The sequence below is a fragment of the Arachis ipaensis genome, chromosome B01 (genome assembly GCF_000816755.2).
Source record: "Arachis ipaensis cultivar K30076 chromosome B01, Araip1.1, whole genome shotgun sequence".
Lineage (NCBI taxonomy): Eukaryota > Viridiplantae > Streptophyta > Magnoliopsida > Fabales > Fabaceae > Arachis > Arachis ipaensis.
This window is the reverse complement of record NC_029785.2, coordinates 60999380-61054788: the sequence shown is the minus strand read 5'-3', so window position 1 is coordinate 61054788 and position 55409 is coordinate 60999380. Positions and strand designations below refer to the sequence as shown.

General features: G+C 38.2%; 1 protein-coding gene across 1 annotated transcript; it reads left to right on the top strand.

Annotated features, from left to right (window-relative positions):
• Positions 20607 to 21446, top strand: LOC107607354. The gene is made up of 2 exons (XM_016309322.1): positions 20607 to 20856; positions 20950 to 21446. Exons 1-2 carry the CDS (start codon positions 20607 to 20609, stop codon positions 21444 to 21446), a joined length of 747 nt encoding a protein of 248 aa, XP_016164808.1.

Sequence of the window (55409 nt, the reverse complement as noted above, 5' to 3'; positions counted from 1 at the left end):
GCGGGTAGTAGCAAGGGGGTTGTAGCTCAAACCTACTTGCTCCGCAATGGGTGTTTCTGTCCAATGGTTAGCTACCAGGACGTGTCGGGTTGGCTATATAACTGACAGATGATATCATCAGCCATAGGGCAGGCATTCATCATTTGCATATGTTTGAATTGTTTGGGTTTGCCATTTGTTTTAGATTTCTACATCATATATGCCATGTTACCTAACTATATGCTACTTGTTCTACTTGTGCCATATTTGTGTATTACTTGCCTGTATTGCTTGTGTTTGTACAACTGAGAGGCCCCTCATGCTGGTGTCGGTGGATGTTGAGGGCTGTTCTTGAGGAGATCTAAACTTCGCGGGTCGCGACTAGTGGCTATTTACTTATGCTATAAATATCTATCTGTTATCTATCTCTTAATCTCCTTTATGCCTTGTCCATATATTGCGTTGGGCTTAGCAGTTTAACTTTTCGTTGTCGAAACGTGAGTGATACGTCTTCGCGATTTTATTTCTATTCTTTTCAGGCTTCTTGATTAATACTCCTTTCGAAAATTACCTATATTTATATATTAAAAGTCCACCTGAGAGTCGTACCACCGTAATATCATTGACTTATGACTCGAGCATAAGGATTTGAATATTAGGGTGTTACATTATGGTATCAGAGCTAGAACCCGGATTGATGTGCCAGCGAGGGCGCTGGACTCCCTTAGGGGGGTGGATTGTAAGGCCCACATCGGTTGGAGAGGGGAACGAAGCATGCCTTATAAGGATGTGGATACCTTTCCCTAGCATGACGCGTTTTGACGAGTGAGTGTGGGGGGCTTCAGCTAGCATCCCTATCGTCAAAAGCAAAACCGTGAGGCTTTGTGTGCCAAAGCGGACAATATCGTGCTAGCGGGTGATCTGGGCTGTTACATCTATTTTCAAGTTTAGCAGTTCTTACTAGTCTATAAAGTAATAATTCGATAGAATTAAGAAAAGTTTAGCTCATGCCGTGAATAGATAATCTTCTTCACTAATATTTTAAACATACTCAAATTTTAAAAAAATTTACTCCACAATTAATAATCTACTTATTACTTACTAAGAATATAAAATTTTAGTATTTTTTGATAAGAACACATTTTTAATTTTATCTTTATATTAAAATAAATATTGTTTTATTAACTAACTCATTAGTTTATATTCATTATATTATTACATACCATATGTATTTTTCAAAAGATAATATCAATAAATATTACACAATCTTAAAAAAAATTACATTGCTATTAACAAAAATATTTGAATATTTATATTAATACATATTTAATTATATTTACAATAATAATCATAACTAATAAAAAATATACCTAATTTAAATATACTTAATTTAACAACAACTTCATAATCAACTCCTACCTATAATATCCAATGATGTTCCTAATACTCACCTTCACTGTAGTATCTATTTAAAAGTTCTTCATGACTTATTACATAATTCATTGATGGCACGAATAAACTATTATACTCACATAAAAATTTCAGTTCCATTATTTTTTCCTACTTAGACCCATCATATTTGTTTCGGTAATGTAACGTACATATATTTTTACTTAGGCCCATCATATTTGTTTCTGTAATGTAACGTGCATATATTTTTCGAAACCCATGATTTTATCTACGGGGTTTTCATCACTTCAGACAACCCACCAAAAATTCAACTTCCAAGGCCCAGCCGACCATTAACACATATCCACCAAAAATAAAATATTACATTCCAAAAAATTACTTTTATAAACTTAATTAATTAGCGTGTCTTAATTATCATCTTAACATCTATCATGTTCAGACAAATTCTAAAAAGAATTAGGCTCAGTGCTGCAATTGCCAGTAATAACTGCAATGGTTTAGGCCAAACCATCACATCTAAGGGACACGCGTTTCCCTCCACACATTGACACATAGGCTTCAGTATGTGTTGATGAATCTTTCTTCAGCATCACAGAATTTTCCATAATACGTACATTGTATGTATGGTGTAATTAATCGTATGAATTTAAGATTTTTGTATTGATAGTGTAAAATGTTTTACTAAATCGTTTAATTATATTTATTTTTTTCTAAATGACTATTTATGTGATAAATATAAAAGATAATTATTTTTACTAACATATTATTATGTAATTGAATATATGTGTAAAATTATGGTTGTATATACAATATATCAATTTTTAATAAGAATAAAAAAATACAAAAAATAAGTTATCTCTAACTAGTATCTCTTTGTGTTTTAAATAATAAAGACGGAAAAAGAGAAACCTTACCGCTTTTATGGAGGAAAGTGAGAATGAAATATACATAGAGGTGGGATTCAATAGTTATATACTGGATTCAATAGCATTCATTTGCTCTCATGAAGCTAGAATTGCTCAAATTGCTAGCCATCACTTCCCAATGATGATGACACATTTCAGTAACAGATTTAATCGTTTATGATATGTTTAGTTTGAATTTTCAAAAGAAAAGCATTCATTCTCTCTCAAACCTAGTCTTGATAGAGATTGTACTAAATTATTGATATACATGCAAAATATTTTTGAAAATTGTAAGCCAAAAAAGTTTGTGTATGGCTATAACACTTTGTTTCAGCTTACATTTATATTTGGCAATAAAAAGACATATAATATTAGAAACTTGTACTTAAATAATTTATTTCTACTTATGAAACTAGTTATCAAGTTTCAGTTTTTTTTTATTTTAAAAATAAATATGAATTTTATTCAAACTTTAAGTTTTTGAAAAACAAAACTTTTAAGTGTTTTTTTAGATGGTCGTTAGTCTCTAAATATGTATTTAGTTTTGAGAATATGATAAGATAGGATATTGATAAATTGTAATTTTATGGTTTATTTTGAATTGAATTTGGTTGATTTTATCAACTCATCCTACATTTATTCACTGAAATAGTATGATTTTGTAAATTTCTCTTAAATTGTGCTTAAGATTGAAAACATACTTTTTAGACTCTTAAATTGCTAAATTTAATTCACTAATATTCCATTTGATGCATTGATGTGTTTGTTGAGTTATTTCAGGCATTAGAAGGCAATGATGGATTGAAGAAATGAAGAAAAAGTATGTAAAAGTGGAGAAATCATGAAAAAATGGAGTTTTGGAAATCTGTCCCGTTGCGCATACACATGCCTCATGCGTACGCATGACCTGGAATTTCGCTACTTTGCGCGTATGCATGCCTCATGCGTATGCATGATTGCCAGCACGTGATTTACTTAAGTAAATACGTGGGTCGCGATTTTAGCCCAATTTTAGACCCAATCAAACTCATTTCTGAAGTATTTCATGCAATTCTCAAGGAGGATCAAGGGGGAGAGCAATTAGGTTTAGTTTAGTAACATGTTTTAGGTTATTTTCTAGAGAGAGAAGATCTCTCTTTTCTCTAGAATTAGGGTAGATTTAGTTTAATCCCTCTTAGATTTAGATTTTGATGCTTGTTTTTATTTAATTTCCTTGCAATTTTTTGTTATTATATCTTTGTTCTCTTAGTTTTAGTTGTTATTTTCCTTGCTTTTGATCTCATGAACTCTTGTTACTTTTGATTTCTATTAATGCAATTTGATGTTTTTATGGTTATTGATGTTTAATTGAGTTGTTATCATTATTATCTTGCATTTGGTAGTTTTAGATTTTATTATTATTGCAATTTTATGATACTTTTCTTCTATGCCTTCCAAATATTTGTAGAAATGTCTCTCTTAGTTTTAGGGTAGATTTTCTACACTCTTGGTTTGGAATTGAGTAATTTAGGTGATTTTTATTTCACTAATGTCCGAGTTGATTGACAATTTGGAGATTTTAATTAATCTCGTTTCCATTAACGACTAAGACCTATAGATTGAGATTGATTAAACCGGTTGACTTATTTCGTCATTAGAGGTTAGCTAATTGGGTTTGCTCTTATAATTGTCATGTCGTGGTTAGTGACACAAAAGTCTTTGATATCCGATATTGATTGGCGATTTAGGGTTGTTAGTTATTCTTGTTATAAGACTGACTATGCTTATTTGACTTTCTCCCGATATTGGAGATGACTTAATGGGATTAACTCTGGATAGTCACCATATTCGTGGCCAATGACTTGAAAAGAAAGCTTTGATTCTCAATCCTTGTCAAGAGTGTCTTTTAGCATTTATACTTTTCTAGTTGTTAGTTTTACTTTCTTGTTATTTAGTTTCTCGCCTCTTTATTGTCTGCAAACTCCCCTTTATATACTCATAACTAATAACACATATCTTACTGTAATTTTTTTGAGAGACGATCCAATGTTTAAATATTCTCGATTTTTATTGGTTTGTATTGTGACAAACAAATTAAACTTTGATCGAGAGTTATTTGTCAGTACAGAGCTATACTATCAATGAAAGCTATACTATCAATGAAATTCTATTGAGAAATTCTGAACCGACGATAATTCTCGCGTCAGATATTATGAACAAGACATCAACATTAATTAATATTCTTATATTTTGTTTAATAATAAACATCTCTATTCAATATTTCTGTTTTCTTTAAATTTTTGAAATATTACATGCTAAAAATATTGATACCTAACTAATAAAATATATATAGCACAAAAATTTTGGTACACAATACAAATTTTTTTATTCATAACACAATTTTTTAATACACAACACATAAATTTTTGAAGGACTACACCTGACTCACCTAACTAACAAAATATATTTGTAACAAAAACTTATGTACTATGTGTACAAATTTCTATACTATGAATAAAAATTTGTTTTATGTGTAAAATTTTTTTATGTTATATTAAGAAAACTTTTATTATGTGCAAAAATTTCTATACTATATACAAAAATTTAAATGCCATATCAATAAGTTTTTATATTCTTTAACAAAAATTTTTATCTTAAAAAATTGTAAAAAACAAGAATAATAATACATATCTGTGTGTTTTTTTTGGGGCTTGTGCCAACTTAATTAAACTTAGCTATAATAACACTTATATATATAGAGTATCACCTTGTATGTATTTGATGAGCGGATAATTTATACGCTTTTTGGCATTGTTTTTTCAACTTGATTGAAAATTTCGAACAAGTAAAGGAGATGGCAGCCGAACCCAACAACAATGCAAGGAGAATGCTTGGCGACTTCACTGCACCTAAGTTCTAGGAAACAGGCTTATGGACAAGTAGAGGATGTGTTAGTAAAGGTTGAAGGTCTTTACATCCCTACTGATTTCATAGTCCTGGATACTGGAAAGAAAGAGGATGAATCCATCATCCTAGGAAGACCTTTCCTGGCCACAGCAAGAGCTGTGATTGATGTTGACAGAGGTGAAATATTCCTTCAATGGAACGAGAACTCCCTTGTGTTTAAAACTCAAGGATATCCCTCTGCAACCATGGAGAGGAAGCAGAAAAAGCTTCTCTCCAAGCAGAGTCAACCAGAGCCCCCACAGTCAAACTCTAAGTTTGGTGTTGGGAGGCCACAACCAAATTCTAAGTTTGGTGTTGAACTCCCATATCCAAACTCTAAGTTTGGTGTTGGAGAGTCTCAACAAAGCTCTGCACATCTGTGAGGCTCCATGAGAGCCCACTGTCAAGCTATTGACATTAAAGAAGCGCTTGTTAGGAGGCAACCCAATGTTTATCTAATTCTTATTTTTATTATTTTTTTTTTGTTTTCTTAGGTTCATGATCATGTGGAGTCACAAAATAAATATAAAAATTGAAAACGGAATCAAAAACAGCAGAAGAAAAATCACACCCTGGAGGAGCATCTGTCTGGCGTTCAGCGCCAGAACAGGCATGGTTCTGGCGTTCAACGCCAGAAATGGCACACAGATGGGCGTTGAACGCCCAAAATGGCCACCAACCTGGCGCTGAACGCCCAGAGTTGGATACAAAGGCATTTTTACATGCCTAATGGGTGTAGGGATGTAAATCCTTGAACACCTCAGGATCTGTGGACCCCACAGGATCATCTTAGGATCTGTGGACCCCACAGAATCCACTCAGGATCTGTGGACCCACAGGATCCCCACCTACCTCCACTCACTTCTTCTCACCACTCTCCTTCACACAACCCCATAAACACTCTTCCCTAAAAACCCCTCACCAATCACCTCAATCTCTCTTCCCACTAAACCTTCACCACTCACATCCACCCACTCTTCCCAATAAACCTACCTCATAAACTCCACCTACCTTCAAAATTCAAAACCAATTTCCCACCCAAACCCACCCATATCACAAATGGCCTCTGCACGTGCAACACTTAGGCTCAGCCCAAACACACACCAAGTGGGCCCCGGAAGTGGATTTATTCATCAATTACTTACTCATGTAAACCCTAGTGACTAGTTTATTATAAATAGGACCTCTTACTATTGTATTAGACATCTTTTGATCATCTTAGGATCTGAGGATCATCTTTGAACGCATTGTTCTTAGATCACTCACGTAAGGTATTACTTGGACGACCCAGTGCACTTGCTGGTTAGTTGTATCGAAGTTGTGACAATTATGTATTAAGATCAGAGCACCAAGTTGCTCACGTTGCCGGGGATTGTTTGAGCCTGGACATCACAATTTCGTGCACCAGTATTCATATTTCATCCATCCATATTCACTACTAAAAAATAGCAAATTACAAAGAGATTTCTCTAACAGAATTGTACTGTCAAAAATACCAATGAATTTTCAACAAATTTTCCGTCGGTAAAAACTGAGAAAAAATTTCACAAAATTTACCTACATATTTTAACATCCCTTGGTAATTTTGTCAATAAAATTGAAATTAAAATTTGAAACTATTACTGCTAACAAAATCGCTCTGTAATCATCTAATAAATCCCTCGAAAAATTGAATTAAGTTAAGCCCTAATGAAACACACCATGATGAAACTTCATTCAATATAAAATCACCGTTCATCTTCTCCGATCCTTCCTTTAAGCTTGCTCTTCTCCCCCCTCTCTCTCTCTCTCTCTCTCTTTCTCTCTCTCTCTCTGATTCGAGTTGAAAATAGGGCAAGTGTGACTTCTCTGTCGCTTCTGCTTTGTCGCCGCACGCATCGCACGAGCTCCCTCCGTCACTGCTCGCTTGCACGAGCTCCCTCTGCCACCGCTCGCTCGCATGAGCTCCCTCCTCTGCTACTCGCATTGTACGAGCTCCCTCTGTCGCCTCTCAGCTTATGTCTCTCTCTATCTCATGCCATCCATCCTCGCCGTTCACAGCCTCGTCGAGTTATCGTGTCACCAGATCTGAAACCTACATGTACGTCTTTATCTATTTTTGATTCTGGAATTGCTGTTGATCTATATTTTTTTGTTGAATTCAAATGTTCATACATTATTGTTGCATCTAAAACTCGATCTGTTCCATTTTCATTTTATGGTTTAGATTTTTGTTCTTGAATCTTCTTCAAGGTTTGAATTTGGTTTTGAAAGTAGCTCCATTAATTGTTATGGCTAAAAGTTTGCGTTGAAGATAATGTATTGTGCCTACTACAGTTCTTCTTCTGAGGTAAGATGGAGAGATTACCATAGTCTTAAATTGGAAAAAGGAATTGGAAGATTTGTTGTTTGAATTTTGCATTTTGCATTTGAAGGAACTATAAATACCAGTTCATGAAATGCAATCTGCTAAGTACATAGATTGAAATTACTTTGTGACTGATTAGAATGAGATTATCAACAATAATTTTGCGCCCTATCAATATTGTAAACCATCTCATAAATCTGAGTAATTTAACAAATATCAGTTGATGTTAATAAACTGTGTTCTTTGTTTCAGCTTGTTCTAGGTGCTGTAAATTTAGAGGTTCTTCTTAGAAGGTATGAGCTTTAAAATATTTACATGATTTTCATATGAAGTAATGTGCTGTTTTTCAGGCCTGGTGTGTAGGGAAATGAAGGTGGTCAAGTGTAGCAAAATTATTTCCTCATCAAACTTTTCATTTCATATGGTTAGTGGAATAATTCAAGATCGGATAAAGAGAAAGCTTATATAAATTGCATATGAAATAACTAGCTCAAGTTTTTGGAAGGTCCTTCTTTCTCAATCTCAAGCTTATATAAATAGCATATGACGTCATTCTTTTTTGGATGTCGCCCGCGAAATGGGTTTTCTCTTCAAATCAGCAACGGCGTCCGCAAAATGGAACAAGAAGCAGCAGGTTCCAAGTCACGAGTGGCGGCCATGAAATGGTGCAGCAGCCATGCTGTGGCTGTCACCCACGAAATGGGGGACATCTTGGACGGCGGCCACGAATTGGTTCCAATTCAATGGCAGCGCACGCGAGTTGGAGCACTTCATATGTACTGGCCATGAAATGCGATCTTCGTGTGCCTATATAAACGTTGCTGGATCAACCACGGAAGAAGCCATTCTATATCCACTCTTGATGCCAGGGCATTTTGGCCAGTTTCACTGACCTTTTCTTTACTGTTTTAGGGTAGTTTCATGCATTTTCTTAGGAAATAAGCAAGTTTTGGGTAGAATTTCACTTCCATCTTGATTCAAGCAAACATTGTGCACTTTACATGATTTCATGAGAATTATGCATGAATTAAATGACAAATTAGATGATCCATGTCTCATGACTTGGATTAGAACTTTGATGCACTCTACTGCTTTATTTTAGGACAAAGGAAGCAAGGAAGAACCACGTTAACAGCCACGTTAGTCTAACTAACGTGACCACTAACGTGGAAAGGGAGCTAGCTTGCAACGTTAATGAGAAAAGTAATCACCAATAACGTCCTCGAAGCCATCATAGCCAACGTTAAGAGTCACGTTAACTAAGTTAACGTGAACTCTAACGTGGAAGAAGAAAATGAAGCCAACGTTAATGACACTCACCTTTGTCACTAACGTTGGACCAAGCTCATATTGGCCACGTTAAGAGCCACGTTAACTCAATTAACGTGGACTCTAACGTGGGGAAGCAAAAGAATGGCCAACGTTAGTGACACTCACCTTTGTCACTAACGTTGGAGATGGCTATCACTACCACGTTAGAAGCCACGTTAACCTAGTTAACGTGAACTCTAACGTGGGAAGTAGGGGTATTTTGGAACGTTAGTGACAAAGGTAAGTGTCACTAATGTTCTCAAAGATTTGGCAAGCCTACGTTAAAGGTCACGTTAGCCATACTAACGTGAATTCTAACGTAGGGGGAAGGGAGGACTCTCAACGTTATTAGAAAAGGTAGGTCCTAATAACGTGTGCGAAGGACCAAGAGGCAACGTTAGTGGTCACGTTGGTGCCACTAACGTTGAAGTTAATGTAGATCATCCCTGGGTAGGAACGTTAGTGAAAAAGGTGATTGTCACTAACGTTCTCGAACCCACACACCCCTTTCATTGGGTTAGGGAGCTCTGTTGTAATTTGATGGATCAATAATAGTTTTCGTTATTCTTCTTCTTTCTTTTCTCTTGATTTTACTAAAAAGCTTTCAATCTTCATCCAATTGAGTAGTTATCTTGGAAAAGAAGCTATTCATACTTGGATCTCTTCTGAACCTTGGAAGAGGAATGAAGAGATCATGCTAGAATTGCTTTCTCATGTTGGACCAAATTGGAGTTTGGGCGGATATGGTGACATATAATTCTCCCAATATTTTGATTTGGAAATACATGTGGTATAATCAGTGACCACACTTCATCTCTTCTCATGAGCAATTAGACCAAGGAATTGGCTATTGATCTAATTTGAGAGATTGAATTACCAAGGAATTGGAATTCAATCACTTAAGATTGCCAAGGAGATCAATGAATGCATTGATTGAGGAAGAGATGAAAATGAACTTGATCCGGAGAATGCAACATCTCCTAAGCCCAATGAACTCCCCATTTCTGATCTTACCCATTCTCTTTACTTTCTGCTATTTACTTTCATGCTAAACTCCCCTTCTCCATTTAAGATTCTGCAATTTACATTCCGTCATTTATTTTCTGCAATTTACTTTCCTGCCATTTAATTTCCTGCAAATTCTCAACCCAATTTCTGCTTAGCTCAACTAGAACATTCTTACAATTAAAGTTGCTTAACCAATCAATCCCTGTGGGATTCGACCTCACTCTATTGTGAGTTTTTACTTGACGACAATTCGGTATACTTGCCGAGGGAGATTTTTTAAAGGACAAGTTTCCGTGCATCAAGTTTATGACGCCATTTCCGGGGATTGATTTTGTATCAACAATGATTAAATTGGTGGATAACTAGATTGAGCATTTGTTTTTATTTTGTTTGATTTAAATTCATTTGAGTAATTTACTTTCTGTTTGGCTATTTTCTTCCCTTTTTTCCTACCCATTTTCTTAGTTGTTTACAATTCAGTCACTAACCCACTAACTGTTTGATATATTACATCACTCACACTAACAGCATTTCTGTAGAAATTACTGTCTGCATCTATCTCTCTTGCTTGTGCCTTGTTGGTTGTATGATAGGTAGAAGAAGCGGGGCTTCAACTTCCTTTGATTCTGAACCTAAGAGGACCTTCCTTAGATTAATGAGGGAAACAAGAGGAAAGAGAGTAGTCGGTACTGAGGAAGAGGAAGAGTACTTTGAACCAGATATGGATGAGAATATGAAAAACCATCATGAAGAAGAGGCTCACAACCATGGCAGAGAAGGTCCAGCGCATCAGGCTGGGCAAGAGAGAAGAGTTCTGGGTTCTTACATCAACCCAAACCCAGGAAATTGTGGGAATAGCATCCAAAGGCCAACCATACATGCCAACAACTTTGAACTAAAGCCACAACTCATCACCCTTGTTCAGAACAATTGTTCATTCGGAGGAAGTGTCCAAGAAGACCCCAATCAACATCTAACCACCTTCCTGAGGATATGCGATACTGTGAAGCCTAATGGTGTTCATTCTGACACTTATAGACTACTTCTGTTCCCTTTCTCACTCAAGGACAAAGCATCTAAATGGCTGGAATCCTTTCCAAAGGAAAGTTTAGCAACCTGGGAAGATGTGGTGAATAAGTTCTTGGCAAGATTCTATCCTCCTCAACGGATCAACAGGTTGAGAGCTGAGGTACAAACTTTTAGGCAGCAAGATGGTGAGACTCTATATGAAGCATGGGAGAGGTTTAAGGACCTGACAAGAAGATGCCCGCCAGATATGTTCAATGAATGGGTGCAGTTGCATATTTTCTATGAAGGCCTTACGTATGAATCAAAGAAGGCAGTAGACCACTCATCCAGGGGATCTCTGAACAAGAAGAAGACCATTGAAGAAGCCATAGATGTCATTGAGACTGTAGCAGAGAATAACTACTTCTATGCTTCTAAAAGAGGTAACACTAGAGGAGTGATGGAGCTGAACAACGTGGATGCACTGCTAGCTCAAAACAAGATGATTACCAAGCAATTAGCTGACCTCACCAAGAAGATGGAGAGGAATCAAGTAGCAGCAATAACCACTTCAGCAGCAACCCAAGAAGGAGTGAATGAAGAAGCAGAGGGTGATCAGGAACATGCCAACTACATTAGGAATTCACCTAGGCAGCACCATGACCCATACTCCAAAACATATAATCCTGGTTGGAGGAACCACCCAAACTTTGGGTAGGGAAATCAATAGGATCAAGGCCAAGATCAGAGACGCCACAACCCCAGCAACAATACAACTCACCAACATTCCACACAGAGATCATATCAGCACCCACCTAACAACACTTCTCAACATCCATACCAAAGTCAAAATGGCCCTTCTCATCCCTCCAATCTCAACTCTCCATCATTGGAAGAAAGACTATCAAGGATTGAGACTCTACTTGAAGGCATATGCAAAGAAATTCAAGACAGTAAAGCATTCAGAGATGAAGTGCGGTCCAATATGCAGAATCAAGATGCTGCCATCAAGAAACTTGAGATACAAATTGGGTACCTATTCAAGCAAATTCCCAGCCACAACCTTCACAGCGATACTGACTCAAACCTAAGGGAGGAATGTCAGGCTATCACCCTTAGGAGCGGGAAAGAACTAAAGAAAACCTCCTAGAAACCACAAGAAAAGGACTCAAGTGAAAAGGAAGAGAAGCAAAATGAAGTTCGAGTTTTCACTTCGAGTTCGCAAAAAAGGGAAGAAATGCTGAAGCCAGAAGTCCCAAGAGTCCCATACCTTCAGCAATTGAAGAAGAAGGGGGATGACAACCAGTTCTTAAGATTTTTGGAAATCTTTAAGAAACTACAAATCAACATACCCTTTGCTGAAGCAATAGAGCAAATGCCGCTTTACGCCAAGTTTTTAAAGGAGCTAATGACTAAGAAGAGAAGCTGGAAGAGCAACGAGACTGTGATACTAACTGAGGAATGTAGTGCTATCATTCAGCATAAACTACCCCAGAAATTGAAGGATCCTGGGAGCTTCCAGATCCCTTGTATTATAGGGGAAATCACAGTGGAGAAGGCTCTATGTGACTTAGGAGCTAGCATAAATTTGATGTCAGTAGCTATGATGAGAAAGATGAAGATCGAGGAGGCTAAGCCAACAAAAATGGCCTTACAACTGGCAGACCGATCGTTCAAATTCCCTCATGGCGTAGTGGAAGATTTGCTGGTGAAAGTGGGGAATTTCATCTTCCCAGCAGACTTTGTAGTGCTAGACATGCAGGAGGAAGCCAAGGCCTCCATCATCCTGGGAAGGCCGTTCTTGGCCACTGCTGGAGCTGTCATTGATGTCCAAAAATGTGACCTCACCCTGAGATTACACAATGAAAAGATGACATTCAACGTGTTCAAGGCCATGAGTTACCCACCAGAACAATGGGGAGAATGTATGAGGTTGGACTCACTGGAAGATGCAATGCAGGAGAGTTTCAAAGAAGAAAAACCTGAAGGGTTAACAGAGGAGGAATCAACGTTTAGTGAAGAGGCTGCAACAACGGAGATTCATATACAAGGTGCACCAAAAGAAGAGAATGAAAAGTTAGAAGCACCCAAACTTGAACTCAAAGCACTGCCACCCACTCTCAAATATGCATACTTAGGAGAGAATGAAAGTTACCCAGTGATCATAAACTCATCCCTCAGCCAAAACCAAGAGGATGAACTACTTCAAGTGTTGCGAAAGCATAAAGATGCCATAGGATGGACGCTCGCTGACCTGAAAGGAATCATTTTGGCCATATGCATGTATAAGATACTGTTGGAAGATGATGCTAAACCATCCATTCAATCCCAAAGGAGGCTGAACCCAGTCATGAAGGAAGTGGTACAGAAAGAAGTTATGAAGTTATGGCAGGGAGGGGGAATCTACCCGATCTCAGACAGCCCCTGCGTCAGCCCCGTGCATGTCGTCCCAAAGAAGGGAGGAATCACTGTAGTCCCCAATGAGAAGAACGAACTAATTCCTACAAGGACCGTCACAGGATGGCGGATGTGCATAGACTACAAAAAACTCAATGAAGCTACACGAAAAGATCATTTTCCCCTTCCATTCATGGATCAGATGTTGGAAAGACTTGCAGGGCACGTATATTATTGTTTTCTCGACGGTTATTCAGGATATAACCAAATAGTGGTTGATCCCAGAGACCAAGAGAAAACCTCATTCACTTGCCCATATGGAGTGTTTGCCTACAGGCGCATGCCATTTGGGCTATGTAATGCACCTACGACTTTCCAACGCTGCATGCTTTCTATCTTCTCAGATATGATAGAGAAATTCATTGAAGTATTTATGGATGATTTCTCGGTATTCGGAGATTCCTTTCCTAGTTGCCTAAATCACCTAGCCTTGGTATTGAAAAGGTGCCAAGAGACCAATCTGGTCTTGAATTGGGAGAAATGTCACTTTATGGTGATAGAAGGAATAGTCCTTGACCATAAGGTTTCTAACCAAGGCATTGAGGTGGACAGAGCTAAAGTGGAACTTATTGAAAAACTGCCTCCACCCAGTGATGTCAAGGCAATTAGGAGTTTTTTAGGGCATGCTGGCTTTTACAGAAGGTTTATTAAAGATTTTTCAAAGATAGCCAAGCCCTTAAGCAATCTCCTTGTATCTGATACACCATTTGTCTTCGATGAAACATGCATGCTAGCGTTCGAAAATTTGAAAAAGAGGTTGTCCTCTGCCCCTATCATTTTCCCACCTGATTGGAACCTACCATTTGAATTGATGTGTGATGCATCTGATTTTGCAGTTGGGGCCGTGTTAGGGCAGAGGAGAGATAAATTAGTACATGGGATATACTATGCTAGCAAAGTCCTCAATGAAACTAAAAGAAATTATACCACTACTGAAAAGGATTTGCTGGCAATAGTTTTCGCATTTGACAAGTTTAGATCATACCTCATTGGTGCTAAAGTGATTATTTTCACAGATCACACAACACTTAAATATTTGTTTGCCAAGCAAGAATCAAATCCAAGACTAATAAGATGGATCTTATTGTTGCAGGAATTCAATATTGAGATTAGAGACAAGAAATGAGTGGAGAACAAGGTAGCAGATCACCTATCCAGAATCCCTCATAATAAAGATGGAACACATGATACAAGTGTAAATAAGCTCTTCCCAGATGAGCAACTGATGACGGTTCACAAAGCACCATGGTTTGCAAACATTGCCAACTTCAAGGCAACTGGGGCTTTACCTCCAGAAATTAACAAACATAAAAAAAGAAAGCTCATCAATGATGCAAAATATTTTGTCTGGGATGAGCCATATCTCTTCAAGAAGTGTTCAGATGGAATCTTGAGAAGATGTGTTTCAGAAGAAGAAGGAAGAGAAGTCCTATGGAACTGCCATGGCTCGTGCTATGGAGGCCACTTTGGAGGGGAAAGAACTGCCGCAAAGGTGTTACAGAGTAGATTCTTTTGGCCAACCCTTTTCAAGAATGCCAAGGAAGTAGCAAGGAGCTGCAATGAGTGCCAAAGAGCTGGAAACCTACCCAAGAGAAATGAGATGCCACAGAATTTCATCTTAGAGCTGGAACTGTTCGACGTATGGAGAATAGATTTCATGGGACCATTCCCAACCTCATATTCAAACAAGTATATCTTGGTAGCAATGGATTATGTCTCCAAATGGGTAGAAGCTATTGCATCCCCAACAAATGATAACAAGGTGGTCATGAACTTCCTCAGAAAGAATATTTTTAGCCGGTTTGGAGTCCCACGAGCACTCATCAGTGATGGAGGAAGCCATTTCTGTAACAGACCACTAGAAGCTCTTCTCTTGAGATACGGCGTAAAACATAAGGTTGCCACGCCTTACCACCCCCAAACAAGTGGGCAAACCGAGATATCCAACAGAGAATTGAAAAGGATTCTGGAGAAAACTGTAGGAGCAGCAAGAAAGGACTGGCCGAAGAAGCTAGATGATGCTCTCTGGGCATACAGAACAACATTCAAAACACCGATCGGGATGTCACCATATCAACTGGTGTATGGGAAAGTTTGTCATTTACCATTGGAGCTGGAACACAAAGCTCTCTGGGCTCTCAAGATACTAAATTTTGACAGCATTGCTGCTGGTGCAAAGAGGATCTTGCAGCTGCAAGAGATAGAGGAGTTTAGATCTCAAGCCTATGAAAATGCCAAGATTTATAAAGAAAAGGCGAAGAGAAGACATGACCTCCATCTGGCACCCAGGAGTTTTGAAAAGGGACAGCAAGTACTACTCTACAACTCCAAATTGAGACTGTTCCCAGGAAAACTCAAATCAAGGTGGTCAGGACCCTTTCTTGTCACACAGGTATCGCCATATGGACACATAGAAATCATGGATGAGAGTTCGAAGAGGACTTTCACTGTAAATGGACAAAGGCTCAAACACTACATGGGCAACATGGGGGAAAACCCCAAAGTAAAGTACCATCTCAAGTAATGGAGGAATCGTCAAGCTAGCGACGCTAAAAGAGCGCTTTGTTGGGAGGCAACCCAACCTAAGGTAGTTCCCTTTTCATTGTCATTTCAATAAAGATCACAAGTAGTTTTCCCTGTATTGCGAGGAGCTAAATTTGGTGTTACACACCAAAACAATCCAAGAGTGAAAGTGTAATTCTAAGTTTGGTGTTCCACCAGAGATACTAGTTAGAATCACACTACACTCCAATGGCAAATTGCTAACTCCAACCAATCAGGGGAACCACTTAGCAGTAGTTTAGTCTTTAGTTCATAGTTGACCTGTTAATAACAACACATGAGGTTCTCTGCATGTATTGAATCTGTTGTACTAGGCAAGGAACTAAGTTTGGTGTTCGCACACCAGATTAAGTTCAGAAATTCACAAGCATACATGCAGGCTAACTATTTCTCAAGTGCTTTGGGAACAAGCAACTTCCAATAACCTTGCAGGAATCTTCTGGAGAAATGATGCACCATCATCCAAGGAAGTGGAGTAGAATGCAAAAACTATGGATGATGATAACAAAGAGACAGCTAGAAACCATCACCAGAAGGTTGTATTGTTACTTAATTCCATATACTTGGAATGCTAAAAATTGGAAGTCCGAATGTGCCCTTGATTGATAGTTACTCATTAGTTTAAATCATTAGAATTTAATGCTTGTTTTCATTGCTTTTGTCATATGTGTGCTGTCCAAGATACCTTCTGCATCTTCACCTTGCCTACTTGTATGCTTGTCCTTTTAAGTTAAATAAAAAGAGAATGTATGTTATGAAAAACCAGAGTGGAGTTCATATTGTGGAGTAAGTTCCTAAGTTTATGGTATGGTAATAGATTAGCTAAGTTGGTTCACCAATAAGGTAGGAAGGCAACTATCTGTCCTGAATCATATGCTTGAAACACACCCCATGAGACTAGCTAAATAACAAGATCCTAATAAAAAAAAGGGGAAAAGAAAAATGAAAGTTGGGAAATAAAAGAAAAAGAGTAAGAAATAAGCTAGGCACCAAAGGTTTGAATCATGAGGCATATGTCTGTGGTGCTCCTGTGTAAGGGATTTACTTGGATGAATAAGCTCTTTGGGGTGCCTTATCACTTGGTAACTTGGGTTAACTAACCCGGGATTATCAGCTGAAAGTCCACTATCAAGAGTAACCCTTGCTACAGAACACTTAGTAACCCAAAGAGGTGCTGGACACCAAGGTCTCAAGAAAGAAAATAAACAAACCATGTGCCTGTGGTGTGTATGTATGGGGGAAAGAGACTTGAGGGAGTAAGTCCTTAGGGGTGTCTTAACACCTAGCACCTTGAACCAACTGGTTCGGGAGTGCTGGCTGAAAGCTTATCTTAAAGAGTCGCCCCCTCACAGAGCACCTAGTCTAAAAAGCACAATCAAACCTTGAAAACCACAAAAGGATCAATGAATAAAAGTCTCATAGGGTGCAATCAAGTGAGTATTCCAAGACATGATAAAGGTCTGAAAGCCAGTGAAGGAATAAACCTAAGTTGCTATGCATGAAACCACCATAAAATCAAGGACATGACTTCCACAATAATGACTCATTTCTCTTGGCATTCCATTCATCATTCTCTTGTTCCAGTACTTTCTTAGGGACAAGCAAGCTTTAAGTTTGGTGTTGTGATCCCAGGGCATTTTGGCCAGTTTCCCTGACCTTTTCTTTACTGTTTTAGGGTAGTTTCATGCATTTTCTTAGGAAATAAGCAAGTTTTGGGTAGAATTTCACTTACATCTTGATTCAAGCAAACATTGTACACTTTACATGATTTCATGAGAATTATGCATGAATTAAATGACAAATTGGATGATGCATGTCTCATGACTTGGATTAGAACTTTGATGCACTATACTGCTTTATTTCAGGTCAAAGGAAGCAAGGAAGAACCACGTTAACAGCCACGTTAGTCTAACTAACGTGACCACTAACGTGGAAAGGGAGCTAGCTTGCAACGTTAATGAGAAAAGTAATCGCCAATAACGTCCTCGAAGCCATCATAGCCCACGTTAAGAGTCACGTTAACTAAGTTAACGTGAACTCTAACGTGGAAGAAGAAGATGAAGCCAACGTTAATGACACTCACCTTTGTCACTAACGTTGGAGATGGCTATCACTACCACGTTAGAAGCCACGTTAACCTAGGTAACGTGAACTCTAACGTGGGAAGTAGGGGCGTTTTGGAACGTTAGTGACAACGGTAAGTGTCACTAACGTTCTCGAAGATTTGGCAAGCCTACGTTAAAGGTCACGTTAGCCACACTAACGTGAACTCTAACGTAGGGGGAAGGGAGGACTTTCAACGTTATTGGAAAAGGTAGGTCCCAATAACGTGTGCGAAGGACCAAGAGGCAACGTTAGTGGTCACGTTGGTGCCACTAACATTGATGTTAACGTAGATCATCCCTGGGGTAGGAACGTTAGTGAAAAAGGTGATTGTCACTAACGTTCTCGAACCCACACTTTCACTTAACGTTAACGCCACTAACGTCCTAAGCTAAAGTCCCTGCCTGCTTCACACTTTCTCTCTGCAAGTAAAGCTAAGCTCACTGAAGAGGATAACTGCTTCAAACTCAAGATCCAAAGGCCCATATCCAAGACTTGAAGAACCAACTAGAAGATCAGAAGAGTAGTATATATAGGGGTAGTTTTGAATTAAAAAAAGGAGCTTTTGGCATTATTAGAATTACTCTCTGTATTTTTCTTTCTCTGCGACTTTTAGTTTAATTCTCAGAATGTATTCTCCATCTATGCTTTTCATTCCTAGAGCTATGAACAACTAAACCCCTTTCATTGGGTTAGGGAGCTCTGTTGTAATTTGATGGATCAATAATAGTTTTCATTATTCTTCTTCTTTCTTTTCTCTTGATTTTACTAGAAAGCTTTCAATCTTCATCCAATTGAGTAGTTATCTTGGAAAAGAAGCTATTCATACTTGGATCTCTTCTGAACCTTGGAAGAGGAATGAAGAGATCATGCTAGAATTGCTTTCTCATGTTGGACCAAATTGGGGTTTGGGTGGATATGGTGACATATAATTCTCCCAATACTTTGATTTGAAAATACATGTGGTATAATCAGTGACCACACTTCATCTCTTCTCATGAGCAATTAGACCAAGGAATTGGCTATTGATCTAATTTGAGAGATTGAATTACCAAGGAATTGGAATTCAATCACTTAAGATTGCCAAGGAGATCAATGAAGGCATTGATTGAGGAAGAGATGAAAATGAACTTGATTCGGAGAATGCAACATCTCCTAAGCCCAATGAACTCCCCATTTCTGATCTTACCCATTCTCTTTACTTTCTACTATTTACTTTCATGCTAAACTCCCCTTCCCCATTTAAGATTCTGCAATTTACCTTCCGTCATTTATTTTCTGCAATTTACTTTCTCGCCATTTAATTTTCTGCAAATTCTCAACCCAATTTTTGCTTAGCTCAACTAGAACTTTCTTCTAATTAAAGTTGCTTGACCAATCAATCCTTGTGGGATTCCACCTCACTCTATTGTGAGTTTTTACTTGACGATAATTCGGTATACTTTCCGAGGGAGATTTGTTAAAGGACAAGTTTTCGTGCATCAACTCTCCTCCTACTCTCCAATATTGCTCTCAACGTCACAACCTTCTTTCTCTCTAAAAAATTTTTTGGGTGTTAGGATTGGGTTGTTTTGTATATGGCTTCGGAAAACGTTTATTTGATTATATACCCCAATGGAGAAATTTCTCATACAGCAGAAGGTATTACATTCGTTTGCGACGATCCATTATGGATAATGATTCCGCCATAGATATCGTTGCAAGATCTGAAGAATTTGATTCTGGTACATACCGGAATGGTTGGGAAAAAAGAAATCACGAAGCTAACTTATAGGATGCCGGTTGCAGTGGCCAACTCGTTTGCGTATCAAAAAATACAGATAAAATCTGATCAGCATGTGTCGATGATGTTCTCTTATCATCGCAGCATAGGAAGCATATATTCGTTGGAGCTTTGTCTGAATCTTTAGGATATTGGCGGAAGCTGGTCCAGTTCTAATAATGTGGATGGTGTGAGAAATCTGGCAGGGGCTGATTTTGTACTAGGTCCGGATACAAGTAGGGCCCGTCGTCCAAGCTTCAATGCGTTTGTGGTGCGGGAACAGAATGCAAATATTCGTGAAGCACGCCCCTCCCCTTCTACCATACTTGGGTTTGATAAGCATCCCGATGTTGGCATCGCTGAAATGTCTGACGAGGATGACATTGAAGAATTCAGCGGTGATGAGGCAGAAGCCGTTCCAGAAATGCAAACTCTGCATGGCGACTCTGTTTCTCCAACACCTATCGAACCGGTAGGTGGTGGTGTATCCTCCAGCACACCAGCACACTACCTGTCTCTAAATCTTGGAGCAATACATTCAAGTAACGCAGAGGACAGAGCGAGCAGCTACGCTCTGTCAGGCGAGATGGAGCTCGAGATTGGGTTAAAGTTTTTGAACCGGGAAACAGCGATGCTGGCAGTAAAAAAGTACAACATCCGTAGGAGTACAGAGTATAAGGTGGTAGAGTCAGACCAAAGTAGGTATGTATGTCAATGCAAGAAGTTTGGTGACCAATGTCGTTGGATGGTACGGGTTGCGAAGACAAGGTCTTCTAGATTTTGGGAAATTTGAAAATACGAAGGGCCTCATAGTTGCTTGGCAAGTTCGATGTCTCAAGACCACACTCAACTTGATAGCAATGTGATATGCCAGCACATATTCCCCATGGTGCATGCTGATGCGACAATTTGTGTAAAGGTGTTACAAGGATCAGTAGAGTCAGCGTACGGGTACAAGGTGTCTTACAAGAAGGTTTGGCACGCGAAGCAGAAGGCAATCGCAAGGATCTACGGTGATTGGGATGAGTCGTATGACCAGCTGCGTAGATACTTCAATGCGCTGCAAGCTTTCGTCCCAGGTATTCCTTGCATTTTACTTTCGTATGGTCTTTGCTCTTCATTGTCCATTTACTCCTTAACAACTTTGACTAAGTAAAACAATTTCGCAACAGGGACAATTGTTGACCTCCAAACGGTTCCGTACTATGTCAGAAACACTCTTGACCGTGATAGTGTCATGTTTTACCAGGTTTTCTGGTCGTTCCCTTCATGTGTTCAAGCTTTTAGGCACTGTAAACCGCTGGTGTCAGTGGACGGAACACACCTGTATGGTAAGTACGCTGGCACCCTTCTCATGGGCATAGCACATGATGGAAACAATAACATTCTACTCGTCGCTTTCGCACTTGTCGAAAAAGAGAATACAGATTCATGGTACTTCTTTCTGACCAATTTGAGGAGACATGTAGCGACTAGGCCAGGAGTTCTGCTCATCTCCGATAGGCATGCGGCAATAAAGGCCACATTGGAGCGTGAAGGATGTGGCTGGGAACACAATGTTTACTGTGTACGACATATTGCCTCCAACTTCGCAACAAGTTTCAAGAGTAAGGAAGCCAAAAGACACCTGGTTAATGCCGCGTATTCGAAGACGCAAGAGCAGGCGTAGTACTACCTTGAGTTAATTAGCAGCAAGGATCTCGTAACTTTGCTGCAGATGATGGGTTGGGTATGAGGGTTAGAACCACCTAAATTGCTACAGCACCTTGATGACGGGTGACGATATGGTCACATGATGACCAATATTTTTGAGTGTATCAACTCCGTCTTGAAGGGCACTAAAAATCTACCAGTCTGTGCAATTGTCAGGTCTACGTACCATCGCCTGACTGAGTTAATCGTCATCAAGTGTCGGCAAGCACAAGCGCAGATTGCAAGCGGTCAGGTGTTCTCACAGTTCTTGCAGAAAGCCATATTAACAAACCGTGAGGGAATTTCCCAGATGCTAGTGACGTCGTACGATAGAGCCACTACCATATTCACAGTCGACGAGATAGCTACTGTAGTGGTACAGTCTCGGTTTAGGGTTAACCTTCAGAATCGCAGATGTGACTGTGGTTACTTCTAGGCGTTACACTACCCATGTGCTCATGCTCGAGCCGATTGCGCATATGCGAGACTAGAGTGGCAACAGTATGTTGACTTGGTTTTCCGGGTTGAGAGCATGTTTCGGATCTATGAAATGGAATTCCAGCCAATGCCGGATGAGGAGATGTGGCCCCCGTATGAAGGACAACGTGTCCGTCCTAACCCCTTCTTACGACGTACAATGGAAGGACGTCCAGTGTCTACGAGGATTCGGAATTCGATGGACGAGGTTGAGCCGGGACCCGGTAAGCGGTGTGGCCTTTGCAGGTAACCAGGACATACAAGGCGACATTGTCACCACGCTTCTGCAACCTAGAATGCCACCAACTTGGGGATTTATAGTTTGTTTTGGTAGTATTTGAGTTTGCATGTACTAAAAAATCTCTGTTGTTTCTTGCTGTTTTGTTTAGTTCGGTTTGCGTGTGTTGCTTATGTAAACAAACTAATATTATAATAAAATGCCGTACGATCGTTATTAAAAATACATGATGGATGAAAACAAACCAATAGTATACATAACACAAGCAATTAGAACAATACATAATAGTACGAGTACATCAACTTCGATTAATTCACAACTTCCTGGGTTGAAAGAAACAAGGAATGGAAACAACAATACTAAACGGTAAAACATATAACAGAGAACAGCTAACATAACGCTAATGGTTCTCGTGTCTCAATCTGCCACCTGTGCCACACGCAGGAGCTCGAGTGTCCCGGCGGGGACGATGGTGCACGAAATTGCGATCATCAATAATGGTGCCAAAGACTTGGTGCTCTCAAACTTGAATCACACTTTGTCACAACTTCGCACAACTAACCAGCAAGTGCACTGGGTCGTCCAAGTAATAAACCTTACGTGAGTAAGGGTCGATCCCACGGAGATTGTTGGCTTGAAGCAAGCTATGGTCACTTTGTAAATCTCAGTCAGACGGATTCAGATGGTTATAGAGAATTGATAATTAAAACATAATTAAGATATAAACTAGGATAGAGATACTTATGTAATTCATTGGTGAGAATTTCAGATAAGCGTATAGAGATGCTTTCGTTCCTCCTGAACCTCTGCTTTCCTGCTGTCTTCATCCAATCATTCCTACTCCCTTCCATGGCAAGCTTATGCAGGGCATCACCATTGTCAATGGCTACATCCCGTCCTCTCAGTGAAAATGGTCCAAAATGCGCTGTCACCGCATGCCTATTCATCTGTCGGTTCTTGATCATACTGGAATAGGATTCAGTCATCCTTTTGCGTCTGTCACTACGCCCAGCACTCGCGAGTTTGAAGCTCGTCACAGCCATCCCTTCCCGGATCCTACTCGGAATACCACAGACAAGGTTTAGACTTTCCGGATCTCAAGAATGGCCGCCAATAATTCTAGCCTATACCACGAAGACTCTGATCTCATGGAATGGAAGACTCGGTTGTCAGACGAGGTAACCATGCGTCTTGAACCAGAAGGCTAAGAGATATACACTTAAGCGATTGCAAGTAGAATGGAGGTGGTTTTCAGGCATGCGTTCATGGGTGAGAATGATGATGAGTGTCACGGATCATCACCTTCCTCAGGTTGAAGAACAATTGTATATCTTAGATAAGAAATTGGCTTGAGTTGAATAGAAAAACAATAGTACTTTGCATTAATTTGTGAGGAACAGTAGAGCTCCACACCTTAATCTATGGTGTGTAGAAACTCTACCGTTGAAAATACATAAGTGATAATGGTCCAGGCATGGCCGAATGGCCAGCCCCCATAATGGTCTAAGATAGCATATATCTGATCAAAGATAGATCCGAAGATATAAATACAATAGTAAAAAGTCCTATTTATACTAAACTAGTTACTAGGGTTTACAAAAATGAGTAAATGATGCAGAAATCCACTTCCAGGGTCTACTTGGTGTGTGCTTGGGCTGAGCATTGAGCTTTACACGTGTAGAGACTTCTCTTGGAGTTGAACGCCAGTTTGTAACCTGTTTCTGGCGTTTAACTCCACTTTGCAACCTGTTTCTGGCGTTTAACTCCAGAATAGGGCAGGAAGCTGGCGTTGAATGCCAGTTTGCGTCATCTAAACTCGGGCAAAGTATGGACTATTATATATTGCTGGAAAGCCCTGGATGTCGACTTTCCAACGCAATTGAGAAAATCCACTTTGAGTGCAGGGAGGTCAGAATCCAACAGCATCTGCAGTCCTTCTTCAGCCTCTGAATCTGATTTTTGCTCAAGTCCCTCAATTTCAGCCAGAAAATACCTGAAATTACAGAAAAACACACAAACTCATAGTAAAGTCCAGAAATGTGATTTTTATTTAAGAACTAATAAAAATATACTAAAAACTAACTAAATCATACTGAAAACCATGTAAAAACAATGCCAAAAAGCATATAAATTATCCGCTCATCACAACACCAAACTTAAATTGTTGCTTGCCCCCAAGCAACTGAAAATCAAATAGGATAAAAAGAAGAGAATATACTATAAATTCTAAAATATCAATGAAACTTAGCTCCAATCAGATGAGCGGGACTAGTAGTTTTTTGCCTCTTGAATAGTTTTGGCATCTCACTTTATCCATTGAAGTTCAGAATGATTGGCATCTATAGGAACTTACAGGATGATTCCTCTATAGTACTGTTGGATGATTCCTTCAATCCATTCAGACTCTGAGATATCATATTGACTTGCTGAGTCAATATTTTATTCTGAGCCAATATGACATTCAGAGTATCAATTTCAAGAACTCCCTTCCTCAGTGGCGTCCCATTACTCACAGGATTCTTTTCAGAAGTGTACATGAACTGGTTATTTGCAACCATGTCAATGAGTTCCTGAGCTTTTGTAGGCATTTTCTTTAGGTGAATGGATCCACCTGTAGAATGGTCCAATGACATCTTAGATAATTCAGACAGACCATCATAGAATATATCCAGGATGGTCCATTCTGAAAGCATGTCAGAAGGACACTTTTTGGTCAGTTGCTTGTATCTCTCCCAAGCTTCATAGAGGGATTCACCTTCTTTCTGTCTGAAGGTTTGAACGTCCACTCTAAGCTTACTAAGCTTTTGAGGAGGAAAGAACTTGGCTAAGAAAGTCGTGACCAGCTTATCCTAAGAGTTCAGGCTATCCTTAGGTTGAGAGTCCAACCATATTCTAACTATGTCTCTTACAGCAAACGGGAAAAGCATAAGCCTGTAGACCTCGGAGTCAACCCCATTGGTCTTAACAGTATCACAGATCTGCAAGAATTCAGTTAAGAACTGAAAAGGATCTTCTGATGGAAGTCCATGAAACTTGCAATTCTGTTGCATCAGAGAAACTAATTGAGGCTTTAGCTCAAAATTGTTTGCTCCAATGGCAGGGATTGAGATGCTTCTTCCATATAAATTGGAATTTGGTGCAGTAAAGTCACCAAACATCTTCCTTGCATTGTTATTATTTTCGGCCATGTCTCCTTCTTTTTTGAAAATTTCTGTCAGATTTTCTCCAGAGAGTTGTGCTTTAGCTTCCCTTAGCTTCCTCTTCAGATTCCTTTCAGGTTCAGGATCAGTCTCAACAAGAATGTTCTTATCCTTGTTCCTGCTCATATGAAAAAGAAGAAAACAGAAAAAAATATGGAATCCTCTATGTCACAGTATAGAGATTCCTTTATGTGAGTAGAAGAAGAGGAGAATAGAAGAAGGAGAAGAGAAAAATTTGAAAATTAATTAAAATAAAATAAAAATATTTTTGTTTTTGTTTTAAATATTAATTAGAACTCGAACATTAAAAAGAGAAATTAAATTAAATTAAAATTTAAAACAATTAGTTAATTAAAAAGAATTTTGAAAAAGGAGAAGGTGATTTTCGAAAATTAGAGAAAGAGAATTAGTTAGGTAGTTTTGAAAAAGATATGATTGAAATAGTAAACTTTTAAAATCAAATAAAAAGTTAAGTGGTTAATTGAAAAAGATTTGAAAATCAAATTTTGAAAAGATAAGAAGTTAGAAAAGATTTTGAAATTAATTTTTGAAAAAGATGTGATTGAAATTTATTTTGAAAAAGATTTGAAAAAGAAATTTAAAAAGATTTGATTTTGAAAATTAAAGTTGATTACTTGACTAACAAGAAACTAAAAAGATATGATTTAAAATTTAAAGATTGAGCCTTTCTTAATAGGCAAGTAACAACTTAAAAATTTTTTGAATCAATCACATTAATTGTTAGTAATGATTTTGGAAACATGAAATAAAAATAAGAAAAAGATTTTGAAAATTGATTTTAAAAATTTTCAAAAATTATGAAAGAAAAATGAAAAAGATTTGAATTTTGAAAAAGATTTGAAAAAGATAGAATTTTTAAATTGAAAATTTGATTTGACTCATAAGAAACAATTAAATTTTAAAAACTTTTGACTAGATCAAATCAAATTTTCGAAAATTTATGAGAAAATAAGGGAAATATATATTTTTTTTATTTTTGAATTTTTAATAAAGAAAGAGAAAAACACAAAAAACACACAAGACATAAAAAATTATGAATCAAAACAAGAAAAATATGCAAGAACACTTTGAATATCAAGATGAACACCAAGAACACTTTGAAGATCATGATGAACATCAAGAACTTATTTTTGAAAATTTTTAAGAAAAGAAAAATATGCAAGACACCAAACTTAAAAATTTTTATTCTCTAGACACTAACAAATTGAAAATGCATATGAAAAACAAGAAAAGACACAAAACATAAAAATACAAAGATCAAACAAAGAAAATCATCAAGAACAACTTGAAGATTATGAAGAACACCATGCATGAGTTTCGAAAATTAAAGAAAATTATAAAAGCATGCAATTGACACCAAACTTAAAATTTGATACTAGACTCAAACAAGAAACATCAAATTATTTTTTTGATTTTATGATTTTATTAAAAATTTTTTTTTGGTTTTTTTTTTCGAAAATTAATTGGAAAAAGAAAAATAAGGATTTCAAAAATTTTTAATATGAATTCCAGGAATCATGCAATATTAGTCTAAAACTCCGGTCCAGGAATTAGACATGGCTTACTAGCCAGCCAAGCTTTCAGTGAAAGCTCCGGTCCAAAACACTAGACATGGCCAATAGCTAGCCAAGCTTTAGCAGACATTGCCTACCTCCCATGTATACAACAACTGTGTGTAACTGCCAAATGGGTGAAGATCAACAAGCTCTTGTGATGATAAGTTGAAACCTCGATCCAAAAGATTAGACATGGCTTACAGCCAGCCAGGATTCAACAAATCATCATGAAACACTAGAATTCATTCTTAAAAATTCTGAAGAAAAAATATATTTTTGAAAATATTTATTTATTTATTTATTTATTTCATTTTTTCAAAAATAAGAACAATAAAAACAAAAAGGTTAAAATCAAAATAAAACTACCTAATCTGAGCAACAAGATGAACCGTCAGTTGTCCAAACTCGAACAATCCCCGGCAATGGCGCCAAAAACTTGGTGCACGAAATTGCGATCATCAACAATGGCGCCAAAGACTTGGTGCTTTCAAACGTGAATCACACTTTGTCACAACTTCGCACAACTAACCAGCAAGTGCACTGGGTCGTCCAAGTAATAAACCTTACGTGAGTAAGGGTCGATCCCACAGAGATTGTCGGCTTGAAGCAAGCTATGGTCACTTTGTAAATCTCAGTCAGGCGGATTCAGATGGTTATAGAGAATTGATAATTAAAACATAATTAAGATATAAACTAGGATAGAGATACTTATGTAATTCATTGGTGAGAATTTCAGATAAGCGTATAGAGATGCTTTCGTTCCTCCTGAACCTCTGCTTTGCTGTCTTCATCCAATCATTCCTACTCCCTTCCATGGCAAGCTTATGCAGGGCATCACTGTTGTCAATGGCTACATCCCGTCCTCTCAGTGAAAATAGTCTAAAATGCGCTGTCACCGCACGCCTATTCATCTGTCGGTTCTCGATCATACTGGAATAGGATTCAGTCATCCTTTTGCGTCTGTCACTATGCCCAGCACTCGCGAGTTAGAAGCTCGTCACAGCCATCCCTTCCCAGATCCTACTCGGAATACCACAAACAAGGTTTAGACTTTCCGGATCTCAAGAATGGCCGCCAATAATTCTAGCCTATACCACGAAGATTCTCATCTCATGGAATGGAAGGCTCAGTTGTCAGGCGAGGCAACATGCGTCATGAACCAGAAGGCTAAGAGATATGCACTTAAGCGATTGCAAGTAGAACGGAGGTGGTTGTCAGGCACGCGTTCATGGGTGAGAATGATGATGAGTGTCACGGATCATCACCTTCCTCAGGTTGAAGAACAAGTGTATATCTTAGATAAGAAATAGGCTTGAGTTGAATAGAAAAATAATAGTACTTTGCATTAATTCGTGAGGAACAGCAGAGCTCCACACCTTAATCTATGGTGTGTAGAAACTCTACCGTTGAAAATACATAAGTGATAATGGTCCAGGCATGGCCGAATGGCCAGCCCCCATAATGGTCTAAGATAGCATATATCTGATCAAAGATAGATCTGAAGATATAAATACAATAGTAAAAAGTCCTATTTATAATAAACTAGTTACTAGGGTTTACAGAAATGAGTAAATGATGCAGAAATCCACTTCCGGGGCCCACTTGGTATGTGCTTGGGCTGAGCATTGAGCTTTACACGTGTAGAGACTTCTCTTGGAGTTGAACGCCAGTTTGTAACCTGTTTCTGGCGTTTAACTCCACTTTGCAACCTGTTTCTGGCGTTTAACTCCAGAATAGGACAGAAAGCTGGCGTTGAATGCCAGTTTGCGTCATCTAAACTCGAGTAAAGTATGGACCATTATATATTGCTGGAAAGCCCTGGATGTCTACTTTCCAACGCAATTGAGAACTTGCCATTTGGAGTTCTGTAGCTCTCGAAAATCTACTTTGAGTGCAGGGAGGTCAGAATCCAACAGCATTTGCAGTCCTTCTTCAGCCTCTGAATCTGATTTTTGCTCAAGTCCCTTAATTTCAGCCAGAAAATATTTGAAATCACAGAAAAACACACAAACTCATAGTAAAGTCCAGAAATGTGATTTTTATTTAAGAACTAATAAAAATATACTAAAAACTAACTAAATCATACTGAAAACCATGTAAAAGCAATGCCAAAAAGCGTATAAATTATCCGCTCATCAGACGACCATGATGTCCCTCGTCCTGGTCCATGCTAGCATCAACCCCAGTGTAAGAAAGCCGTTGGCCCTGCATCTACATAGCATCGTATGGTTGGAGTGCAGAGCGAGCTGTGTCACCGATGGAGGCAGATCTCCTCCCCGCAAGCGCATGCTATGTGTCAGTGTCAGAGCGGGGCAGGGCGAGTGCAAGATCTGTTGGTGTATGCGGGGATGCTTGCTGAGGGATGAAATGGTCCAAACCATCGAAAAATGAAGAGAAATTTTTCCATCCAACTCTGTCCATAGAATCAATTAAGTCCTGCGTACCTCCCTGTGATGAACCGCCAACCTCGTAGCTACTCTGATATGGCATAAATTGCTGAATGGAGGATGGCTGGGTAGGCTCCACTGGTACAAAAGGTTGTGGGTAGTAGTAGTCCCCGGGAACTAGAGGTCCCTGTGATGGAGCACGGTAACCAATTTCTGGCTCAAAACCGGGTCGGTCTTCCTCCGGTAAATCAGGCCTATCCTCCCCAGGGTTAGCATGATCTTGAACTCTGCCTCTGCGAGGACGGTGACGACGATGGTCTCAGGGAACCGGCGGCAAAATAACCACGAGGCCACTTCCATACTCTGCTGGCGCGCCTGCGGGGACAACCTCCTGCCGCGGATCATGCAATGCATCAGGGGCAGATAAAAACCTCCTAGTTCTGTCGGAATACCACCTATAGTAATCTTGGCTGGGATGCAATGTATCTGCATGATCAATGCGCAGCCTGTATGCATCAGTGCGCCAGTTTGCCCATACCTCAAACCACTCCGATAGTCAAACCGGCCACCATCCGTCATCATTGCGGGCCGACTGTCGATGGAAGGTATCAATATTAAGTGGAGGGTTTGGAGGTCCTTACTTTCCCCCAAATTGACGCAACACTCGGTTAACATTTAGGATCTCAATCCACCTAAAAAATATGAGAGGCACAACGACGGTATAAAAATCTCCATGTGGGTGGCCGAGGAATTCAGCCGGAACTCTAGAGAGAATCCGGGGGTCCATGTACGGTTGCCAAACAAACTACATATAAAAGAAACCCCGTCACTAAAAGCATATATGCAGTTCTTGGTAATATATTAATAACAACCAGCACCAACCTCATCCACCTGCAAATTGTCCAACCTCAGACGGTGCCTCAATAAGCGCTGCTCAGCATAGTCATTTTGTCCTTTTTTCCCTGCCCACCTGTTGGACAACGACAAACTTAAAAAAAAAATTTCCAACCGCAAACTATATCTGATAAAAGTCACAAAGTGGGAAGACATATACCATACCTCGTGGCTAAAGGAAAACTATACGGTGTCGTGACATTTGGTGCCCAGAAAGGTAATCTGTAGTATATCCACGACATGTGCAACGTATGACAACCGACCATACCCTCAACACTGTAATCTGTTGCTAGGCACATAGCATGATATAACCAACAGAGGACGGTGCTAACCCAACTGTAGGTGCAGATGGCTTCATAGTCAGCCAGTAACGGCAGATATCGAACATACACCGTGTTGGCCTTGTCTGGAAGAAGCACGCCTCCCAACAAGTAAAGTATTTAACACTATGCATACTGCATGAGGCCATTATCTTCTAACTCAAGCGGCATCTGCTGAAGACGAGTTCTGAGCCACTTCAGCTTGATGTTGAACTTCGTTGTGCCTATGTGGCCGGCGGGAACCTCACCTAGAAGTTCATGACACCATTCCCAAATATCTCTTTGGTGAAACTTGCTCTATGACCTCAAAGTACCACTAACAGGCTGACCATCAATAGGTAACCCTAACTGCATTGCTACATCCTCCAGGGTTATCATACACTCACCCCATGAGAGGTGAAATGTGTGTGTCTCTGGTCGCCATCATTCGACAAAAGCACTAGTAAGTGGATTGTCGTACTCGAAGCGCTTGATCAAAGGGGCGTGGTAAAATCTGGTGCGTCTCAGATAAGGCTCAAGCCTCTACCGCCTAATTTCCATGCTTGGATCTGCAGGATCTAACATGTAAACATCGATGAGCGTGCCATGAGGAGTAAGAACACATGTCGGCTGCAACATAAGGTAACAAGAAATACAATAGTTTAAAATACTATAACAAATTTTTAAACATGGGAAAAATTATTTCTAACAATCGCTAACAACAATCAGCTTAATGACGTAAACTAACCTTATGGAATAAATGTGCTGCTATATGATGTTCGTCCAACCAGTTCAAGTTCTCCTCCACGTTAACCCCTCCCCCACTCATATTAAAAGAATTTTTTTTCCAGCACTGCCCTCCCACCTCCTCCTAGCTTCCTTTTACCACTTATACAATTTTTTTTACCACATGTTCCTTTCAACCGTGCATGAGGTCCCCTCCCCACAATTCTTTTATAATGGTCTTGGCTCCCTTTCCAAGTATCTTCTGCCTCCCAACACAGCCAATGCATGTGAGGTACGGTTTCTGCTGCTGCTACTTTGACCACCATTTCGTGGGCGCCACACACGAAGCCCTCCAATTCGTGGTCGCCGCTAGCAGATTGGTCCTCTTCGCATACGCTGGCCCTGAGATGCACCACTTCGTGTACGCCGTCCTTGGGTTGCTCCATTTCATTGATGGCAGCAACAAAATGGTTAAAGGCTGCTGTGACTGCGCCATTTCGTTGGCGAACCCCTGATATGACGCCAAATTCCATTTCGCGTGCGCCAGGAAGGAATTGGCCCTGCGTATTTCAGGATCATTTTCAAGGGGTGCGTATTCTGGGAATAAAAGTTTTTCAGATATTTAATTATATAAAAAAGCCTTTATTTTGAGTGATAAATAATTTGTATAACAATGTGACACCTGACAATAGTGATAAGACGCTAACTTTTTTTTTATAATTAATGGTAACTAAGTATAATTTAACGTAAAAATATTTTTGTAATTTTAATTTTAAAGAACAATACAAGAAAACAATATGAGGGGAAGGGGGAAAGCGTCTTCGCAGCACTGAGAGGCCCCTACATCAACGGCGGCAGTGATCAATTGTAGTCCAGCCTCGGTACTACTGGTATGACATTGGAAAAATTTTCCTTTTTCTTGAGATTTGTATGACTGTATAGTAACTTTAACAGCCTTTGGTAGTTTATCAATGAGTTTGGTGCTTATACAAGTGTGAACGAAAGGAAAAAAATGTATTTGTTGCATACAAGAGGATCCCGTTTTGGTTGTCCAGATACAATTAATATGAAGGCAATAGATGCTCACTGTCCAGGTAGAATACTTGTCTAAGAAATCTATTAGACTAGTCATTAGTTAACCTATGTAAAATTCCCTAAATAAAAGGCGCATAGATCGCAGAGGTATGTGGCGGGGCTTCTTCGGCGGCACAGAAAAATAATCACCATTGTCTTCCACAAGTTTTCTTGAATAACAACTTTCCTGAAGTATCATAAAAACACACAGTAATTTTACGAATTTTTTTATTTAAATTAAATAAATATAAAATTTATAAAAATACATAAAGCACTGTAATTACATAAATACACAATTGGCCACATTTCGGCTACGGAAAGTTTCAAAAATTACACACATCTCCGAGATTCTAATGTGTGTCAGAAGAGTTAAATGGAATCTCATGTCCGAGATACATGCAAAAATAGAATATGAACTCAGTACTAAGACGAATTGGTGACTTAATACTCGAGATGTACTCATCTAATTTAATTCAAATAAGTTTAAATTTTAAAATTATAAAAATATTTTATTTAAAATTTAGATGATTATAATTTAAATTAATAATTTAATTTAATTCAATAAAAATAAATATATTTGTACAACAATACAAGTATTAGAAATCAATATATTCATGCAGTTAAGGTGATCTTCAACTTATCAAATGTATTCATGCAGTCCTCACTCAACTTAAAATAATCATAAATAATTTAGTTATAAATAATCAAATATACGAGTATAAATAAATATAATAATTTGCCAGTACTCATAAATACTCAGTATAATAATACGAGTATATTCAATTAATAATTTCAATAAAAACAAATATACATGTTCATGCACTAGACTATAATTTAGCCAGGCCTAAAATGAATAAAGTCCAACAAACAGACGTCATTCGATCTACGCTTACCCGACCTCATAGAGGTCGGACACAGCAACATAAGTTCGGTCTCACTTATCTAATTAAGTAACTGACTTCTAAGATATCTCCTATTTATCTAGAAGGAATTTCTCAACAACTCCCAAGATAAAGGAAACGGTTATCCACCAACAAAGGTGGAACTAATCCAAAAGGTGGTAATTTATTCTACTATAAATACACTAACACCCCTTAGGTATATTCACGTTCTAATCTACTAAAAACATGCCTAAAATTCTTGCTAACTTAAGCATCGGAGTCTCTTGCAGGTACCACCCCTACCTCCTCACGAGGACCTCAGACAGGCGGCCCTTCGGCATCAACAAGTCGGACGCTGCCACACAAAGAGATCTGGACCTCACGTTCATATCCAAATTAACGTTTCAATTAACCCTCGGAATATTGGCGCTGTTGCCGGGGATCTAGAGTTGAACCCTTGATAATGGTGGATGATTAACATTTAGAAGGACGGATTTTGTCCAACTTCAGATAAAAAAATGGAGATCCCTTGAAAAACGAGTTACAACGACGAAGAGAATCGGGGAGCCAACTTCGAAAAGAATTGCACAACGAAAGAGATATTGAAGATAAACTAAAAGAACTAGAATTCGAGTCAAGGGAAAAAGAAAGTCGGGATGACAAAGACCTAGTCTTCATTGGAGGGGATGATCTTTTCTCTAAAGAGGTCATGCGTGCAACGGTCCCAAGAAATTTCTATCATCCCAACATGGATTCCTATGATGGATCTACTGATCCACATAATCATCGCAGCAACTTAAAAAAAAGTCTACCAGGTCGGGGAAGACTGTACAAAATCCGACCTTTTTTAGGGCTCACAAACAAAAGTCTGACCTCTTTTAAAGGTTAGACTCTACAATGAGGTCGAAAATCTCTAAACTTACAAAGAAAATTTTGACCTCTTTTACAGCTCATAAAGAAAAGTTCGACCTCTTTTAAAAGTCAGACTCTACAATGAGGTTAAGAACCTCCAAAACATACAAAGAAAATTCTGACCTCTTTGTTTGAAAGGCTTATTATGATATGCCAAGCATTCATCCCGATCTCATGAACCACAAGCTAGCTGTATACCCGGATGTCCAACCTGTACAATAGAGGTGACAAAAACTCAGCCCTAAAAGAGCACAAGTCATAAAAATAGGTCCAAGTAGTCCTAGAAGCTAGGTTTAGATCCCTTATGGTTAGCCAATGTGGTATTGGTAAGAAATCATAATAAAAAATGTTGAAGTATGTCCCGATTTCAAATTTGAAGGGGTTTTCGATGAAATCTACAGTGGCATCTGTAGAAATTATCTGGGGACAAGGTCACTGACAAAGAAGATGCTATGAGCCGACTTTTATTGGCCGACTTTACAAAAAAGATGTGACCGACTTTGAGAATAAGTGCATTCCCTGTTAGTTACATGAAAATTCTCACGCGGCATCTCCAGAAGAAGCTCATTAGCATCACCCCCTATGACCCTTTGCAAAATGGAGTTTAGACTTGCTCGAACTATTTCCTCAAACACTGAGACAAGTGAAATACCTCATAATAAGGGCATAAATGCTACAATAAAATGTTTAGCTTAAGCAACCCCGAAAGCAAAGAAGTCAGCACGTTAGAGCTCAGGTTAAAACCATAGACACATTGGACAACTGCACAAATAGGAATCATCCTACCTACCCTCTTACGACATTGAATCAATAACCTCAACTGAGGCAAATAAAGTAAGCCAAAAAGAAAAATCCGACCTCTTGTAGAGCTCACAAAAAAAATCCGACCTCTTTTAAGAGTCAGACTTTACAATATGGTCAAATAACCTGAGAGCTTACAAAGAAAAGTCCGATCTCTTTCTTGAAGTACGACTTTAAGAACCAGATTCCAAGCAAAAATAGCCATGAGAAGGTCATACGAAGAAGTTTTTCAACTGGCGACCTCGTCTTGACCCGAAATGACATCGGGCCAAATTTGGACTAAGAAAAGTCGACAACAAAATGAAAAGATCCCAACAAAGTCACTTAAAACTTGAAAAAGAACTACTACAACATATCTGACTTGACAGAAGTATTCCAAACCATAAGACAGCATGGGATGAGGCTAAATCCTACAAAGTTCACCTTCACCGTAGAAGCAGGAATATTTCTGGGATTCATGCTCACTCAAAGGGGACATTGAAGCTAACCCGACCTACTTGAAAGGAGGTTAAACAATTAAATAGTATACTTGCAGCTCTAACTTTGTTCTACTATGAAAGAGTTACAAATTCACATGGACCTAGAAATTTGAACAAGTCTTCCAAGAATTCATAAAATTCTTGTCTTATCCTTCAATTCTTACCCGACCTGAAACGGGAGAAGAGCCCGTTCTATATTTAGCTGTGACTGACAAAGGAAAAAAGCTCGCCTACTTTATCAATAAGGTACTACAAAGAGCTTAGCTCAATTATTAGAAAATTCTACAAGTTGCATATGCTTTGGTCCTGGCATACCGGAGGTTGTGTCTCCACTTTCAAGCTCACACCATCAAAGCCCTAACTATTCAACTCATGAAGTATATCCTCCAAAAAATAAATATTATAGGGTAGATGTTACAGTAGGCTATGGAGCTGTCCGAATTTGATTTAAAGTACGAAACTCGGATAGTCATCAAGTCGCAATACTTGGCCGACCTCCTTGCGGAATATACTGAGGAGCAAAAAGGGGATCCATGACTGGGAGGTGGATCATTAAACAAAGCTAGTAGTGGGACAGGGATAATCCTCAAGAATGAAAAAAGAAAGGTCAATCATATAAGCTGAGAGCAGGATGGCCGAGCTTATGCCGTCTCCAAACTAGCCAGTACAACAAACAGACATTGTCCGATCTACCCCTAATCGACCTCATAGAGGTCGGACATAGCAACATCAGTTCGGTCCCAGTTATCTAAATAAGTAACTGACTTTTAAGATTCTCCTATTTATCTAGAAGGAAGATCTCAACAACTCTCAAGTAAAGAGAACGGTTATCCACCAACAAAGGTGGAACTACTCCAAAAGATGGTTATCTATTTACTATAAATACAGTGATACCTCTCACGTATATTCACCGTCTAATCTACTAAAAACCTGCCTAAAGGCCTTACTAATTTAAGCATCGAAGTCTCTTGCAGGTGCCACCCCCTACCTCCTCACGAGGAACTCGGACAGGCAGCCCTTCGACATCAACAAGTCGGACGCTGCCACACAAATGGATCTGAACCTCACGTTTAGGCCCAAATCAACGTTTTAGGTAACCCTCGAAACAATCATTGGAACCTAAAGAAAACAACATACTCGTCTCCCTCACCCCCATTAAGTACTCCGTGAGTTCTTAACAATCCAATAATCAGTACTAGTTTCATTTGTACCATAATCAACTGTCGTAACACCATGATCAAGCTTATACCCACATGTTCTATCAGAAACACCACTCGAATAAAAAAATGACCGTATCTCGGATACTAGTCACCAATTCGCGCATTATGTATATCTCGGATACTAAAACTTATTCTATTTTTGCATGTATCTTGAGTACTGAAACCACATTTAACTCTTCTGACACAGATTGAGGTCTCAGTACTATGTATGTATTCAATTTTTGAAATTCTTTAGTAACAGAGATTTGGCCAATTATGTATTTATATAATTATGTTGTATTTTATGTAAAATGACAAAAACAGCCTTGGTTTAATTACAAGAAAGGTTTGTACAATTGTACTTACCATAAAACCACTCACATAATTGTTCCCCTTAAAAGGTCAAACCCGCAGAGAAATCTCCACGCGTCATATTCTGCTCCAATTCTCTTAAAAATAGCCACCTTAGCCATGAATTGAAAAACCTCCACGGACACCACCTTTAAAAAAAAAAAAAGAATTATTCTCCACATACAAGCATTTTTCTCATACAAGTTTTTACAAGTCATTTATATTCACGCGCTTCGTGCCGTTACTGCATGTTTTTCTTCTTCTTCTTGTTATTGCACGTTCTTCATCATCATCATCAACATCATCATCATCATCATCATCATCTTCTTCTTCTTCTTCTTCTTCTTCTTCTTCTTCTTCTTCTTCTTCTTCTTCTTCTTTCATTGGAATTTCTTCTCCTCCTTTTATTGTTTTGAATCCAATCAAGTGGCTGAGGTGTGGTTCAATTCAGAAGAAAAAATGTAGCATTAGAGGAAATATTTTTCTGTATTTGCAGCAAATTTGTGTGTAACACGGAGATATTTGGGTGTAACACGAAGATATTTGGGTGTATTTTAAGAATTTTGGGTGTATTTTTATTTTGATAAGTTCTGCATAATTTAAAACTCTTCCTCTTCCTCTTCCTCCTCCTCATCTTCTACTGCTTTTTTTTAATCATTATCACCATCGTCTTCTTTTTTTCTTATTCATCTTTTCCTTTTTGTTTTACCTTCTCAAGTTTCTTCTTTTTTTAGTCTCTTAACAAGAATAAAAACAAAAAAATCAAACAAAGAAGAAGAAGAAACACATAATGCTACAAAATTACTTGGAAAAAGATGAACTTATATTCATTTAACTAAAAGAAAGAAAGAAATAAGGAAAAAAAGAAAAAGAAAAAAATACAGCATTAGAGAAAATATTTTTCTATATTTGCAGCAAATTTGGGTATAATATGAAGGTATTTGGGTGTATTTTTATTCTGATAAATTTTGCATAATTCAAAACTCTTCCTCTTTCTCCTCCTCATCTTCTAATGCTTCTTCTTTTTTTTATCATCATCATCATTATCACCATCTTCTTTTTCTTTTTTTCTTATTTATCTTTTTCTTTTTGTTTTACCTTCTCAAGTTTCTTGTTTTACGGTCATAATAAGAATAAAAACAAAAAATCAAACAAAGAAGAAGAAAAAATACATAATACTGCAAAATTACTTGAAAGAGGATGAACTTACATTCATTTAACTAAAAGAAAGAAAGAAATAAGGAAAAAAGAAGAAGAAAAAAGAATGCAGCATTAGAGGAAACATTTGTCTGTATTTGCAGCAAATTTGGGTATAACACGAAGATATTTGGATGTATTTTTATTCTGATAAATTCTGCATAATTCAAAACTCTTCTTCTTCCTCCTTCTCATCTTCTACTGCTTCTTCTTCCTCATCTTCTTATTTCATTTTCTTATAATTCTTCTTGGGAGAAGAAATCAAATAAATAAAAAAATATATAATGTTGTAAAATCAATAGAAATAGGAGGAGAAAAAAAATGCAGCAATAATAACAACAATAAAAAAAACTACGATGAGGATGAAAACGCGAAGAAGAAGAAGAAGGAATGCGAAGAAAAATAAGAAGGAAGGCAAAGAAGTAGGAGAAAGAGCAGGAATAAGAACGTAGAATACAAATGTTGAAGAAAAATCATTTTTCATTTTACGTTATTCAAAGTTGAGGAAACGCGTGTTTATACGCTTTTTAAATTGAGAATTATTTTTGTTGAGTTTGGGTTGACTTGTATAAACTTATATGCTAAAAAGACTTATATATATAGTAATTCTCTAAAAAAAATATATGGCATGCCACCTACTCTACAACTCTTCACGAGTTGAATATCCCTTACGCTTTTGATGTGTGATGATCTGAGACAAGAGATACGTTTCTTGTAATGAAATTCTATCTATTATATATTTTATATATCTGCCTGTTTTCTTAATAAAAAAAAATAGAGGAATTGAAGAGTAATATATGTTGCCAAAATTACAATAATATAATATCCATCTATCAAAATTAAACTTAACGAATACATTTTTCTCTTATTTTCGTAGAATACAAATTGTGTATGAAGAGTATAATAGTACCGCATTAATACTGGCAATTATTTCATAGTTAAGCGCTACCATCTGATGAGTAGTGTTGGTAAGAAAATTTGCCGAAGGGCCTGGGTTTCTCTAAATTCTGTATATGTCTATTATTAAAATATGTTCCATCGGGCACAAGAAACCAAGGAATAGAATAATTGTATAGTATCATTTGACTATGTTTAGAGGGTGATGCGCTAGTTATTGCTTGTTGCTTGTAGTGAAGAGTTACATTAGCGTAATAACTTGGGCACCACCAAATCACAAATCAATTCCGCAAATTCTTTGACACAGCAATCATTAGCGCTATTGAAAAATATAGAAAAATCCTTTAAATTCCTAATGAAGCATTTTATTGCCTTTTCATTGAAGTACATGATGCCCGTGCGGTCAATTCCTTGAACTTCTCTTAACGAGAATAATATATAAAGCTGATAGCTACTTTGACAAGTGTAACAAATCAATTCAAGTAATATCACGCTAAGTGAATATCATTTTATGAAGATTAAAAGATTGAACGGGCATTGTTTAATTGAAATTCTAGTTAGATTTATGAAATTTTGTAAGAGCAGGAATTGGACTTGAAATAATACCAAATTATTATGCAAAGCTTATGAATAATGAAATAAGTATATAATGGATGAAGATATTAAGATTTTAGAGATATATTGTCAGAAAGGATATATTCATGTTTCATATTTTGACTCATGCATATATATTTTTACGGTAAATTGTATGTAATCAAACCCTAATTTATGAGTATTTTTTTATACGGTAATAAAAATTTTGGTGCAAAATTTATTATTCTACAGAATTATTTTTGTGTATTAATAATTTAAAATTACACAAAAGAAGCCATTATTTATTATTTGTTCATAATAACTTTACATAATTGATAAAAAATTTGTCATATCTTAAACTATTCAATATAGATATTTTATTACAACGTTACTAAAATTTTTTAGTACAACTATTAATATTTTTTAAGATTTAGTTTTTGTTAGATTAATAATTTAAAAGTACAATTTATTATTAGCAATATTTTCTAACTTAACTAAACCACTCAGTCGGTCTCGGTCAAAACCGCTCATTTTTTGTTCTCAGTGACGAAAAACAGTGAAGAACGACAAGTTGGCCTTGGTGATGACGAACCGCGATGGAGAACTGAGATGGTAGTGACGATGAACCGAGACATAAGCACTGAATAGAGATCAATGGTGTGTATGAATTTTCTGGTTTTGCAATTTTGTTGAGGATTTATTGTTCTGATATTTGGGGTTTTACAATCTTGTGTAATTTCTGCTCTTACTATGTTAGAGTTTACTTTTTTATTTTGAATTTTGCTTTATTATTTTGCATCTTGCTTTGTTAGGGTTTGTTAGTTGTTATTAGTGTTATTCTCTAATTGGAAACCAAGTACCAGCAGGTTTGGTAGTTGTTATTAGTGTTAGGGGTGTCCGCGGATCGGATCGGATTGGATATGGCCGAAAATTCGATCCGATCCGCACAATTTCCATCGGATTGGATCGGATATGATATCCGCGCTTTTTAGTGCCGGATCCGATCCGATCCGATCTGCAAATGTGCGGATCGGATTGGATCGGATATTGGATATATCCGCATAATTAAATCTTCTCTTTTTAATCATATTTTTATGTAAAAAATTCAATAAAAATATTTCTTTCACACTTTTAAACTTATTTATTCCTAAAATATTTTTAATCAAACTCTTTCTAAATAACAAAAATAAAATAATACAATATATGAATAATAATTACTAACTAAAACATACAAACAAGTAAATATAATACCAAACATATATATATTTATTTATTTTTTAATTATTATTGTGCGGATCTGCGGATCTGCGGATCGGATACGCGGATGTAGAGCAGATATCCGCGATCCGATCCGCAATTTTCGGATCGGATGCGGATATTTACCGCGGATCTGCGGATAAGATCCGATTCCTGAACACCCCTATAAATTATAGTCATTCTAAAAATGACAACTAAAAATAATGTCATACTTTAAACGTTTAGAATTCATGCAAATTCAAATCATTCTCTTGTTAAATAAGCTTTATCATTCGCTATTTATGCAATGCGGCATGATATAAAATAGTCATGCTAACAAATTAAATTGACGTTTATTCCCATCAATGACATTGCATTGACGCACCAAGAGGGTGGTAGTTTTTGAAAAAAAAATCACTATATTATAAAAATATTTTGATTTTGAAAAATTTAAAGGAAGAACATTCAAACACAATACTAATATTTGAAAATGCATTTCTAAGGCTGACATAATTCTTTAAAAATTGAAATTAAATTGAAAAAACTCAATCTCAATATATGCTTTATTTCAAAGATTTTTTAGCTGACGTAAATAGTATGGAGGGGATGGAATTTAAATTTGGCCTATAAATTTTTTTGGAAGCAATTGCTCAATAAAAAATCGAGTTCCTCCTAAAATTAACTTTACCCATATTCTATATAGTTGGTCATAATATATGAGTAGACTCAACCATTTTTTAGTAAAATAGAGTTCATTACTCATTCTTTAAACTCTTACATCCATGTAATTAGAATCCGTATCAATAATGAATTCAACTCAAGGTAGTATTTGATGGATGCGATGCATTGTAAACGGTTGCTGCAAAAGAGAATCATGTTGTAAGATTAGATAAAAAAAAAATAATTTATGAAAAAGCAAAGGAAGAATAAAAAATTAAAAAATTAGATAAAATATTTTGTCTTTAATACTTACACATGAACCTTATATATACGTGGCACTATATACAACCTTTTCTCGTAGAAAATTAATTATTAAAATTAATATCAATATCAATTTATCTGTTATTAATACACACATGGATAACAAAACTATTAACGTAAATATCATATAAATGTTAATTATGTATGATTGATAATTGAAATAATTGACAATTAGTATTGTTCCGGGGCTTACCTAGAACCGGATGGTGGTTGGGCTTGTTTGTGAGGCCCAAGCGCTAGAGGAGGGTGGTCTCCGACTTGGTTTATGTCTTGGAGCCGCCGTCCGAGTTGTGTATGTGAAAGAATAGGGGGTGGTACCTGCAAAAACATTCCGATGCCTAAGTTAGCAAGGGGGTAAGCAGGTTTATAATATTAGAACTTAGAGATACTTGAGGGGTGTCAGTGTATTTATAGTGGTGATCCAATAATCACCGTTGGAGTGGATCCACTATTGGTGGATAACCGTCCTTTTTATCTAGGGATTGTTGAGATCTCCCTTCTAGAAGTGGGTGAGAGATACTAGGAGTTAGTTGTAACTCCTTCAGGATAGGGTGCAGCGTTTTGCCCGACCTCTTAAAAGATCAGTTATGTGGTAGCTGCCTTTTTAGGATTTCTCTGTTTTTGGGCCTGGCTATGTTTTGGGTCAGGGTATGAACAGTGCCCCTGCTTGAGTCCGAGCTTTCATGAGGTCGGACTCAAGCATTCGTGGTTTCAATTTTCTTTGTCGGATACGCCGCCTTCATAAGGTCGAGTAGACGACGTGTTTCATAATTTTGAAACGTTGCATTTTTTTTGGTATACGTTATGCGGCAGTTTTCTTTGTTTTTGTGCGTGGCATTTAAAGAGGTGTGAAATGTCTCTTTTTGCCCCTTGACTCTTATAAATGCTCCACTTTTTCTCTCTTTAAACGACTTGTTTTTGGCCAAGTCTTTTTTCTAGAACTGATTTGTACAACTCGTTCTTTTCGAGTTATTTAAGGCTTGTAGGCTCTGTATGATTGGTTTTAGCACATCTTGCTTAACCAAAGAATATTTCTTGTCTTAGTTTCGTACAACTCGTTCAGTTCGAGTTGTTTTGAGGATACATGACTTGTTTTAATACAAATCACCTTTCTGAAACTTATTCTGATTTCATACGACTCGTTTTATACCGAGCTGTTTTGAAGATTGTAGTTTTGTTGCACGACTTGGTTTTTGGTACAAATTGTTTATTTTGAGACATAATTATTTCTCGATTAGATTCATGCAACTTGTTTTAGTTCGAGCAGCTTCATGACTTGTTTTAATACAAAACATTTTTTAAACTTATAGTACTGGCTTCGTATGACTTGTTTTGATACAAATTGTTTATTTCAAAACTCGTAATTATTTCTGAGTATAACCTCGTCTAGCTCGTTCGATACGAGTAGTTTTAAGGTTTTACGATTTGTTTTATTTCAAATCGTTTAATTAAAATGTGGCTATTTCTTGATCTAATTTCATGCAACTCGTGTAAATTCAAGATGGTTTTAGGACTTCACAACTTATTTTAAGTAAAACTTGTTTATTTTGAGTCCTTTTAAAGTATCAGATCATCTTTATAGCCATCGAACTTCGTTGCTTTATCCATCATGCCCCTGCTCAAGGTCGGGCTTTATGAAGTCGGACTCGAGCAATCAAGCGAATTGGATTATCGAATGAAGCCTTTCAATGATTTATTGAACTTGTTCATTCCGAGTTTTTTATAGATGACTTATTTTTTATACAAGTCACTTTTTTGAAGTACAACTCATTATATATCAAGTTATTTTGCGCGATTTGTTTTAATACAAATTGCTTAGATCATATCGTTATTTTTACTCGATTTTGTTCAACTCATGAGCTTGAGTTATTTTAAATCATCAAGCCGTATTATAACCATTGGACACCAATTTAAACCTCGTCGCTTTATCCGAGCAACCATTGAAAATGTCAGCTCATGATTTTTGTGCTTTGTCGAGCATAAATTGGCGCCTTAGGTGAAGGGATTATATGCTTATTCCCTCCCCTTTCTAGTTTTTACAAGGTTGTCATCCTTGTGTATGATACAACTCGTTTTACCCAAGTTGTTTTGGAGGATAGTGGTTTTTACGTTTCGATTTTATTCAAAAACGTTTACTATCCTTTCTTTCCTTTTTAACTCGTTTCTATATGAGTCATTTGGTTGAAGGATTTTTGTTTTGATTTTACTTTAGTGATTTATTTTGATACAAATCACTTTTTAATGCTTTGCTTTAATGATTTGTTTTGATACAAATCACTTTTAAAGCTTTGCTTTTAGATAGACACGACTTGTGCTTGACACAATTTTGTTGAAAATATGGTTGACTGGCACAACTCGTTTAATCCGAGTTGTCCTTATGTTGTTGTGAATGCCAGAACAAGTTTTCTTTGAACAACTTGTTTTTGTGAAATTGTTCCATTTTATACGACTAGGTCGTTTATTTTTAGAACTTGTAGAGATGAGATCGTGGGCTTGAGCTTTTGTACGATTCATTTGTTACCCGTTTGGGTTGAGTTGTTAAATCGTATTTATGCCTTGAGGGGCATATTTAGTTAAGTTATTTTTGCGACTTGTTCTAAACACAACTTTTTTCAACCCGTTTGGCCCGAGCTGTTTCAAGGTGTTTTCTTTCCAATTCGCATATGTAACTTCTTTCCACCAATTGGTTCCTCGTCGCTTCATCCAGGTGATTTCTATATAATCGGCCCGTGATTTTTGCGGTTTATCGAGCTTCAATTGGTATGTGTTAATTGTAGAAAATCAATTTTCATAAGGAATTGTTTTATCTCCTTATGTTGGAGGTGTGTCGTGACCTGGGTAGTTCGTCACCTTTGAGGTCAGACACTTTGTAGTAGCCTTTTTCTAAGTGTTCTGAGGGTTACCTGAAACTGAAGGTCAATCTCGGAGGAGATCTGCTGTTGTGGTCGGCGCTGCTATGACCGACTTGCTGATCCTTGAGATGTTGCTGATCCTTGATCGCCAGAGGGGGGTGGTACCTGCAAGAGATTTCGATGCTTAAGTTAGCACGGGCTTTAAGCAGGTTTTTGTGTAGAATCAAAGTATGAGTTATACCTAGATGCTCCAGTGTATTTATAGTAGTGGGGAGTGACCTTCCTTAGGATAAGTTTGTTATCCTATCTTATCTTTTAGGGAGGATATCGTTATCTTTTGGCCAACCGCCTTTGGGTGGGCAGTGTTCTTTTGTTCTTGGGCCTCTGTCGCGATCTTCCGAACTCTTTGTGAAGAGGTCAGTAATGGACCAACCTTCCAAGAGGTCGGTAAGGGACCAACCTTCCAAGAGGTCGGCCTATTTGCTTTAGACCATCTCGGATCTTGTAGCTCAGACCGATGTATGAACAGTGCCCCTGCTTAAGCTTCGACCTTCCGATGAGGACGTGCTTTTAAGCTTCAACCTCTTTAGGAAGTCATGTTCAAGCATCTTGCTTGGTTCGTGTCCGATCTGCCTTTGCTTTGCTATGTCGTCTTTGTGATTTGCTGTCCGGGCTTTTTAGTCGAGTTCCAATAACTATTTAGGTGGTGTTCTCATATTGAACCCTTTCTTTTTAGCTTATTTGGACGACTTTTTAGCTCCGTCTTGAGGTTGTGCTTTCGCTTTTTAAGTAGTGTCTCTTTTCGAGACTTGTACCCTTTAGCTTAGCACCTCGGGCCTAGGTTTTTCAACCTTTTTGGCCTTTGCGTGATGTCTTCGTCTCTTTTTAGTGGTCCTTTCGTTGGTCCAACTTCTCTGCCGGGACTTATTAAGTTATTTTTAGTAATCCATTTTTAGTCAGTCCTCTTCAGGTCGCTTTTTATGGGTTACTTTTTGTAACTTCTTGCATTAATCTGCTTCTATCGCTTTCACCTTGCCGACTTCTTTGTAATTGGTCGATGAATTTGGTTTTCACCTTGCCGACCTCTTTGTAATCGGGCGATGAATTTGGTTTTCACCTTGCCGAACTCTTTGTAATCAGGCGATGAATTTGGTTTTCACCTTGCTGAGCTCTTTGTAATCGGGCGATGAATTTTTGCGTTTTATGAGCTTAGATTAATGCGTCTTGGTAGGAAACTTTTTAGGGAATTGGCAAATTTTATTTGAATAATAAATGAAATAAAAACATAAATATAAGTATGTACATATGAGTGCTTACCCTTAGAGGTCGGGCAGTTTCTTAGATCTCGGCCTGGCACCTCATTAAAAAACCTTTTTAGGAAAAAGAGTGCCCCTTGACCTAAGATCTTCACTTTTCTCTAGCTATAGTACCTTCTTAGGTTACAGGCATGCCATGACCTTGGTAGCTCTCGCCCTTCGAGGTCGGACACCTTGTAGTAACCTTTCCCCAGTACTTCTACTACTCGGTATGGTCCTTTCCAGTTAGCTGCTAGCTTCCCTTCTCCTGACCGACTGGTGCACGGAATTGTGATCACACTTTCCAGAACTCCGGTACAAGTAACCAGCAAGTGCACTGGGTCGTCCAAGTAATACCTTACGTGAGTAAGGGTCGATCCCACGGAGATTGTCGGCTTGAAGCAAGCTATGGTTATCCTGTAAATCTTAGTCAAGCGGATTCAAATGGTTATGAAATTTTGATAATTAAAAGATAAATAAAACATAAAATAAAATAAAGATACTTATGTAATTCATTGGTGAGAATTTCAGATAAGCGTTTGGAGATGCTTTGTTGCTTCTGAACCTCTACTTTTCTATTGTCTTCATCCAATCATGCGTGCTCCCTTCCATGGCATGCTGTATGATCCTCTCGGATGAAAAATACCAGGTACGGTTTCTGCACGGCTAATCAACTGTCGGATTTCTCGTCTTGGATGAAAAATACCAGGTACAGCTACCGCACGGCTAATCATCTGTCGGTTCTCACTAGCGTTGGAATAGAATCTCTCTATCCTTTTGCACACTGTCACTACGCCCAACATTTGCGAGTTTGAAGCTCGTCACAGTCATCCCGTCCCAGATCCTACTCGGAATACCACAGACAAGGTTTAGACTTTCTGGATCTCAGGAATGCTGCCAATTGGTTCTAGCCTATACCACGAAGGTTCTAATCCCGTGGACTCGTTCCGTGAATCAGAGACCCAAGAGAATATACTTCGGATGTCGTCTAATGACTACGTTGAACATCATGTAGACCGCTTGTGGTTGTCAGGCACGCGGATCTTGGCTAAGCAAGTAACGAAGATAGTGGGTGATTGTCACGGGTCACCCCTTCATTCTGACTTAACTGAATTAAGTACGAAAGTATATCTTGGAGAAGAAGTAGCATGAATTGAAAGAGAAACAATAGTACTTGCATTAATTCATGAAGAACAGCAGAGCTCCACACCTTAATCTATGAGGTGTAGAAACTCCACCGTAGAAAATACATAAGAGAAAAAGGTATAGGAATGGCCGAATGACCAGCCTCCAAAACATCAAAGTCTAAGGACTAAATGTCCAGAGATGATAAGCTAAATAGATCCGTAATAGCAAAAAGTGCTATTTATACTAAACTAGTTACTAGGGATTACAGAAAATAAGTAACTAAGTGCAGATAGTGCAGAAATCCACTTCCGGGGCCCACTTGGTGTGTGCTTGGGCTGAGCATTGAGCTTTACACGTGCATAGGCCTTTTCTAGAGTTAAACACCAGCTTGGATGCCAGTTTGGGCGTTTAACTCCAGTTCTGGTGCCAGTTCTGGCGTTTTACGCCAGAAAATGGTCTCTGGTGGGCGTTTAGACGCCAGTTTGGGCCATCAAATCTCGGAAAAGTATGGAGTATTATACATTTCTGGAAAGAGCAAGATGTCTACTTTCCAACGCAATTGAGAGAGCGCCAATTGGGCTTCTGTAGCTCTAGAAAATCCACTTTGAGTGCAGGAGGGTCAGAATCCAACAGCATCTGCAGTCCTTTCTCAGCCTCTGAATAAGATTTTTGCTCAGGTCCCTCAATTTCAGCCAGAAAATACTTGAAATTACAGAAAAAACATACAAACTCATAGTATAGGACAAAAATGTGATTTTTGCATAAAAACTAATAAAAATATAATAAAAAGTAACTAAAACATACTAAAAACTATGTAAAAACAATGCCAAAAAGGGTATAAATTATCCGATCATCACCGACCTTTTCTGATATCATTTTGGATTAAAATGAGGTCATTGGTGGTGAAGCTTCGCTGGACTACCTTCCGATTATACCTCAGAGCCATTCCACACTTTAGGGCTTCCTCTCTAATCCAAACTTTTTCTCGGACTTCTGGAAGTAGGTCGAACTCCTCCCTTTGAGCTTGGGGGTTAGTATCTTCATTGTAGAGGATCGTTGATGAGCGGATATTTTATACGCTTTTTGAGGGTAATATCATGTAGTTTTTAGTATGTTTTAGTTAGTTTTTAGTATATTTTCATTAGTTTCTAGGCAAAATTCATATTTATGGACTTTACTATAAGTTTGTGTGTTTTTTTGTAATTTCAGGTATTTTCTGGCTGAAATTGAGGGAGCTGAGCAAAAATTTGATTCAGGCTGAAAAAGGACTGCTGATGCTGTTAGATTCTGACCTCCCTGCACTCGGAATGGATTTTTTGGAGCTACAGGAATTCAAATGGTGCACTCTCAATTGCGTTGGAAAGTAGACATCCAGGGCTTTCCAGAAATATATAATAATCCATACTTTTCTCAAGGATAAATGACATAAACTGGCGTTCAACGCTAGTTCCATGTTGCATTCTGGCGTTAAACGCCAGAAATAGGTTACAAGTTAGAGTTAAACGCCCAAAACAGGTTACAACCTGGCATTTAACTCCAGAAACAGTCTAGGCACGTGTAAAGCTCAAGTCTCAACCCCAGCACACACCAAGTGGGCCCCAGAAGTGAATTTCTGCACTATCTATCTTAGTTTACTCATTTTCTATAAACCTAGGTTACTAGTTTAGTATTTAAACAACTCTTAGAGATTTATTTTGTACCTTATGACATTTTTAGATCTGAACTTTGTATTCTTTGATGGCATGAGTCTCTAAACTCCACTGTTGGGGGTGAGGATCTCTGCTGTGTCCCGATGAATTAGTGCAATTATTTATGTTTTCTATTCAAACACGCTTGTTTCTATCTAAGATGTTCATTCGCACTTCAATATGATGGATGTGATGATCCGTGACATTCATCACCATTCTCAACCTATGAACGCGTGCCTGACAACCACCTCCGTTCTACCTTCGATTGAATGAGTATCTCTTGGATTTCTTAATCAGAATCTTCGTGGTATAAGCTAGAATCCATTGGCAGCATTCTTGAGAATCCGAAAAGTCTAAACCTTGTCTATGGTATTCCGAGTAGGATTCAGGGATTGAATGACTGTGACGAGCTTCAAACTCACAAGGGTTGCGTGTAGTGACAGACGCAAAAGGATCAATGGATCCTATTCCAGCATGAGTGAGAACCGACAGATAATTAGCCGTGCGGTGACAGCACACCTGAACCATTTTCACTGAGAGGATGGATGGTAGCCATTGACAACGGTGATCCACCAACATACAGCTTGCCATAGGAGGAAACTTGCGTGCGTGAAGAAGATGACAGTAGGAAAGCAGAGATTCAGAAGACAAAGCATCTCCAAAACTCCAACATATTCTCCATTACTGCATAATAAGTATTTAATTCATGCTCTTTTATTTTTCGCAATCCAAACTAATAATTATAATTGATTTCCTGACTAAGAATTACAAAATAACCATAGCTTGTTTCAAGCCGACAATCTCCATGGGATCGACCCTTACTCACGTAAGGTATTACTTGGACGACCCAGTGCACTTGCTGGTTAGTGGTACGAGTTGTGAAAAGTGTGATTCACAATTCGTGCACCGAGTTTTTGGCGCCGTTGCCGGGGATTGTTCGAGTTTGGACAACTGACGGTTTATTTTGTTGCTTAGATTAGGAAAAATTTTTCTTTTTGGTTTAGAGTCTTCTATTATTGTTTTTGGTTGAAATATTTTTTTTAAATCCTTATTTTTTCTTTTTAAATTTTTCGAAAATTTTATAAACTGATAATTGAGTTTTTCTGTTTGAGTTTAGTTTCATATTTTAAGTTTGGTGTCAATTGCATGTTTTTATTTTCTTTTAAATTTTCAAATTTGTGTTCATTGTTATTTCCTAATCTTCAAGTTGTTCTTGTTTACTTTCCTTGTTTGATCTTTGGTTTGTCTTGTTTTGTGTCTTTTCTTGTTTTTCTTGTGCTTTTTCAAATTTTTAGTTTCAAAAAAAAAGTTTTTATTTATTAAATACCTTGTTAAAACACGTTAAATTTATAGCTCAATTGGCTAGAGTAATGTGTTAATGTTCTTGGTAATTGGCTATCTTCTTTTTAAAACTTTTTTTTCAAAAATAATTTTTCTTTGAATAGATCTTGTGCCAAACTTTAAGTTTGGTGTTCTCCTGTTAACTTTTCTTTAGTTTTCGAAAATTTTATTTTGGTTTTCTAAAAATTTTAAGTTTGGTGTTCTTTTTTATGTTCTTGAGTCCTTCTTGTGTTTTGATCTTAAAATTTTTAAGTTTGGTGTTCCATGGTATTTTTCCTTCAAATTTTCGAAAATAAGGAGCATTAGATCTAAAAAATTTTAAGTCTTGTGTCATTTTATTATTTTTTTCTTTCCTCATTAAATTCAAAAATATCTTTTCTCTTTATTTTGAATTTGATTTTCGAAAATTACTTTTAAAAGTTTAGATTTCTATTTTAAAATCAAATCCTTTCAAAACTTGGTTTTCAAAATCTACATTTTAATTTCTAATTATATTATTTTATTTTATCTTATTATTTTTATTTATCTTAATAATTTGGTTTGTTCTACTTCAATAAAATAAAAACAAAAATATATCTTCTTTGCAATTCACATCAATTTCATTTTATCCGTTATGGATCTAAGTGGAAATGAACAACCCAGAAGGACTCTAGGATCATATGCTAATCCCACTACTGCTGCATATGGGAGTAGTATCTATATACCCCCCATCAAAGTAGGCAGTTTTGAGCTAAATCCTTAGCTCATTGTCATGGTGCAGTAAAACTGCCAGTATTCTGGTCTTCCACAGGAAGAATCTACTGAGTTTCTGGCACAATTCTTGCAAATTACTGACACAGTACGTGACATGGAGGTAGATCAGGATGTATACAGACTGTTACTGTTTCTATTTGCTGTAAAAGATCAAGCTAAAAGGTGGTTAAATAACCAACCCACAGCAAGCATAAGGACATGGAAACAGTTATCAGACAAATTCCTGAATTAATATTTCCCTCCAAAAAGGATGACACAGCTAGGGCTGGACATCCAAGACTTTAAACAAGAGGTCCAGCCTTTAAACAAGAGGATGACGAATCCCTTTATAATGCCTGGGAGAGGTACAGAGGGATGCTAAGAAAATGGCGCTGTGAAATGTTTTCAGAGTGGGTGCAATTATACATCTTTTACTATGGGCTTACAGAAGGAGCTCAGTTGTCCTTAGACCACTCAGCTGGTGGATCTATACACATGAGAAAAACTATTGAAGAGGCTCAAGAGCTTATTGATATAGTTGCCAGAAATCAGCATCTGTACATAAGCAGTGAGTCCTCCATAAAAGAAAAAGCCAAAGTAGTGTCTACTGAACTTGGTCCTCCAGAACAAGTTGCTGAACTCAATCAACAATTGTGCTTTCTAACAAAACAGCTAGCAGAATTCAAGGAGATGCTACAAGACACTAAAAATACTAATAAAAATATGGAGGCACAATTGAATCAGACAAAACAGCAGTTATCAAAGCAGATAACAGAAGAGTGCCAGGCAGTTCAATTAAGAAGTGGGAAAACATTAAATACCTCACTTCAGAGTAGCAGAAAGCCAAGGAAAGAACAACTGACAGAGGATGAGCAAAATATCATCCAAAATCCCTCTGAGGACAGTAAGAGCCCAGAGAGGAACAATTCTGGCGTTCAAACGCCAGAAACAAGCAAGGAGCTGGCGTTAAACGCCCAATGGAAGCTCAGTTCTGGCGTTCAAACGCCAGAAACAGGTAAGAAGCTGGCGTCCAATGCCAATCAAGCTTCTAACCCTGGCATCCAAATGCCAGTGAGGGATCAGACACACACAAATGCTGATAGCAACCCCTCTAAAAAGGCTTCTCTAACCATCTCTGTAGGAAATAAACCTGCAGCAACTAAGGTTGAGGAATATAAAGCCAAGATATCTTATCCTCAAAAACTCTGCCAAGAGGAGCAGGATAAGCAATTTTCCCTCTTTGCAGACTATCTCAGGACTCTTGAAATAAAGATTCCGTTTGCAGAGGCACTTGAGCAAATACCTTCTTATGCCAAGTTCATGAAAGAGATCTTAAGTCATAAGAAGGATTGGAGAGAAACTGAGAGAGTTCTCCTCACTGAAGAATGCAGTGCAGTCATTCTGAAAAGCTTCCCAGAAAAGCTTAAGGATCCCGGGAGCTTTATGATACCATGCATATTAGAGGGTGAATGCACCAAGACAGCTTTATGTGATCTTGGGACAAGCATCAACCTAATACCTGCATCCACTATCAGAAAGCTTGGTTTAACTGAAGAAGTCAAACCAACCCGGATATATCTCCAACTTGCTGATGGCTCCATTAAATACCCATCAGGCGTGATTGAAGACATGATTGTCAGGGTTGGGCCATTCGCCTTCCCCACTGACTTTGTAGTGCTGAAAATGGAGGAGCACAAGAATGCTACTCTCATCCTAGAAAGACCTTTCCTAGCAACTGGACGAACTCTCATTGACGTCCAAAAGGGGGAAGTAACCCTGAGAGTCAATGAGGATGAGTTTAAGTTGAATGCTGTCAAAGCCATGCAGCATCCAGACACACCAAAAGACTGCATGAAAGTTGATCTTATTGACTCTTTGGTAGAGGAGATCAACATGGCTGAGAGTCTCGAATCAGAGCTGGAAGACATCTTTAAAGATGCCCATCCTGATCTGGAGGATTCAGAGGAATTGAAAGAGCCTCTGGAAATTCCTCAGGAAGAGGAAAAACCTCCTAAACCCGAGCTCAAACCATTACCACCATCCCTGAAATATGTATTTCTGGGAGAAGGTGACACTTTTTCAGTGATCATAAGCTCTGCTTTAAATTCACAGGAAGAGGAAGTACTACTTCAAGTGCTAAGGACACACAAGACAGCTCTTGGATGGTCCATAAGTGACCTTAAGGGCATAAGCCCAGCTAGATGCATGCACAAGATCCTATTGGAGGATGATGCTAAGCTAGTGGTTCAACCACAGAGGCGGTTAAATCCAGCCATGAAGGAAGTGGTGCAAAAAGAGGTCACCAAGTTACTGGAGGCTGGAATTATTTATCCAATTTCTGATAGCCCCTGGGTGAGCCCTGTCCAAGTTGTCCCCAAAAAGGGAGGCATGACAGTGGTTCATAATGAAAAAAACGAATTGGTTCCTACAAGAACAGTTACAGGGTGGCGCATGTGTATTGACTATAGAAGGCTCAATACAGCCACCAGAAAGGATCATTTTCCTTTACCTTTCATAGACCAGATGCTAGAAAGACTAGCAGGTCATGATTATTACTGCTTTTTGGATGGCTATTCAGGCTACAACCAAATTGCAGTAGATCCCCAGGATCAAGAGAAAACAGCATTCACATGTCCATCTGGAGTATTTGCCTACAGAAGGATGCCATTTGGGCTGTGTAATGCACCTGCAACCTTTCAGAGATGCATGCTCTCTATTTTCTCTGATATGGTAGAAAAATTTATGGATGACTTCTCAGTATATGGAGACTCATTTAGCTCCTGTCTTAATCACCTAACACTAGTTCTGAAAAGATGCCAAGAGACTAACCTGGTTTTAAACTGGGAAAAATGTCACTTTATGGTGACTGAAGGGATTGTCCTTGGGCATAAAATTTCAAACAAGGGGATAGAGGTGGATCAAGCTAAAGTGGAAGTAATTGAAAAATTACCACCACCTGCCAATGTTAAGGCCATCAGAAGTTTTCTGGGGCATGCAGGATTCTATAGGAGGTTTGTTCATACCCTGGGTCGAGTTACCCGACCTGGGATGATTGGCGACAAAGAGACCGACCTCTTCAGGTCAGGCTAGCCGACCTCTTCTCGAAGAGGTCGGCCAAATCGACAGGAGAGCCCAATAAAGAGCCCAAGTAGAGGAACACGACCCAAATCCACAGGCCGTCCGAGCCTATAGAGATAAGGGCGGTTCCCTTGAAGATAAGCTGACCTCAACCCAAAGATAACGATAAGATAAGATAACTAACTTATCTTATCTAGAAAGGTCAGCCCACTCTACTATAAATACACTGGAGCACCCAGGTATAACTCATACTCTGATTCTACAAAAAACCTGTTTAATACCCATGCTAACTTAAGCATCGGAGTCTCTTGCAGGTACCCCCCACCCTCCGGTGGCCAAGGATCAGCAGTACAACAAGTCCAATAAGTCAGACACAACAACTCCGGTCGCCACCAGCCAGCCGGACACGTCATCTCCGACCAGAACCGAAGATCTCATCCGAGATCGACCTCCAAGTTTCAGGTAAACCTCGGAACATTGGCGCCGTTGCCGGGGAACCCAGAAGTCATCCCAAAACCATGGCGGACGGTCATGACAACGACCACGACTCGGATCTGGAGAACAGAACACCGCACAAGAACGCAGACGCTACGCCAAAAGATACCTCAGAATCCAACGGGGACAAAAACTCACCCAACCTAGAAGCAATAGAAGCACTTCAAGATCGCTTAAAGCAACTTGAGAAAGAAACCCAGCAACAACGGAAGATCGGAAAGGATCTGCAAAGAGAGGTACGGCGACGTCGAGAACTGGAAGAAAAACTACAGCAACTAGAAGCCGACCTCAAAACAAAAGCTCCTCAGATCACTCCTGAGGAAAATTCACGCAAAGAACAAGATCCATTCACCAAGGAAATCATGAAGACCAAAATCCCAAAAGATTTTAAGCTCCCGGATATGGTTTTGTATGATGGCACCACAGATCCCAACCATCATCTCAGCAATTTCAGAAGCAGAATGTACCTTACCGATGCCTCAGATGCCGTTCACTGCAAAGGTTTTCCAACAACTCTCACGAAAACGGCGATCAGATGGTTCGACAACTTACCTCCGAAGTCCATCTCAAACTTCGACAACCTGGCCAAAAAGTTCCTGGCCAGATTCTCCATCTAGAAAGATAAGGCCAAGCACGCACCCAGCTTACTAGGGATCAAGCAAGGAGATCGGGAGAGCCTCTGCAACTACATGGAAAGATTCAACAAAACATGCATGGACATACAAAGTTTACCAACAGAGGCCGCCATCATGGGGCTCATCAATGGCTTACGAGAGGGACTTTCAGCCAATCTACATCAAAAAAGTATCCTACCTCCTTAGACGAAGTACAGGAGCGAGCAGAAAAATACATCAACATGGAAGAGAACGCTCGGCTGGGAGAAACCTCAAAATCTGGGGCCTCCTACCGAGACAAAGACAAGGACTCCAAAAGGAAAGAAGATCGACAGGGC

Bases quoted from the DNA above. Each gene is read 5' to 3' on its own strand.
- LOC107607354 (XM_016309322.1), top strand. From the start codon at position 20,607: ATGTCTCAAGACCACACTCAACTTGATAGCAATGTGATATGCCAGCAC. The intron at 20,857-20,949 runs GTATTCCTTGCA...ATTTCGCAACAG, and splicing joins GCTGCAAGCTTTCGTCCCAG to GGACAATTGTTGACCTCCAA.